This window comes from Pelophylax lessonae (genome assembly GCF_965119305.1).
Source record: "Pelophylax lessonae genome assembly, chromosome: 3".
NCBI lineage: Eukaryota > Metazoa > Chordata > Amphibia > Anura > Ranidae > Pelophylax > Pelophylax lessonae.
The window spans coordinates 263,821,897-263,893,985 of record NC_138770.1 but is presented as its reverse complement, the minus strand read 5'-3'; the positions used below and the strand labels follow the sequence as shown (position 1 = coordinate 263,893,985).

At 44.9% G+C, this 72,089-nt stretch overlaps 1 protein-coding gene across 1 annotated transcript; it reads right to left on the bottom strand.

Annotated features, from left to right (window-relative positions):
- Nucleotides 1-14,987: 14,987 nt before the first annotated feature.
- On the bottom strand, nt 14,988-54,427 carry MYNN (myoneurin). Its single transcript, XM_082248816.1, has 8 exons — nt 54,355-54,427; nt 44,371-44,661; nt 42,414-43,183; nt 34,958-35,117; nt 30,478-30,656; nt 26,313-26,396; nt 23,343-23,429; nt 14,988-15,305 (listed from the first exon to the last, which is right to left on the bottom strand). The coding sequence occupies exons 2-8, from the start codon at nt 44,634-44,636 to the stop codon at nt 15,043-15,045; spliced, it is 1,809 nt and encodes a 602-aa protein (XP_082104942.1). The 5' UTR covers nt 44,637-44,661; nt 54,355-54,427; the 3' UTR covers nt 14,988-15,042.
- Nucleotides 54,428-72,089: the final 17,662 nt, after the last annotated feature.

Genomic DNA, 72,089 nt, shown 5'->3' with positions numbered 1-72,089 from the left:
CTGATATGATGAGGAAGGCCTCTCTTACACCTCTGACTCATTCCCACCATCTGCATGGCCTTCTGGAGAGATGACAATAACAGTAGTTTACATCATGCCCCCAGACACATACAGCCATAGTGTCCTCTTCACTCTCCTACCTTGGACAGGGCTGAGAGCAGGAGGCAGAACATTCCTGGATCGAGCGTGGAAGGCACAGCACAGCATTGAAGGAGTGTGGGAGTGAGGCTTCTGGGGTTCCTATTCCTAACCTTGACTGCATTGATCCTTATGGGTCCCGAGGAATTGATTTGACTGTGAAACGCATAGACCCTCTATTTCTAGGACATACATCAATAGTGTAATGAATTAATGTATCCCAAGTTTTTCAATGTAATTTAACTGAATATTTATAAAATGTGTTAAAAAAATAAAATGTGTTAAATTGTATACTCTCTGGGTGTTGATATTTTATGGTCGCCTAAGGTATAACTACAGTTCCGCTACATTTTACTCTTTGACTAGGAGTGGTGGTTTTCCATCTCAGCAGATCACTACCTTTCTACATATTCATTGTGAATGACATGGGTCAACATTACTGGATGACACAGATCTCTGTGAATGAATGAAACAGCTGTGGGGGTGGAGCCCTGCACAGCCAGGCAAAATTTAAAGAAGTGTGGCCAAAGCTCTTTTGGCCATACTTCTCATGTGCGTCACAGGAGTGCACTTAGATCTGCACTGTCCAGTAACCCAGACTAAGCTGACAGTGTACTAAAGTCCTCTGCTAGCTGGAATCACTGAGACAATCCAGACTCTGGTGGGATCCCAACGTTATTGTTGGGATCCACCTAGATGCCTAACAGGCAGCTGGCTCAGCCTATCGGCTCCCCGCTGAGTGCCTCAGCCAGCTGTTCTCACCCCCTCCCCAGCCCGGTTCTCCAGTAAGCACTGAAGGGGCAGAGCAGAAGGTCGGTGACTGACAGTCACTGCTCTCTGCTCACTGAAGACCGAGAACTGAGCGATCAGCGGCCATGTGATTGCTTGGTTCTGGGTCTTACAGCACCCGAAACCTGGTACATACTGGCCTTTTACGTTTACAAAATTTTTATTAGAAAGTAGTAAAAGGTGGTACAGAAAGATTAACATTTTACAATAGTACCAAAGCATCTTAATATAAAGATATTGACATAAGTTATAGGTCTAGACAGTAATAGTCTAAATGATAGCCATGTATCAATCATTTCACAAAGTGAGAGTAGTGGTGCCAGAAACCTGTATATTTTCAAATCTAGAATATAAAAAAAAACATCCGCATTGACATAACAGTGAATGAAACAAGTGGGTAGGGGGATTCATTGAAAAATTGGCCAATGATCTGACCAAGGTGACCATTTCCTATCATAATAGGGAGTGGTGTGGTATAAGGTATGAAAAAGTATTTCCACTCTGTTTACGGAATCTATCCTGAGTTTAACTTGGGACAGTGGTATCGACTGGGATCTTGTAACTTTCTTTAAATTGTCTATACAGTCATTCCAATTCAAGATACCGTGCTCTTAAGAGCAATTATTTTGCCATTTTAATCTGTATGGTAGCGAGTCAGGTACTTATTCAGGAAGGTATAGATTTTGGAGAAGAGACCTTTGCCTCTAGGTTTGTGCAAGCAAATGTCTTCATACAGAGAGGGGTTTAACCCCGTATCTATCTTAAACTGGGACATTTAAAAATGTTTGATCTGTAAGTAGTGGAAAATTACTTTGTTTGGGGCTGAGTCTTTAGCTTGTAGGGATTGAAAGGAGATAAACTCAGAGTCCTCAACCAGTTTATGTTATGATAGGGTTTTAGAGTTTATCCACCAGGTAAAATCAGAATAATTGGTGATGCCCGAAGGAAACACCGGGTCTCCTAGAAAGGATGCATGAGGTGGAGCCTGAGATGCTAATGAGAGTTTCCTTTTGTAAGTCTTCCATTCTCTGTGGAATCCAAGGCGCTGTAAGATAGCTGCTAGATATTCCCATGTAACACTATCAAATGCTTTATGGATATCCAGGCTTAAAAGGAGAAGGCGGGACGAGGTTACGTTGGCGTCTGGGATTATATTAGTGGCCAGTCTTATGTTGTCTGTAATTTGGAGGTCCGGGATAAAGCCTGATTGATAAGGGGAGATTAATGTGGATATGACTTCTGCTAACCTGTTAGCTAGTAATCTACCAAATACTTCTGGGCCAGGGGCAGATCCTGTTTTGAGAGATTTAATAATATTTCTAATTTCTTCCTCTGAACAGAGTTTAGAGATTCTTGTTGAGAAGGCGATAATGTGGGGCGTTGAATGCCTGCCATCCATGAAAAGGACGTAGAGGGAATGGAGGAGGTGGGACTTGAAAATAACTTTGCATAACATTTTTGAAATATATCCAAGATTTCTGATGAATTGGACGCCATATGGCCTGAGGGGGCATGGAGTTTATAAACATGGGATGGTTTAGGTGTCTGATTAAGTTCCCAAGCAAACATTGCAGTATAGGCGTTACTATAGAGAAGGAATTTAGCTTTAGACCAACGTAGGGCTTTCTCCGTTTCGTATGATAGTAGGGAGTCTAATTCTATTTTTTTACCTTGAATTTGAGCGGGAAGAGTAGGGTCCTGATTATGATGATGGGATTTGTATAATCTTTCTAAATCTTGGGTGAGTGATAATATATTCACCCATCTTGTTTTATTGCGATTGGAGGCTAATTTAACGAGATGTACGCGAAGTACAGCCTTATGGGCTGTCCATATTGATGTGATCGCAATGTCAGGAGTGGAGTTTAATCTGAAGTATTCCTCAATATGTGAGGTAATGACTTGTTGTGTAGCAGGATCAGACAAAAGGGATTTGTTCAATCTCCATGAATAGGGGGTGTTAGCTAGACCAATCATGGAGGTTGTGAAAGTTGCTATGTGATGGTCTGACCATGTACAAATGTGAATAGAAGCGTCTTGAGAATTTGCTAAGATGATAGGGGTACAGAAAAGAGTCTAATCTGGAATATGTGTCATGTGGGTGGGAATAGTGGGTGTAGTCTTGTGCGCCCACATTTAGAGCCCTCCAGGGGACAATAAATTAAATTGTGTTCAATTGTGTGCTGAGCAATTTGGGGAAGGAATTGGAATGTGGTGTAAGTTTGCTTCTATCTAGTGAGGGTTGTGAAACCAAATTAAAATCTCATCCAGGATTGTGTGAAGAGTGAAATCTCTGTAAAATGTCAAAGAAATTACGGAAAAAGGTTGATTGGCCTTCATTTAGAGCACAAACATTTTCTATAGTGAGATCACGGTCTGCTATGTTATCTTTTATAATGATAAACCTGCTGTCCACATCCTTATAGACATGCTGAACTTGCATAGAAAATGAGTGATGAAGGAAAATGGTGACCCCCCTTAAGCTTAGTAGGTGCAAGAGTGTAATAAGATTGATTGCAGGATTTATGATAGTATGAGGGGTGGTTATCTTGAAAGAAATGTGTTTCCTGTAAAAGGAGAATTTGTGGTCCCAGGCATTTATAGTGTAAAAAAGCCTTAGGCCCCTTTCACACAGGTTTTCCGATCCGGTCTGCCTGTCAGTTTTTCAGGCGGACCGGATTTGATGCTCCATGCAGCCCTTTGGAACAGAGGATGTCAATGGAGACATGTTCGCTGACACCCGCTGCTATCCGATCCGATCCTGTCCGTGAAATCCGGAGACAGAGCTGTCATCCGCCTGTTCAGTAGGGATCGGCGGATTGATCCCCGCTGAGCAAAACTGACTCAGTCGGGCGCACCACCCATGTGAAAGGAGCCTAAATACCACCAAAAAAAAAGCTGTTTGTGTGAAAAAAAGGACGAAAATGTCATATGGGGACAGTGTTGCATGAATGAGTAATTGTCATTCAAAATGTGAGAGCACTGAAAGCTGAAAATTGGTCTGGTTAGGAAGGGGGTTTAAGTGCCCAGTGGGTAAGCGGTTAATGTCTATTTAAATAGTTTGTTTCGTCCAGCTTGGCCCAAACAAATTATTTAAATGAACAATAAATGTGGAGTTAGGCAAGCATTTCAAGCATCTGAGTGGGTGTGGAGATAAATGGCGCTGTCAGAAAATGTAGTTGGTAGAGTGGGTGAGGGATGTGTATATATATATAGATCAGTGAGTGGGTCACTATATATTGAATATAAATTAGAGGTATAAGATAATAAATACAAAGGTGTGTCAATTAGATCACAAATTGGTAGTAATCACTAAGTGAATATGATATATAGTGAATAAATATATAAATAAATTAATTCAGTGTGGTGATCTTAAAATAAATGTTGATAAAATATGCGTGTGACAATCCAATGTGACAATAAATAATCAAATCTAGAAAAATTAATAAACCAATTTTAAAACAATTAGTTGTGATAATATTTCGATCCCTAAAAAACTGCTAGCATTTAGTTTAAAAATAGTGCTCTTTTCAAGTGCATATAAAGTGCTGACAGTGAATAAATAACTCAGATAAATATCAAATAATAAGCAGTGTCCAATAGAAATATCATTAGGTATCCGTGGCAATATTATAAAATTATTGTCCCAATTCCACAACCAGGTGTGAGTAACTTCAGAAAAGGGGGGGTTTCAGGAAAAGTGGATCCCAAACAGTCTGTGACGGTGGGGGTGCTCAATATGGGAATAGGTGCTCCCCTCCTATTGACCCCGCACTCACCAGAGGGTAGTACCCCTACAGGGGTAAACAGCGTTTGGGGTAACTCTTAGGGATCCCTCCGACAGCTAGCTAGATATCCACTTCATCCAGAACTCCTTTCATATACTCTCCACCATAGTTATTACTGTGTAGTCTATCATTATATTTATATATTTATTCACTATATATCATATTCACTTAGTGATTACTACCAATTTGTGATCTAATTGACACACCTTTGTATTTATTATCTTATACCTCTAATTTATATTCAATATATAGCGACCCACTCACTGATCTATATATATATATATACACATCCCTCACCCACTCTACCAACTACATTTTCTGACAGCGCCATTTACCTCCACACCCACTCAGATTTTTCACATATATCTTTGCTATATTTTGAGGTAGGCTGCAGTCATCTTGCACACACCTATCCATAAGCGCGGAAATCTCTCACCAACTATATCTATCGACACCCCTTAAAAGGTGTTTCTTTCTGCTGCTATGGAGATTTTTAGCTACATTGGGAATAGGGAAATTAATATTGAAGAAGTGTTCAATCAAGAGAAAGCTAGCACCAATCATGATCTCAATAGCCTATTTAGACAACTAAGACACGACCTTGAGAAACAATTAAGAGTATGGTGGGACATCTCCACATTGGAGATGTACATCAAAGAAAAGATGACCCCACGTAAACTCAGATGGGAGCTACATCCCAATGATGATATTACCGATCAAGGACTTATGGAGGATTGGTTCAAACTTTTTAACAGATGTGAATCAGAAGTACTTAGACAGATCATTGGGAGAAGGAAACATAAATTGAAAGAAGTAGAAACCAGTATTACTCGTCTAAAAACACTTCTCACCCCTTTTGCAACCTCGAATGAATATAAAGAGAAAGAAAAAGAATTATCCCTGATTATAGCTAAATATGATAAAGATCTACAAATAAAGAAACAGAAGAAATTCAATAGATATATCCTCGATTACAAAAATGACAAAGTGATAGACTACACAGTAATAACTATGGTGGAGAGTATATGAAAGGAGTTCTGGATGAAGTGGATATCTAGCTAGCTGTCGGAGGGATCCCTAAGAGTTAACCCAAACGCTGTTTACCCCTGTAGGGGTACTACCCTCTGGTGAGTGCGGGATCAATAGGAGGGGGAGCACCTATTCCCATATTGAGCACCCCCACCGTCACAGACTGTTTGGGATCCACTTTTCCTGAAACCCCCCCCCTTTTCTGAAGTTACTCACACCTGGTTGTGGAATTGGGACAATAATTTTATAATATTGCCACGGATACCTAATGATATTTCTATTGGACACTGCTTATTATTTGATATTTATCATACATAAATGTTAATTTAATATTTATATTATATATATATATATACACATACACACAGAGATATATATATAATATATAACGCATGAATTATAATCTAATCAATAATATAATTTTATCATATAATATAATATATATAGATTATATTATATAATAAAATTATATTATTGATTAGATTATAATTCATGCGTTTGTGTTTCAAATTGATCACATCTGGGATGTCTACTAGAGTCTTGTTTTGGTCAGGTTTAAGTAATTACTAAGAATTGTAGGCCTATAATACATAACGCCAAATTTCCATGCAAAAAATTGTACCGCTTTTGGTACAGAATTCCTGACATAATCATACCGCCAGGGAGGTTAATATATTTTTATATGGACACTGACTTTTGATGGGCTTTGTAAGCTATGATAGCTCATGCTACTGCATAAAGAATCACATTTAAATAGGTGCACTTTCAGATAAAGTACATCTACCCAGCTTGCCTAGCACTAGTGATCTTAAGTATCCAACTCTCCCTTATCTCAGATGTTTAATTACCCGAATATGGGTTAGGATAGGTTAGATAATATTGTGGAGTACCTGTTACAGAAATCAGAAAAATAATGGATCTACTAGCAGGATCAACAAGTATCAAAACTATGTTACGGGGCGGGGACTGGAGGTTACTGACACACTGCAGCATAAATATAATTTTTCTATTTTGCCAAAGTTTCACAATAAGTTGTACAGTAGGAGGAAAAAAAAATCCAGCGTTCACTGCAATACTCACCTTCTCTCAGCACTGCAGCCTGCAGTGCTCCAGCACCACTTCTCTTCTTGGTTGAGTGCCACCCAGTGGGCCTCAAAAGCTGGAGTTTGGTTTTAAAGTAAACTAAATCAATAAAAAAACTCAGATAGAGAAAACAAAAATCCCTATAACTCAGAGTATTGCAGTATTTAATTTTGAAAACAAATTCCATTCATTTCTCTCCACAGCTGTAGCCTGTGACTGATGTGAAAAGAGAGGAATGCATGAATACAGGCTGAGGTGAATTGCAGCGGTGAGCCACTCCACCTGTCAGGGCTGCTGCAGGCTGGTTTTCTCTGGTGGCTGCTGCTGTGCTGGCTGCAGTCTAGATTGAAAATAGATCCCCCTGCTGCCAGTGTCTACTGACGGAGGTGTCAGAGGGCCAGAAAAAAAAAGCCCTAATAACACGGCTAGGAAACATGTCTGCAGGCACAATTAATACTATACTAATACAGCCAGAAATATATCTGCAAATATTATTTGCACTGTACTGACAGCCAGAATCATGTTTGCAAACTTAATATGTGATACTACCATATTACCTACTAGCTTCTGGTCAATCAGTGTGAAGGCTTTTACTTTTTTGAGCATCCATCTTTCCCACCACTCCTTCACCTTCATACATTGCTCCTGACAGGAGTTAACAGTTGGAGCATTAAGGGAAGAGCCGGACATCATAGTGGTTAGCAGGGCTGATATTTGGGCACTCTACTAAAAGGGGTTCGTTATCAGGCTCGAGACTGCCAGTGATAATTAGTGATGCTGCTGCCACAACCCATAGCATTCTTTTTTATCCTCACTGGAAGGAGCAGGATGCTCAACAAAAGGCATAGAATCTCGAAGGAAAGCAGGAACTCAAGATAGGTTTGGATCATCTGCTCTATTTTACATGGTCACTCTTCAATTATATCTTCAGAGTCCAAGTAATCTTCCTGTACATAAGGAACAAGACAGTGAGCAACAAAAATAATAAGAACTATACACTACAAGTAAAAACATAACAGTAACATTAATTCCTTACGATTGTACCCCAGTCATCTTCTGCTAAAGTAGTTATGCTGCTCTTGATACCACCCAATGACCCAGCCTCAGCATAGATATTGGCCTCTTCTTTTTGGAATTTAGTGGACCCAACCTTAGCATGGGTGTAGGTTTCTTTCTTTTTGGATTTCTGTGCTCACATTCCTGAGATGAGATATGGGTGTGTGGGGAGCGATGAACCCTTCTAGCCTCATTTAAGGTAGAGGTGGTGCTGGTCCCAACAACACTTGTGACCCTGAAGTCTTCTTGGAAATTGTCTTAGCTTCTTATCCATTAGGGTGAAAGGTACTACTACTATTCATGCAGCTTTTTTCAGAGTGGCCATCTTCATGTTCAGACAATGCTCTAGGCTGGAGTTGATGGTTGGAGCATAAAGGGAAGATCTAGGTTTCTCAGTTATAACCTCTGTCAGGGTATTCAGAAGACCATGCTGCTATAAGCACTCCATTATTGGGCTAGGCTTAGCATCAGTGTTGGTGTCTTTCCTTTGGAATTCGGAAGACCCAGGCTAAGCATGGGTGTAGGTCTCCTTTTGGTTTTCCCTATTCCCATCCGTAAATGAGGTATGGGTAAGTGAAAAGCAGTTAGCCCTGCTAACCTCATTTAGGGTAAGAGTAGTGCTGCTCAGCCGGGGCATGGGTGTTATTTTTCCTACTAGTGGCCAAAAATGGTTATAGGACATGCAGCAAATGATCCTGAAGTCTTCTGGAAATCAGATTAGCTTCTAGTCCTTTAGGGTGATCACTACCACTTGTTTGTGCATGTTTCTTTCAGAGCAGCTCACTTCATGGTCAGACCTTGCCTTAGGCAGGAGTTAATGGCTGGAACACAGGGCCCTGAAGCCTTCTGGAGATTGGTTTAGCTTCTAGTCCGTTAGAGTTATAGCTAAATCTATCTGTGCATGTTTTTTTTTTTTTTTCCTGAGTGGCCTTCTTCATGTTCAGACCTTGCTTCAGGCAGGAGTTGATGGTTGAATTAAACAGACCTTAAGCCGTCTGGATATCATATTGGCTTCTGGTCTATTAGAGCGATAGATATTACTATATGTGCAGTTTTTTTTCAGAGCAGCCCTCTTCATGTTCAGACATTGGTTCAGGCAGGAGTTAATGGCTGGAGCAAACGGCCCTGAAGCCTTCTGGAGATTGGCTTAGATTCTCGTCTATCAGAGTGTTAGCTACATCTATCTGTGAATGTTTTTTTTTTCCTGCTTGGCCTTCTTCATGTTCAAACATTGCTTCAGGCAGGAGTTGATGGTTAAAATAAATAGACCTTAAGCCTTCTGGAAATCGTCTTAGCTTCTGGTCTAATGGGGGTGATAGGTACTACTATATTTGCAGCTTTTTTCAGAGTGGCCATCTTCATGTTCAGACATTGCTCCAGGCAGAAGTTCATGGTTGGAGTATGAAGGGAAAATCCAATTTTCTCAGTTATAACCCCTGTTAGAGTGGTCAGCAGAGACTCACAGCAGTCTCTATTCATCCTCATGTGAAGAATGGTTGTATGCTTACCACCAAGCTAGGGTACCTAAAGGAAAGCAGGAGCTTCAGATAGGTTTGGATCATTCAGTCCATTTTACATGCCTGTTTGACCTTTTCAAATTTATCTTTAGAGTCCAGATCCAGAGCAGCCCTTTTAAAGTTCAGATTTTGCTTCAGGCCGGAGCTGGAGAAAATGGCCCTGAAGCTTTCCAAAAATCAGTTTACCTTCTATTCCATTAGGGTGATAGCTACTACTCTTTGTGCATGTTTTTTTTTCCCCAGAGTGGCCTTCATGTTCAGACATTGTTTCAGGCAGGAGTTGATGGTTGAAATAAACAGACCTTAAGCCTTCTGGAAATCATCTTAGCTTCTTGTCTATTAGAGCGATAAGTATTACTAGATGTGCAGCTTTTTTCCAGAGTGCTCATCTTCATGTTCAGACATTGCTCCAGGCAGAAGTTAGTGGTTGGAGCATGAAGGGAAGATCCAATTTTCTCAGGTATGACCTCTGTTTGAGTGGTCAGCAGAGCAGTCTGCTAAAGGAACTCCATTATTGGGCTGAAAGCGATAATCAGTGACACTGTGGCTATTGACTCATAGCCATCTCTATTCATCCCCATTTGAATAATGGTTGTTAGGTTTGGATCATTCAGTCAATTTTACATGCTTTTTTGACCCTTTTAAATTTATCTGTAGAGTCCAGATCCAGAGCAGCCCTCTTCAGGTTCAGATTTTGCTTCAGGCAGGCGCAGGAGTTTGGGGCTGGAGCACACAGCCCTGAAGCCTTCCAAAAATCAGTTTAGCTACTATTTCATTAGGGTGATAGTTACTACTCTTTGTGCATGTTTTTTTCCAGAATGGCCTTCTTCATGTTCAGACTTTGCTCCAGGCAGGAGATAATGCTTGGAGAATAAAAGGAAAACCCAAGTTCCTCAGCTGTGACAAAAAGGGCTGTAGAGCAGTTTTTCACACATTTTGCTGTAAGGAATTAATTATCGGGCTCAATGAGTCTTCCAGTGATAGTCAGCTTTGTTAAAGCCATTAACTCACAGTAGTCTCTCATCATGCTCCCCTGAAGTTGGGTACTATCCAGGATGCTCATCACTGAGTATAGGATTTCAAAGCACAGCAGGAACAACAGATAGGTCCAGATCATCCAGTGTATTTTTCATGCCCATTCACAATCTTAAATTTTAACTGCAGTGTCCAAGTGATCTTCCTGTAGAGGAGTAACAAGAAATGAGCAAGAAACATACAAATAAACATTAAAAACAACATAAAATGAAATCCACTAGAACAAAAAAGGAATAAAACACAATAGAACAATAAATTACTACTTACCAGTGTATCTGTATATAGTGAGTCATCTTCATCAGAAGCAGTAGTGTGATTTCAACACCACTCAGTGACCCAGCCTCAGCATGGGTGGTGCTTGTTCCAGCAACACTCATGGACTTAGCCTTAGCAAAGGCACAGGTTGTTTTGGTCTGAGGCATGGGTTTTGATGTTCACTTTCAGTGAGCTGCTAGTGCCTCAGACTTAGGGGTTGTGAATATTTAAAGCCAGAATAAGGTTTAAAAATAGACTGTCCTGTTCAAAATCAGACAGGTAACAAGCCTAATGAGCACTCATTGCATTGGTGTGGCCCATGACAAGGAAGATTTCAGCAAAAGGATGTAACAATTGTGGCAGGCTGCAGCTGTCAGATTTAGGTAACTATGTATCTGCTGCAGGAGAGAGTTAGATACTGTAGGGAGGCTGGATATCAAAATGATGCACCCTTTTACTCTAACTGAAGGAAATTATTTGTTCTAGCCAGGGTCAAATCTAATAGTTATATTAATCAGTTTCATAAATAATGGCATTTAACAAAGTGGTTGCAAAACCTTATATATACACAGTGGACTTAGTTGTATCTGTTTATCTGCAGTCTTCTCTTTTCTTCATCCGTTCAGAATTTATAAAGATTGTCTGAGTGTTCAGAAAAAAGGCGGAGAGCTGAAGTTACACTAGCTCAGTAAGGAGAGCTATGAGAGCTGATTGGAGGGAAGGTACATAGCCCTCTTCACACAGCACACAGGTACAGAGCTGATGCTGTCAATCAGTTGGAACTCCCTCCCTGTCACCATTTTTCTCTTGGTGTCAGGAAAACTTGTCAAAAGTGAGTCTTGCTGATAGCAGAGGAGCAGGAAGAGGAGAAACCAAGAGACAGGAATTACATTTAATGCTTGTAACTGAGACAAGTACACATTATAGAGAGATATGCTTTGTTCATATTTCATTTCTAAGGTTTACAACCACTTTAAGTTAATAAGCCATATCAGGATCCTTATGTACACAATGTTGTCTTTACATTTTTTTTTTAATGGTTTATTTTGGATGGAGTTTATCTTTAAATCCCTAACAATAAATCTGCACTCATGTTTTCTAAAATTCCTCTGTAAAATGAATTCATAATAGTGTTTTGTTTGAAGCACACACAATTATATTGCACACAATTTCAAAGGGAAAACATGAAAAATATAACATAAAGCATACCAAATATTGTTTTTTAGTTCACCTGTAGCTTTAACCTATATTTAGAAAACGCTTAACCAGAGTTGTAGAGTATGCTCCACGTCACTTCACTAAGATATAATGATAATAATGTGACATCTATGCTGCTGTCAGACTGATGTCACTGATTTCTAGATAACTAACAGACTAAATACTGGTTCAGCTCGCAAACAAGCTGCCTGCATTGTGAATGCTAGACAGGTACACTCTAAATATAGTCAAGGTAATCGCATGTGATTTTTGTGTACTTTTTTAAAAGAGCAGTTCTCTTACCATTTATAAAAACAGATAAAACACAGCATTCTGATCCTACCTGAAATAAATGACCTAAGGCACCTTATATTTGAGTAAATAAACTGTGAAAAGTGTTGGGTTACTATTGGTATATTAAAGAGAAATCATGTACTAATGTGTCATGGTGTATATCATTGTGAAACAAAACCGAGATCATAACAGAGAACAAGACACCTAGTGCAACAAGATTTTTCACCTAAAGTAAATGTACCTATCTGCTGTACAAATACAAAAATGTATATCACTATTATGATTTCATCACTACTTCACTTTCTTTAACCACTTAAGGACTATCCCAAGTACATTTACTGTGGCAGGGCGGCCCTTAAGCGCAAAATCACATACCTGTACATGATTTTGTAAAAGGGCTCTAGGGGGCGCACGTGCTGCCGGAGCCGCACTTCTGCTGTGGTTGGACACAGCGGGAGCCAATCGTGGCCACCCGCAATCATTCAGAAGAGTGACAGAACGGCGGTCTGCCTATGTAAACAAGGCAGACCGCCAATCTGTCAGACAGGAAGAGAGAGATCTTGTGTTCCTACTAACAAGGACCACAAGAGCTCTCATTCCCCCAACAGTTAGAAAACACTCCCTAGGAGCACAATTAACCCCTTGAGCGCCTCTGATGTTAACTCTTTCCCTGCCAGTGTCATTTATAACGTAACAGTGCATATTTTTAGCACTGATTACTGTATTGGTGTCACTGGTCCCCACAAAGTATCACTTAGTGTCAGATTTGTCCGTCGCAATGTCACAGTCCCGCTAAAAATCACTGATCGCCACCATTACTAATAAAACCAATAAAATAAAATAAAAAGTCCATAAATCTATCCCATAGTTTGTAAATGCTATAACTTCTGCGCAAACCAATCAATATACGCTTTTTGGGATTTTTTATTACCAAAAATATGTAGCAGAATACAACTTGGCCTAAACTGATAAAGAAATTATATTTTTTAAATTTTTTTATTGGATGTGTTTTACAGCAGAAAGTAAAAAATTGTGTTTTTTTTTTTCCAAAATTGTCAGTTTTTTTTTTTTGTTTATAGCGCAAAAAATAAAAACCGCAGAGGTGATCAATAACCCCCAAAAGAAAGCTATATTTGTGGGAAAAAAGGACATCAATTTTATTTGGGTACATTGTCGCATGACTGCGCAATTTTCAGTTAAAGCAACGCAGTGCCGTATCGCAAAAAATGGCCTGGTCATTAAGGGGGTAAAACCTTCCGGAGCTGAAGCCGTAAACTGCATTTATACAAACATCTGGGCAAATGGATCCTCAATAACAATTTGTATTTTTACTATTTTTACCATATTCCTAAATAAAGTCAATTGTACTCCCCCTGCTGATGCAAAGCATTTACTCCAGACCCCTGCACTTACATTACTGGTGGTGCACAGCTCGGTAAATTCAGAATGAAGATTTTAGGTGCCCAACCTTTAGGGTTCAGAACCCAAAATGGAGCCCCACAATTAATTTCTGGGGTCCCTAGATTATCAGAAATGATAATTACTTGCAGGAGCCCAATTAAAAAAAAAAAAACACACTTTTAGGGGACCTAAAGCAATGGCAGAATTGTAAATGAGGTTAGAGGAAAGAGGACAGGTAATGCACTTCATACATAGATTATGCTGTACTAAGAGATAGGTGTGTAAGAAAAAAGAGCACTTGGTTCAGTATGTGATCAAGAAACACAGATATTAACCACAAATTACACTCATTACAGACACATACTATGTGCAAAAGTCCTAATGGCCTGTCCATAGGACAGCATATTCCTTACTACTTCGTATACAGGGTATGATTTCTAGAAAGTGGAGCAGAGAAAGCAAATACAATCTTGTGCCTTCTCACAGCAGTTTCATTTTTTTATTCCATTATAAAATATAAAAGAAAATGTGACTGGCAGCTATGGGCAAAAGATCGGATTTTCATAGGTTTTATTGTAGTTCTTATCCTTCCTTGCACTATCCCGAAATTTTTTTTGGCTTTAAATACACTTTAAATATCAGCAAGCCAGTTAAATAATCCAATTTATACAAACTGAAAGAAAGGAAAGTGGAGATATTGCCCATAGCAACCAATCTGGCTCCAGAAGCCATTTTCTGTTTAGAAACAAGACAGAAAGGATCTGATTAACTGCTTTTGTGCAACACCTCTGCAATCCCTATATCAGACACACTGCACTGCACTCAGGAGCAAATTTACAGATATATGTAAATCATTTTAGTTTTATGCAAGGTGCGCTTGGTATTTTTGCAGCACCTATTGCTGAAGTGTTTGCAATGACTAGTTTTGTTTAAAAGCCACAAAAAACAGGAAGCTTCCTTAGAGCCTATTGACACCTAAAGTGTCCCTTGCAGTACACTGTTCATTTTAATGAGCTGTCATTGCACTACAATAGATCGAAAATTTGACCTGCGCTATTTTTTGTAACACAAAGTGCACCGCAACACACATTATTGTATCCAGTTGCAGTGCATTGCAACAAAAAGTGTGTTTGTGCATTGGGTAGCCATTGAAATTGAAGAGCATCAGACTGCATTGACAAGTGTGTGCTGCATTGCCACATGATACCAAAATGCATAGATGTGTGGGCCCTTTACTGCTAGACGTCAAAATTATGTTAGAGGATTTTTTTACCCAAGCTTTGGATCTAAAAACAACAAGCAACTGACTTTCTCATATAAAACTGAGTGTTCCTGGACACCAGGGGACACAGAAATAAACAATTTTACTGTTACTGATAAAAGCAGCGAAAAAATGGCCGCTAAAACGTATTCTTTTCTTATAACTCCCTGTGATGAAATTATTATTGCACTGCAATTTTTCAGTACATTTGCTGTAAAAATATAAACTGTGGCTCTGTATAATTAGTCACAGATGTCCTTAATAAAGATTCCGAAGAAAGACTCTGATTATCTGTCAGAGGCAGCAGCATCTGATGGTCTTCTGGACCAATGTGTAGTGTGAGTGGTAAAAACAGCTCAGACGGCTTCAAATCAAGAGTGTCTGGCACTGGGCTTTTCTTGGCTGAGTCCTCATTGCTGACTGTACCATCAATGGTTTCTGATTCATTTCCATCTTCATTTCCTGCAAAAGGCAAACACAATATAATGAGAGCAACATAAAGCAACTTAAAAAGGAGAAGTTAAGCCAAAGCTTGTTAGGTTGTACATCTCCTATGGATCATAGGAGTGCAGTTCATTCTGCACTCCTGTGACCCGTTTTCAGCAGAAAGTGGATTGAAATCCGCTCTCTGCTGACATCAAAGATGTCAGTCCAGGCACTGCGTCATCGCGGCCATGAAGTCAGGATCTGGCAGGTGTTTGAACCAACACTTAGGTCAGCCTCTCAGCGAGCCGCTGAGAGCCTGAGCTGGTCGCTCTCCGCCAAACCACAGCCCAGAGCTCCAATGAGCGAGGAGGGGGGAGAGTGGTGACTGTCAATCAGCAGCTCTCTGCTCACGGAGCTGTCAGAACCGAGTGATCAGCAGAGTTTGATCGTTTGGTTTGTAGTGCAGAGGAGCCGGGAGACACCTAGGTAAGTATAAATGGGAGAAAAAGAAATCCTTTACTTCTCTTTTAATACTGCCTAGAAGGCAGATGATCAGATTTACTTAAGTACTGTATGTCCCCTAGTTTTCTCTAACAGCAATAGTAAATCTGTTTCAGAATACACTCCTCTGCAGTCACGGGTAACCACTTCCCGCCCAAGGCCCTCATATGACGTCCTGGACCTTGAGTGGAGATATCTGAATGATGTCTGCAGCTGCAGGCATGATTCAGATATCATTCCTTTCTGCCAGTGATTTCCTGCACCGTAAGAACAATCAAAGCAGCTGTTCAGCTGCTTGATTGTTTTTACAGGCGGCAGAAGGGAACATCTACCCCCTCACCCTTGCGATCGGCGAGCCGGAGAAGGAATCCGTCAGTGGAGAAAACGGAAAATTTATATCAAATACTTACCGTAATTTTCCTTTCCTGATGGACTCCATGGCAGCATACGTATCGGGTTTGGCCCCGCCTCCAAACCAATCCATAGGACCTCACTCCCATAAATCTTTGCTCCTGTTCAGCACACGTGTTCTGTAACTATCCTCCACAGAAATCCGGGAGGGAACTCCTGCTGCCATGGAGTCCATCAGGAAAGGAAAATTACGGTAAGTATTTGATATAAATTTTCCGTTTTCCTGACAGACTCCATGGCAGCATACGTATCGGGAAATAACTCGCCGTACACACAGGGTGGGCAGGTGCTGAACAGAAAAGTTTAATGCATTTTGTCAAACAGACAGGACTTGCAAACCAAAATTCACAGACGAAAGAGCCGCTGGCTCAACACAGTAATGGGACAGGAACGTGTTAATAGAGGACCACGACGCTGCTCTGCAGATGACTTCAGGAGCCACATGTCTGGATACTGCCCAGGAGGTAGAGATGCTCCGCGTCGAATGAGCTGTAACTACTGCTGGAGGGGTCAAGCCCTTAGCCCTATAAGCCCACTGGATGGTCTGGATGATCCAAGAGGAAATGGATCTCGTCGAGGCTCTTGAACCTTTGTTTTTTCCATAGAAGGTAACAAAGAGATGTTCTGATTTTCTGAAAGAGGAAGTGGCATCTAAATATTTCTTAATACATTTTCCAACATCCAGAGGATGAACCAAAGAATCTTCCTCTTCTTGTCTAAAGGTTGGTAACACTGTTTCTATGTTTTCATGGAAGACAGAAGTCCTTTTTGGTCTCGCATCCAGCATGGGAATGAGCACCACTCTGTCAGGAAAAAATGTTAAGAAAGGCTCTTGTGTCCCAAAGGACCCAATTTTCGACACTCTTTTTGCTGAGGTTACAGCTACCAGAAACACTGTTATCAGTGTAAGCTCTCTTATGGTCAAAGAATCAGACCTGTCTTGAATCTGACCCGCCAGGAAATCCAGAACTAGTGGCAGATCCCACTTGGGAAACCTGGGTTTTCTCTGAGGTCTGATTCTCACTGCCCCTTGGAAGAACTGACGAATTAGGGCATGAGTGGCCCAGGAGATCCCTGTAAAAGCGGAAATAGCCGAGACCTGGACTCTGAGCCAACTCACTGATAGAGGCAAGTCCAGACCTGATTGGAGAAAGCTCAATACATCCTGGATCTTAATTGAAGATTGAGGATCAGGCCTTGTAGTCAACTGTGCAGAAAATTTTTCCCAGATTCTCTGATAAACCCTGTTCGTTGAGCTTCTTCTAGCACTAAGCAATGTCGAGATTGCCGTTTCTGGACAGCCTAAAGCCTGTAACCTCCTCCTCTCAACATCCAGACCCTGAGATGTAGACGGTCTGGGCACGGATGGAGTACAGACCCCTGGGACAACAGATCCGGTCTGAAGGGTAGCGGGATTGGGTCTCGGACACTGAGTAGCGTCAGAAGGGGAAACCATGGCCTGTTCGGCCAGAAGGGAATTACCGCCACTACCTCCACTGGCTCCGACCTGAGTCTCCGAAGAAACTGTAACACAATCGGAATTGGTGGGAAGGCGTATGCCCTGTGGAATCTCCACTGATCCGAGAGTGCATCTATCCCTGATGCTTGTGGATCTCTTGAATCTTGAATAGTACCTCGGCAGTTTGTGATTGCAGGGAGAGGCGAAGAGGTCTACCTCTGGAGAGAGCCCCAATGTTAGGATCCAGTCGAACGTTTCCTTGTGAAGGGACCACTCGTTGTTGTCCAGATCCACTCTGGACAAGAAGTCTGCTTTGACATTCTGGACTCCTGGAACATAAACCGCTGAAAGATTCGAGAGATTTTTCTGTGCCCAGGACATAATCGGCTCCACTTCCCTCAATAGGGACCAGCTGCGTGTTCCCCCTTGCTTCCTGATGTATGCCACTGCTGTGGTGTTGTCCAGACGCAGCATGACAGGTTGGTCTTTTGTCAGGTGAGAAAATGCCCGAAGAGCTTGGAATGCTGCTCGGAGTTCTAGTATGTTGGATACTATTCCTCGAGTGGAAAACTCCCACCTGCCCTGTGCCACCTCCGACAGACAGTGGGCACCCCAGCCTATGTTGCTGGCATCCGAGGTAACCACTACCCACGGAGCTGGCTTCAGAGAGTGGCAGTTCAGCAGGTGGTCTCTGCCCAACCACCAGGGGAGACTCGCTCTCATTGAAGGGGTTAAGAAGATGCGTTGATCCAGATGCCACGTATCCCATTGCTGAAGGAATCCCTTCTGAAAGGGTCTCATCCTCCACAGGGCCCACTTCACCATGGGGACTACTGTGACCATAGTCCCGATCACCTTCAGGCATTGACGTGCCTGAAGATGAGAGGATGAGAGGGCAAAGCGAATCCTGTCTCGAAGTGTCCCTATTTTTTCCTCTGGAAGAGAGATAGTCGCCTTCTCTGTGTCGAACAGAGCGCCCAAGTAGATCAGGGACTGAGTTGGAATCAGGTGACTCTTCTCCTTGTTGAGTAACCAACCAAACTTCTGAAGAGTGGACACGACCTGCTCCAGATGAACTAATAGTTGGTCTCTGTCTTGGGACAACAGGAGGAGATCGTCCAAATAGTGGTGAAGACGGATACCTTTCAATCTCAGTAGGGCTACCACGGCCAATAAGATTTTTGAAAAGGTCCGTGGAGATGTTGAGAGCCCGAATGGGAGACAGATAAACTGAAGATGTAATCCTCCCACTTCGAACCGGAGAAACCTTTGAAAATCTTCGTCCACAGGGACATGAAAGTAGGCGTCTTTCAAGTCGATGGACACCATCCAATCTGCCGGCTGGACTGACTGCTGTATGGACAACAGGGTCTCCATTTTGAACCTTTCTTTTTTTATGAATTTGTTCAAGAAGGTCAAATCTATTACTGGTCTCCATGATCCGTTCTTCTTTTGGACCAGAAAGAGCGGAGAATATATTCCTTGGCCTCGCTCGGACTCTGGAACGGAGATGACAGCCCCTTGAGCAATGAGAGCTTCGACGTAAGAAAACAAAATCTGACGCCTTTCTTCTAGGAATGGTATGGCAGTAGGCAGGAACCTTGAGCCTGGCCTCTCCTTGAAGACCCACTTGTGGCCTGAGGACACCGTCCTGACGGCCCAGGGGTCCTGAATCGAAGCCGCCCAGACATGCCGGAAGGAGCGTAGACGCGCACCCACCCGACATGTCTGAGCGGGCCCACCTTCAAAAAGACTTAGTGGGCTCACGGTCCCCCGAGGAGACATTCTTTGTCGTCTTCCTGGAAGACTGTCTGGATCTCCAGTTCCGGTTGAACTCCCGACCAGGTCTATAAGAACGAGCTTCCCTGGCCCGGTCAGGAACAAATTTTCTGGCAGGCTGTCCTTTCTTGACGTTGAACTGGCGCCGATCCTGGGGAAGAAACCCAGACTTACCGCCTGTAGCCCGGGTTATGGCCTCGTCAAGTTTATTCCCGAAAAGGGAGGACCCCTCAAAGGGAATACGGCACCAAACTTGCTTTGATGCCGGATCCGCAACCCAAGGGCGGAGCCAAAGAGCTCTCTTAGCTGTGACCGAGGACAGCATAACCCTTGCCAATAGACGGATCAGGTCTATGGAAGCCTCCCCAAGGAACGACGCGCCCAGCCTAAGCTCCTGGATTGGAGCGCTTCTGGCCACCTCCTCCGACACCGATCTGACCGATTCGTCTACCACATCAGCCCAAAACTCCATGGCTTTGGATAGAGCGGCTAAAGCCAGGACTGGCTTACAGGCCATACCTGCTGTAAGGTAGATTCTTTTCAAATCAGAGTCCATCCTTCGGTCCAACGGGTCTTTAAATGAGACCGTATCCTCTAAGGGAAGGGTCACGTGCTTGACCAGTCTCATGACTGCTGCGTCAACTAGAGGAGGAGACTCAAGATGTTTCACATCATCCTCTTTGAAGGGGTAAAGTTTAGCCATCTTGGATACTAAGGAATTCTTTCGTTCCACCTTTCTCCACTCCTCCAAGATAATTTCACCCAACTCTCCCAGGAAGGGAAAATTAACACGCTCCTTATTGAGCTGTTTAAAGTACTTCTTCTGCTTGGGAGGGGGAACAGCTGACTCTTCCCAATTTAAGGTCTCTCTGACCGCTTTAACCAGGGAAGGCACCAAGGTATATTCAAAACCCAGGCAGGGATCCTCATCTTCAGAGTCGCTACCTGACAAGAGCATCGACTGATGGCTTGTGTGGGCCGACTCGAAATCTTCCTGTACCTGGAGTGCTACAGGGGAAGGGCTTGGGGAAGCCGTTGCAGTGTCTTGAGAACGACTGACACCCATCTCTGCCAAAGAGTCCTTTACTACTCTCTTGACCAAAGCCTCAATGCGTTGATCGGAAGTATCCCTTTCTCCCGCAGCCTGGGAGAAACATCTGTCACAGAAAAGCTTCCTCTCCGGGACACTAGCGCCACAGCCCCTGCAACCTGCTTTGTCAGGTCTCCGTGCGTGGTTGGCTGAAGTAGACGCTTTGCGATGATGTGAGCCCGAACGGGACTTTCCTGTAGAGTGCCGGTGGCGAGAGCTCGAGCGCCTTTCACTTCTTTGAGAAGAGTGCCTAGTCTCTGAACGAGGAGGGCTGTAACAAGAGAAAAAACAGACAGGAAGCTAGGAACACTTAAGTTCCTACCCCCACCCCCTATAACCCACAACCCCACCAAGAAGCCCCAAATACCTGTTAGGGGCGGGCTGACCACCGGAGGGCAAAGTAGCTTCCATTCTGATGCTGACCTACAAGAATGAGCCGGACAGCATGTCAGAAAAAACCAGCAAAGCGGGGGGGGGGGGGGGGGGGGTTGCTCCCAAACTGGGGCCAGTACTCACCAGCAACCAAGGTTAGCAGGCAGAGCGGCAGTGCACAGCAAAACGACCACAAAACGAACGGTTTTCGTATGTGTAACACCCAGTATCAGCAGTGTGTACAAACACAACACTGCTGACAGCTCTGGGGTTTAAATATGGCGCCTGGTGACGTCATCAGCGATCGCCACCGATGCCAGCTCACTGCGCCTGCGCGAGAACCAAGCCTCGTTCCCGAGGCGCCGCACATGCGCAGTAGCGCGCACCGGAGGCCGGTCAGGAAGTGAATCGCTGACCGGCCCCGGACCACTAGCCACCAGGGAAAGCAGGAGAAAACCAGGTAAGACATAAAGGCACTAGCATGACCAATAATATAAACAAAATAGCTGCCATGGAGGACTTTGTACTCACGAACCGCAGAGATCACCAGGGATGGATGCACACACCGGACTTATCTCATTCTTAGGGTACCGGCCACCCGCAGCAGCTGGGCTTTTTGGCCAAGGCTGCATACATCTTCGCCCCTACTCCATACCCCGCAGCAGCTGGGGCTTATTGGAGAGCTCCATACCCGACTGGTAGAGCCATCCATCACCCGGAATCCATCTTCAGGTAGGATATCAGGTAATCCTTTGGAGGACAAAAAAAGAACACGTGTGCTGAACAGGAGCAAAGATTTATGGGAGTGAGGTCCTATGGGTAGGTTTGGAGGCGGGGCCAAACCCGATACGTATGCTGCCATGGAGTCTGTCAGGAAAGTTTACCATAGAGAATGCAGAGGACCAGATGGTCTCTGGCAGTCCCTATGACCTTGGAGGACCGGGCGTGACGTTCATGTCCAGCTCGGGAGATGTAAACACTGCCGTGTAATTGGCTAGAAAGGCCAAGAAAGTTTTTTTTTTATCTCAGTCTTTCCAGCCTAGAGGAGAGTTGTGGGGTCTTATCAACCCGTGATCTCTCTATAAAGAGGAGAGGTCATGCCCTATTCCTATTACAAGGATGTTTACATTCCATGTAAAAGGAATAGAAGTGATCAAAAAAATCTAAAGGGAAAGTGTTAAAATAAAAAAATAATTTAAAGCACCCCAGTCCCTGCATGCTCGCACGCAGAAGCGAACTCATACGTACATCAGGCCCACATATGTAAACCGTGTTCTAACCACACATGTGAGGTATTGCTGCGAACATTAGAATGAGAGCAACAATTCTAGCTCAAGACCTCCTCTGTAGCTCTAAACTGGTAACCTGTAAGAAATTGTAAAGCGTCGCCTATGGAGATTTTTAAGTACTCAAGTTTGGTGCCATTCCACGAGTGTGCACAATTTTTAAGTGCGACATGTTAGGTATCTATTTACTCTGCGTAACATCTTCGCCATTCTAACTTTAGTGTTTTGTTTTGTTTTTTAATTCATGAAACAGTTTTCTTTAAAAAAAAAAAAAAAAAAAAATGTGTTGTGACATAAAAAGTTGCAACGACCGCCATTTTATTCCCTAGGATTCCCTAGGATGCCAGAGACCAATAATTCTAGCACCATAATTTACAATGAACTCTAAAGCAATTACCTGTAAGGGCTTTTAAATCCTCGCCTATAGAAATTCTTGTTTGTTGAGGTTTTACCTGTGCATGCAGTTTTAAAGCTTGACATGTCTGATATATTTTTACTCAGCGCAACCTCATCATCTTTATTACTTAATAAAATATTTGGTAATATATTGTGTTTGTGTGCACTGAAATTGAAGGATAACTCCACTTTACTGGGAAAAATAAATAAATAAATAAATAATATAGCGTAATTAATTGCGACAAAAGTCATATTGTAATTGAATGTTATTAAAAATTACCTTTCCTTTTCAAACTTCAGCTCTGTCATTATCTGTAAAATGCAATGCAATATGGCTACCTGCAGGTGTTCTGTACACAGAATGTGTGCACACAGAATCCAGTGATACCACATACCATATGTGTGCATTTTTTGTTGTTCGTACCCATTGTAGGGCCGTAAAACACACCGACACTATATAAAAAAAAGTTTTGTTTTTTAAATCCTACCTAAAAAACAAACACACTAAACCCTGACCTAGATCAATCACAGGCTATCACAGTGATTATGTGGTCAGGAACCAGTCCTCGTGGTGACAGATCAGTCTCTAGGCTAGGGGGCACTCTACACAAGCATATGCGGCCCCACATAAGAGTGCCCACTTCAATGAAGCCGCATGTGTGCATACGCTCATTGGCAAAGGGCTAATGTCATAGTGGAAAAAACACAGATTCAACAATAATTTTTAGCAAGGCTACATCCCTAACAGCAGATAAGAGATGCAAAGTACGTTAACTTACCACTGTGCGCTTTCAGCTTATGTTTCTTCAAGTTTTTCACATCTGTGTAGGAATTTCCACAAACTTCACAGACAAATGGCCTTTCTCCTGAAGCCACAGCAATGTTACAAAAGTCAAGTTTTATTTTTTTTACAATGAACTATACAGTTGCATGTGATCCTAGGCTTAAACAATATTGACAATATTTCCAAGTATGTTATGTGGATGTTGATTAGGCAAGTTTGCCAGAGAACCCAGACTCATACCAGTCTTGTAGTCACCCAGAGGAGCATGAGATTCACGTTGCTTGTGTCCTTCAAGTAGAAAGAACACTATTTATATTCAAGTGGAAAGCACCAGCAACAAGCTATTATATAAAATATTTATATTGGTAATGCAATAGGACTATTACTTTTATTAGGCTCACCACTTTGAAGAGTAGGGCAGATATTTTTCCATCACTAAGTTTACATTCATGTCAGCGATTACGGTCGGTGCGAATTTTAGCAGCAGGAATCTTCTGACTTTTGCTGCAGCTCTAAGTGACTAGGCGTGGCCGCTGGCCCCCGTTAAATGACAGATTGTTGGTGCCGCAGATATCCGCGATTCTCTAAACACAGCCAGTGAGTACCCACAAAGTGAGAGTTCATTAGTGGTAATCGCTGGCTGTGCATACCTGTGGCCACCGGTGACCTGTCAATTATAGTGAATGGGGCTGGCGGACACACCTAGATGCTGAGAGCCGCAGCAAGATTCTCTGATTCATACCGCTACAATTCGCACCAGTCCCAATCACCGGTGTGAATGTAGCCATATTATTCACATTATCCTGGTTTGAATGACAGCCAGCATCATTTAACCCTCTTCCTCTGAGCTCCAGGCTGTCATGAACCTGCCCCCAGCCTGTGAATGAACAATGAAGGAGAAGCAGCACAGTGATGGGTCCATCTCTTCTTTCTGATTTCTTCTCCTATCAGCATGCCTTTGATCAGCATGTGAACTAAATGGCTTCCTGTGTTTCATCTCCCTCTCCCACTCAGAGCTCAGAACTATGGATTGTAAGAGGCTGATACAAAGTCAAAATCAGGTATTTACACTGCTTGCATTTAAAAAAAATAATAAAATGTGAGAGAGAATTAGAAGCCCTGTCACTTTTTATTGTGCTGTGTCAATGCTGGGGAGTCTCACTCTTTATTTTTCCTGATGACTGTTTTCACCAACACAAAAATAAATAGGAAATCCATCATTTTACAGAACAAGAGGTAAAGGTAATCTTTCAATAGTGACATCTGTGCCTGTGACAACTGTCTCAGAGGAGAATATCCCTTGGAGAAAGAGAAACCTTCCCAACGGGACACAAACAGCAATACATCTATAAATAAATGGATGAGTTTTATCCTTTCCCAACTCTATATTCAGCTGATCCCCTTATTGTTTCTACATTTATTTTTACCATATCTTCTGTTTCATTGGTCCAGGTCTGAGATGTAGCTTTTACTAAACGAATTTTGCCACTGAGGATGCAAACACAGAAACAGGCCACAGCTCTGGAACTAAGGCTAGCCATACAGGTATATTTTCCCAAATGAGATAAATATAGTGGATTCCTCCATCCAAGATAAAAAGGAAGAAAAAGTAGGCGGGACCCTGCAGTCACTGTTTGGCCAACAATTTTCAGCTCGGCTCCAGGGTTAATTTTGACGTTAAATTTCTATTTAGTTTTAGTTATAGTCTTTTGATCAAAATGCTATTTTAGTTTTAGACGTATTTTAGTTATCTGAATCAGTTATCTTATTGTCAAAATTAACACTGCTCGGCTAATTTAACAAAGCCAATTGAAAAACTCATTCTTGTTGAGCCAGGTGGTGTCGTCAGGAAGAATCAGTTAAAATCCAAGCTGTGCGTTGCCAGCTTAAGATAAACAAGCAGCAAAAATATAAAAAGAGTTAGTACCATTTAGTTTGCAGGAAATGGGTTCTTAAAATTAAGTAATTTCACAGCCGTCCTTTAGGCTGGGGTCACACTATTGCGATGATAGACATCGCATGTGATTCGCACTGCACTGCTGTGCAGATCACAAACAATGTCTGTGCGATCCAAATTTAGCCATACAAACTGTATTGCTGAATTTGCATCGCGTTCGCACAAAAATGGTGCAGAACCTTTTTTGGTCGGCACTGGAATCGGATCGCATGGGTGTTCACACCTATGCAATCTGATTCCTGCACCATTTGACAGTTAGCACTGCGAACCAAAATGGGGGTGTCATTAACTTTGTATTGACATCCACAGCGGTTCGCATAGGGCAGTGTGTACTGCTTGCTAGAGACATGTGATGCGGAAACCCGCACTGGAGCCGCGCTGGTTCCCGCATCGCAAGAGTGTGAACCCAGCCATAGAGACTATACTATGCAGCCATGTTACCCTGATTGACATGCAGAGACATTGGGGTTGTTTACTAAAACTAGTACTCAAACAATGATGCAGTTGGGCACAGTAGCCAACCAGCTTCTAACTTCAGTTTTTTCAATTAAGTTTTGAAACAAAAAAAAAACTGATTGGTTTCAATGCAGAGTAGCACCAGATTTTGCAATCTCCAGTTTTAGTTAATCAACCCCATTGCTGTGAAAGGTCCAAAATTGTGTAGCTTACATGTTTTTACCATAATGAACCTGTTCTGCATTATTGCTTCTTTATACCTGTTAAGTCAAATTTGTTTTCCCCCCTGTCTTTTCATTCAGCCAAATACCTATTCTAGTTCACACTCATGCGATCCGATTCCTGCACCATTTGGCAGTTCACACTGTATCTGCGAACCGACCTGGGGGTGTAATTTGTATTGAAACCCACAGCTGTTTACATAGGACAGTGTGAACTGCCTGCGAAAGAAATGCGATGCGGGAACCCGCACTGAAATCATTCTGGTTCTTGCATCGCAATAGTGTGAACCCAGCCTCAAGGAAAAAAAGCTTCAAAAAATGAATATCATACCTGTATGAGACCGGAAATGTTTATTAAGTTCTCCCGAAGAAATGAAGCTCTTCCCACAGACTCCACAAATGTAAGGTTTTTCCCCTATGTATTGCAAACAGAAGTCAATGCACTGGCAAGCATAACATCAAACAGTTTATTATTCACAAAGAACATTTCAATAAAATATCAATGAGCTCCATAAATGGATGTGTCCGAAGGAAGACCATTGCAACCAATCCAATTGTTATCTTTCTGTCTCTGCATCAGCATGGAAAAATGGTGAATACACTGAGTTGCTATAGGCAACAAGAGCGGTTGTAAAGCAGTTGTTAATAATTCTAATCAGTGAGTAATGTCCTCATGCATGTACAGCACTCAAGAAAATGCAGTGTTGAAGGGATAACTAGCAGACAATAAGCAGTTTGTACTTGGTGAACATTCTCTGTCCTTGAATATTACAGGAAAACGCATACTGTTCTAGTATACATTTTCTTCATTTAGGTTTTATATTCAGAATTTTAAAAATACAATTTAAAAAAAAATATAAAGTCCATGTAAATTATTGCTTCAACATATTTCATGGTTATATTTTCAGCCAGCAGAAGGCCCAGTAGGCATATTTTCACATTTACTGGGTTAATCTTAACTGCTGTCTAAAACAGACTGTCTTTAGCATTCAATAGCTCAAGCTTGATCTACACACACCTGAATTAGTGAGAGGAGTGTTTTCTTTTTTTTCCTTCCACCTCCAGGCTTGCTCTGTTCATACAGGAGCCTATTAATTCAATTTGAGGGACAGTCTTGACCTCTTACTTGCTCTTTCTTTAGAAAACCTATAGTGCTCTTTCACACAGATGGACTGGATCACTTTTCGGAAGGCAGTAGAGCAGTAGCTGTCAGGCATTCAGGAGGCAATGCTGCAACCTCTCAAATGCCTTTTTTTTTAATCCCCAAGGAAGATTTTGTATTGAAATACTGAACCAAAACCATGAGCCAAGCAGCTGGTTTGTGGTTGCAGTGCAGCCCTGACCCCAAAGGGCAATTTTGACAGCTGTTGTCACCTATGAAACATTGCAGGTAAAGGATCATGACCGCCGTACGTGTATTACAATATCCAGCTGCAATGTCAGGATTTAGGTGAGTGGTCGGTGGTGGTAAAAATGTGGATCAACTACCTGCTTTTACTGCCTTTGTGAATGGAAACACTGGTCTACAGCATGTCCCCTGCTGTCAAAAACCAGCAGTGTCACTCACAATTTGTCTCTTTTCTTGCAGCTTGGTCGGTCAGATGGAAAACTCTCCCATCATGCTGCTTACCCATGGCAGGACAAATTCCAATAGAATCAAGTGTTGCATGCACTTGGTTTTCCCTAAAGGATTAAATAGAAAATTTAGAAGTCTAGCGGGACTTCTTTTAAAAATGTACTGCATGAACATAAAATAAAGAAACTGATCCTAAATAATTATAGTTTTCCTTTAAAGATCTTTTGTCCAGGACAACTAGAACTGCTGATTGTGCACACTTTATTTTAAAGAGTACACACAGCACCTCCCATCCTTGGTGGGAGAGCATGCCTCCTATGCTGTGTAACTTTCTACCTCTGTGCTTGCTGTACAGTTTATGAGATACAATCCTGAAGAAAAAGTTTCAAATCTTAGTTCTGTGACTTTGATCCATCATGATATGAGAGACAGTGAAGAGGGTCATGTGGTTGGAAAAACCTATTTTTGCACTGCAACAGGTAAGTATAATTAGTTCACAGATCAAATTGACTTGGGTGGACTTATGCACAAGTGAATGAAAAACAGGCTGTATGCATTTCAAGGCTTAATTCTCCTTTTTGACTGGAGTGTACACTAAAGCCTCGTACACACATCAGATTATCGGACGATTCTTTCGTCCGTTTTTTGTTGCATGCTAGTCTCATGTCGAAAGTGAAGAGGTTACTTTTTATACGAAAGTTCCTGTACGACAGAATTCAAAACCAGAAGTGATATCATGTGTTGAATTGTTTTGTATGTATTCTTTCATTTCTGAGCATGCCTAGTCTTGCTCTTATGATTTTTTTCGGATGAAAACTGTACTAATTAAACGAAAATCGGACGTTGTGTTGACGTACGATAAAAATTTTATAGTCTGCACATCCAGTTTTTGTCATCCGAAAATTTGTAATCGGCTGTCGAAAGCACTATACTAATAATCCGAAAAATTGGCGGATCGTTCGTCGGACAAAATTTTACTTCTGATTTTCGTATCGTGTGTACGGGCCTTAAGACCACTCTGAGGCATTGGCCTTCCCTACCACCACATACAGCTAATAAGTAGAGAAGTGGATACACAAACCTTTGCTGATTTTTAAAGTACATATAAAGCCAAAACTTCTTTTTTTTCCCATTTAAAGCTGGCCATACACTAGCCAAAAAATCATTCAAACTCATTTTTGAAAAATGAAAAATCGGTCATGAGAGCAGACGAATGTGCCATCATGTAATGACCAAATTTTGAACAATAAATTGTTCAATGGACATAAACAAATCAGTTTTTCGTTCAGTTTGTCACATATGCCTAGTGCAAACAATTCGGACGAGAAACACATTAACCTTTCAATTTATCTTTCGTTCGGCAGAATTTTCCAAACTGTTCCTTCAATTTTTCGGCTCTGAAAAGTTAAAACTGATTTTCTATTTGTGCCCATTAACTGGACGAAAAACAAGGGAACGGACCAAATGACAGATTTTCAAACTATTTTTCGGCTAGTGTATGGCCAGCATTAGATAAAGTTTTGGAGGGCTAAACCATGTCATTTCTTTTCTTTTGCCATCTGCATCTCATTAGGGAGATTTCCCTTCATTCCCTGTCCCGTAGGCTTAACAAAAAAGTAAGAGATATCATTCCAATTTGAGGGGCAACCCTCTTAGATAGCTGTCACTGCAACAAGTGTCCCCAATGGAAAGGTCTCCCCTTCACTCTTGAATTGGCAGCAACTTAAAAGGGGCACAGACAACAATAAAAACCTGACAGTTGTTCTAATTCCTTATTACCCCATTCACAGTTATAAAAAAATTGTCCTTGGTTATGCTTCAATTCTTCCACATATGTCAGAAGCATGGGGATTACAGAAATCATAATAACTTTTTTTTAATATAGAAAAGGGTTGTGGTATTTTTGCAATTGCATTTCTGTTATCTATTACAAACAAGTGATCAGTTTAAATTCAGAAATCACTTCTCATTTTATAGCCAAAGGCCAGTATTATACCACCTGATTTTTTAAAGCCTTGTGCCAGCCTTGATGAGCTGAGATGAGATGAGCTTGGGTGTGTTCGGATGCTCTTTTCAACCAGCCGAGACGGAGTCATTCCCTACCCTGAAGCTGCACATATACACGCCCCTTGTAAAAATTGCTCAATGAATGGCCATCCTGAAAGTGGCCATACACAAAAGGTTTCCTTTGATTTCTGTTAAATACTACTATAATTATAAATCACTCTATCTATAGGACTTTTTTAATCGCATACATACAAACTACGTAATTTGACTCAAAAACCCACTCATCGTTTTTTGTAAGATACGATCAGAATATTAAAAGACTGTTTCATGTATGCTCACCTATACACCTGCACATATAAAGTTGATAATTGTGAAAAGAATCTCATTTGTCCATTAGTGACCAAGACTGATCACTAGAAAAAGATCAATGAGAATTTCTCACAAATAGACAGTCTGAAGCTACCCAGCAGAACATTATCAGCGTAAGGCAGGCTAAAGTTAGCAATACGCACATAGACTGTGGGCTGAACAAGAGACATGTGGTAGGTTTTTTTCCATCCACACTAAACAGCTTGGATGGAGGAATCTCCAGACAGCTATTGCATTTATAAAGCTGCAGCGCCTGTGGCTGTCTGAATACCCAAACAGTGACCAGATGCAGTGACTGTTCGGCTGAAAAATTCCACTCAACTGCTCCGATTATTAATCAAAGCTCTGGTGGTTCCGAGAGGGCCACCCGCAGTTCACATTTCAACTAAATCAGTAGGGATCAGCTGAAATTCAAACGGTGTATGGTCAGTTTGGTTAAGCAGCACGAATGTTATTTATAATGCCAAATCCCACCTACAACACTAAAGTATCAGTTTTATGTACTTTGAACAAAGTCCTTAGTAAGCCTTGTTATTTTTGTTACCTGTATGTTTTCTTGCATGAGTAATTAGAGAACTTGATACAGCAAATGCTTTCCCACATGTGTCACAGACATATGGTTTTTCTCCTGTATGACGGCGGACATGGTATGTCAGGGTACTGGCCTGTGCAAACCTCTGACCACATCGGTCACAGACATATGGCTTTTCTCCACTGTGTTTTCTGTCATAAAACAAGCAGAGCATCAGTTAGTGACATTTCAGAAAGTGTTTTTGAAAAACAGACTAAGAGAAGTGGAATTAAGGATGCATTTCAGCCAAATGCAAACATTCAGCACAAAATACATGCAGGGGGCATCACCCTTCTTTTTTGTCATTGTGGCACAGCTTAAAGTAGGTCTAGACCCAATTACTAAAATCTTGAATAGGGTTTAACATGTTAAAGTAGCCAGTTACCTTTGAACCCTTGAAATAGTTTTCAGGTCCTGGAAAACCCCTGCTAAAACCAATTCATTGGGGGTCAGTGGGAAAAATACCATGTATATTTACTGACATTGGGAAGAATGCAACTTCTTGCAAAGGTGGCCAGAATTTGGAACTACAGTATGCAGACATCATCAAATCAGAGGCCAGGTAGGCCACAGCTCAAGGAGCCCCTAGCAACCTCTGGAGGAACCCAAGTTGAGAGTGGCTGTGTGAAAACATATGTCAAGGCATTAAAAAAAAAAAAAAAACCCATTATAACTATAACCACCCTCATGAGGTTGGCAAGAACACTACCACAGTTAAGCTAGAGCAGAAAGAAAAGTGAGCCTCGGTTCTCTCCCTCTTCTCCCCGCGGTGTCGGCATCACTACTATGGGAACCCAGCTGTGACAGCTTGAGGCTTCACAGCTGGGTGCTCACTGCGCATGCATGAGTCACGCTGCACGTCCTGAGTGGATGAGCAATCTTCTGGGACCTGTAACGTGTCCCAGAAGATTGCAGGGAGGGAGGGGGAGAGGAGAACTTCCATTTGAGCCGCCTTGGTGGCCCGAGCTGAAGTGGGAGCGGGTACCTGCCAAAACTAGGTACCCGCTCCCATCCCCCCAAAAAAAATGACATGTCAAATGTGGCATGGCAGGGGGTCAGGAGGCCTTAAAGTGGAAGTTCCACTTTGAGTGGAACTCCGCTTTAACATGTTCCATCACCATGTCCCTAAGTTCATGGGTCTGATGTCAATGTGTAACAAAGTGCACTGCTACTGGTTTGTTCAAGTCAATCTGTTCACCTTTCTCTGTTTTTGCTAAGACAACCCTAATGTTGTTTCTAAGTCGCTGGAAGAACCTTTTCAATGGGCCAGTCGTTTGGCCAACATTTGTATCTAAGTATTTCTGTTTTCTTCCTGTTTCTTTTATGTAACGCTTCCCACCTGGATATGGACCAACACTTTGGAAATTGTTCTAAATTGGCTGTGTTTGCGGCACCATACTTGCCAACCTTTTGAGGGTTGTTATTCTTAGCATTATGTGCACTGTATAAGTGCAGCTGCAATTTTCCCAATATGGCCCCCAGGACTTGTTTGGTGTCTTCTCCATTCCATTTTCCCCTCCACCCTTTTCCTGACAATTCCCTAATTTTCCCTTTCTCAACGTCCCTGTCTTCTTTCCCTCTGCCTCTTCGTTTCCCCCCCCATTCCCTTTCTTTACCCCACTTGATCCCTCTTGATTTTTTCTAGCCCTGTCTATCTTTTTGCTACTTCTTTTGTTATGTAGTCATCAACATTTTTTTTGCGTCTCTGTCCTTACTGTATTTGTACTCCTTCTGGATCTTGATTTTTAAGTGGTTTATCCTCTAATATCTCCTCATATTTACCTTGACTTTTCCCATTGTCCTCCTCTATATTTTTCTTTTTTGTCTCTACTTTCCCCTCATCTGTTACATCACACACCTTGGCTTTATTTACTTTTTAATTTTGCTCTTACACCCCTCACCACCGTGCTAAATGTATTCCTTTCTTCTAAGTTGCTTTTGACAGCTGGAGATGGCCAGGCGTCCTGATATCATTGTGTCTATGGCATCGGTGTGCCTGGCCATCCAGTTTCCCCGGCTGCCTTAGTATGGGCAGCCATGTGCAATGCGTTACTAGTGAACGATAGTACGCTTACCTAGCAACTGTACCTCCCCAGACAGGCTCATCCTATAGAGGTGTCCAATTTGGTAGTGTGTGTTATTATAGTGGAATAGTGGATGGAGGCATGGTACCGTGCATCTACAGTAGCAGAATTTCTACCCAGTCCCCCTTTTTATTATCAGTGGTTTTCATAGATGTGAATTCAACAGACAGGGGTACTTATTGTTTATGTCCACTACTTTTGGCAGGATTTATGACATCATATGATGTCAGGGAGTGTCTCCCTTCACTACTCGTGTGACAAGTGGATGCTATTTTAAATGTTTTTGCACTACTGTATCTACTTATCACATGCCTAACCAAGGGGTCCTGTGTGGCTAATATGTTGTGATCACTTTGAATAAACGTTTGGTCGTGGCCTGAAGACCTCTGGTGTGCTGGCGATATGTATGTTAACTTGTAGAGAGGGAGAGAGGGAGTGTGTCACTAAAGAGAAATTATTTGTCATGCTCAGAGTTAGGCAATAATCTAGTAGAGCCTGATTATTTATAACCAAGAACCCCTTTCTAATATTAAATGTCCATGATCCCTAGAGGAATACTTATCATTAGCTCCCCATTTTTTTTTTTTTATGTTTTCTAGCATTGAAGTATCAGGGTTTTATGGCACAAAATGACTAGCAAGAGGTTACAGTGCCCAGAAGTACTCTTAAAGCCCCTCAATATTTCTAATAGGGCTGAAACAACTAATCGTCAATAATCGATAATTACAATCGTTGTCAACGATTGTCATTATCGATTAGTTGCTCCGTCGATTAGTTGTGCTGCTTTGTGAACTTTCCCCGCCTGTCAGCGAGCTGTCTGCTCTGTGAAGCCGACGGCTGCATTCACTGTCTCTCTCTCGCACAGCTCTGCACTTCCGTGACTTCCCCCCTCCTCCCTCCTCCTTTCCTCTCTGCCTTTCCTCTCTGCCCTCTTCCTGATGTCAGTGAGGGAGTCAGTGAGTCATATCGAGGTGAGGCAGAAAAGAGGACAGAAGCAGCAGAACGTGAGTGCCGAGATTAAAGCTACAGTGTCCTGTGACTGTCCATGCAATGCAGCTCGCCAAAAAATATAATAAAAGCTTCTCCAGATAAAAGAGTTAATATTCCTTATAAAGTGCAATATTCTAATAGAAAAATAAGTGATTAAAAACGTCCATATAGCACATAAAGGGGGTCTTTCTATGCTGCCTATTTCATATCTATGGCTGACATGGATGTTTTTATTCACTTATTTTTCTATTATAATATTGCACCTTATAAGGAATATGAACTCTTTTAGCTAGATAAGCATTTATTATATTATTTACAGTATATAGGAGCTTAATTAAGAAAAAAAAAAAAAGTTTTGGTATAAGGCTCGGTTCACATTTGTGCGATGCGGGAAGGCTGCGAATATGCAGCGTGTTCCCGCATCGCATCCGCACAAGAGGCAGTTCACACTGCCATATGCGATACGCAGGGGGTGTCAATTAAATGTTAACGACACCCCCAGTTTGATTGCATATCGCAGTGCGATCTGACAGTTTGCACAGAATCGGATCGCACAACTGTGAACCACTGTGCGATCCGATCCTGAGGCGGCTCAAAAATGCCTCATGTGCGAGTTTGCTGCGGATGCGCTGCAAATTCAGCCATACAAAGTGCACATGAGATTGCATGTAATTTAGGAGCAGTGCGCTCCGAATTACATGCGATCTCGCAAACCGCACAAGTGTGAACCGGCACTAAGTGCTGGTTCACACTACTGCGGGTGCGCTGATTCGCACTGCACCTGCGCAAACGTTGCACATGACCCTTTTTTTTCAGCCGCATCAGGATCGGATCGCACAGTGGTTCACACTTGTGCGATCCGATCCTGTGCGAACTGTCAGATCGCACTGCGATATGCGATCAAACTGGGGGTGTCGTTAACATTTAATTGACACCCCTGCGTATCGCATATGGCAGTGTGAACTGCCTCTTGTGCAGATGCGCTGCGGGAACAGGCTGCGAATATGCAGCCTTCCAGCATCGCACAAGTGTGAACCGGCACTTACACTCTGTTTGCTCATTATTATTTTAAATAAATGAAAAAAAAGGCATATTGAGTTTTTTTATTATTTTATCCGATTAATCGAAAAAATAATCGGCAACTAATCGATTATTAAAATAATCGTTAGTTGCAGCCCTAATTTCTAATCAGGTCTAGCAGGTAGCCGCTCTATGGGAATCATTAAAATAAAGAACTATTGTAGGCCTTTGCAAACTTTTATTTTTTAATTAAAACTACTGCTGCCCATAGATCATGTTAGAAAAAAAATATATACTAAAACAACTTGTAAAATTTTTTATATTCCTATTGCTGGGTTGTATTGGTGCACATTACTGACCTAGCATGAATCTTCAGATTGCTTGAAGTAGCGAACTGTAGATTGCACATATCACATTTGTATGGTTTCTCCTCTCCATGATGCATTCGTCTGTGAAAGACCAACTGGCATTTCTGGGCAAATCCTTTATCGCAGAGTTTGCACTGATATGGCTTTTCTCCTAAGACAAAAAAAAAAAAAAGGAGCGAGATTTTGTTCAACTAGAATGGATCAACTTTACAAACAAATATCACTCATTCTAATACTATACAAAACAAAATCATACGATACAGCGCTACTAACACATCATCATGTGCAAATATGCAATAAAGTGCCTCAATAATCAATAAGGTGCTTAGTAAACTACAAAAGTGCTAATCAATAAAGTGCTGAAGTCTTGGATATGTAAACCAATTACCAATATAAAAATAATAATGCAATGATATCATGTGGGTATAGATACATCAAAAAATCATGTGCAAACTACGCAATAAATAAACTGTGCAAAATCGATTATAATGTGCTCATGAATAGGCAATCGATAATAAAGTGCAATAACATTCAGTATAAGAAAAGTTTCATGAAATGTCTATGTATACATGTTAAATAAGAAGAAAATCCATGTCACACCCAGCATATTTTTACTAAAATAAATGACAATCTTTGTAGTGTACAGTACCTCTGCAGTTAGGGTTTCGTTTCTGGATACAGCGCGACTCAAAATGGTCCCTTGTTTTACAGTGGATGAGATGGAAGCCCCACTGCCGCAGCTGGGAGCGGGTGTCACTTCAGGCGCACGGGTGAAAAAGCTGAGAACTCTGATGTAGGGGGGACTCTGGTGACCAGAGACCACTTTCCACAAATTGAATGGACTAAGGAAGGGAGGGGGGTCCTGATATAAGGAGGAACCTTTATAACAGTGTCACCTTACATCAGTGACCCCCCCTCAGACTGGCCGGGCAGCACTGTAAGCGACCTCCTCTTAGGTGCACCATGCTCTGGTTTTATCCTGTAGTCTCCTCTCCCCAGTCCACACATGTCTGACTTCTCCTGTGATCCCCATCCCGACAGCACTCCCACTTTTGACTCCTCTCCAGACCCCCTCAGAGACTGCAGACATGATAAAAGACAAGAGATGGTGAGAGATTACGGACACGATAGAAGAGATGGTTAGAGGCTGTGGACATGGTACAGGTGGTGGTCAAAGCCTGTGGACATGGTACAGGTGGTGGTCAAAGGTTGTGAACATGGTACAGAAGGTGGTCAAAGTCTGTGGACATGGTACAGGAGGTGGTTAGAGGCTGTGGACATGGTACAGGAGATTTTCAAAGGCTGTGGACATGGTACAGGAGATGGTCAAAGGCTGCGGACATGGTAGAAGAGATGGTCAGAGACTGCGGACATGGTAGAAGAGATGGTCAGAGACTGCAGACATGGTAGAAGAGATGGTCAGAGACTGCAGACATGGTAGAACAGATGGTCAGAGACTGCGGACATGGTAGAAGAGATGGTCAGAGACTGCGGACATGGTACAGGGGATGGTCGGAGACTGTGGACATGATACAAGAGATAGTCAATGACTGCGGACATGATACAAGAGAAGGTCAGAGACTGAGGACATGATAGAAGATAGAAGAGCACTAGGGGGGCCAGGAGAGCACAGGGGAAGCAGAAAGCACTGGAGGAGCTGAAGGGCATGGGGGGGGGAATAGACAGAATTAAGGGGGGGTTTGGAAAGCATTGCAGGGGGGTTGGAAGGCAAAGGGGAGTGGAGAGCACTGGGGGGGGGGGCAGGCAGGGAAAACCAGGGGGATTGAGAGCACAGGGGGAGGGGGAAATGGAGAGCACTGTCTGGGGGGGGGGGGGACAGGAAATCACTGAGGGGGAGCAAGACTAAGAGCACGGAGGGGGCTAAGAGCAGGGGGGCAGGTAAAGAGCACTGGGGGGGCTAAAAGAGCACTGGGGGGGGTAAAAGAGCACTGGGGGGGTAAAAGAGCACTGGGGGGGCTAAAAGAGCACTGGGGGCTAAAAGAGCACTGGGGGGGCTAAAAGTGCAAGAGCACTGGGGGGGGGGGGGGGCTTAAAGAGCAAGAGCACTGGGGGGGGGCTAAAAGAGCACTGGGGTGGGGGCTAAAAGAGCACTGAGGGGGGCCAGCAAAGGAAGTTGTATAGGAGGGGGATGGGGCAGCTGCATATAGATGAATTGAACTTTCCATATTCCTAGTGCAGCTTCTGTTAGGAGGAGTAACAACATTCAGCGACATGAGACATGAGGAATATGAAAGTTCAATTCCTCTCTATGCAGCTGTCCTGTCCCATCCCATCCCCCTCCTATCCACCACACGAGACTCCTCAGGCACTCTCACTGACCTTCTTCCTGCTGCTGCCTTCTTCACATGGAGATGCGGGCGGCCCGACGGACACCGGCCTGACACCCCCCCCCCATAGTGCAGAGATGCGGGCGGCCCGGCGGACACCGGCCTGACACCCCCCAGTGCACGCGCCCCCCCGCCCAGCTCCGCTGGTACGTCCCTGAGAGCGGGACAGTAAGTGCACAATTTCTCCGTTTCAGCGGATCAATCCACCGCAGAGTTCCCAGCCTGTCATGGTCTATTCATATTGAAGAGACCAGTGATCAGGCTTCAGCAGTGTGCTGCGGCTGATTAATCCGCCTAAACCCGAAACAGAGAAAATAGTCCACTTACTGTCCCCCGCTCCCACTGAATACAGGGGGCCCAGAGACAAAATGAAATAGTTGCACAACACTTTCCATGACTTTTCCAAAACTTAGTAAGTTTGCCCATTTTCCAGGCCTGGAAAGTGTCATGTCAAAATCCCATGACTTTTCCAGGATTTTCATGACCGTACGAACCCTGGTCCTGTGTCTGCTGCTGGGTCACGTCCTTCTGGAGTCTCCGCCCCCTATACGCGTTGCGTCATGCACTAGGGCAATCAACTTCCTCAGTAGGGCCCCTGATTTTGTTTTTTACTTTGGTATGTACAGCTATATGCACATTTTGATATAGCGGCTGTTTGATCACTTGATACTAGTCGTGCTGACGCTTTTACTACTTTTTGCATTTTAATGCTATAACCTATTCAAATTGCTTGTTGCCTGGCTTTATTACTTTTAAGTCCTCGACTCAAAATAGGTACGCAGATATGGATGGAAAATGACAGTAAATTCATATGTACTTGCATACATACTTGTTTTATGTGATAATTCAATGCAGATAGTCTGCATTGAGTGATGACAAACAGATTATTATACTCATTACAAGGGTCCTTCTCTGCAACATTCGTGCAGGAGGCAGGTTTTCTACTCAATTTGTGGCTACTTCCTAAAGTATATTAACTGTAAGACATTGCACACCTTTTGGTTTGATACATTCGGAATCTATTTAGCTCATTTAAGTTGAAAGTTTATTTGGACTTTAATACCAAGGGGGCATTTAGGAGGCTTGTAAACTATGGTTAGCACAATTTAAAGTGCTTCTAAATGCAGGTTTTTTCACTTTAATGCATTCAATGCATTATGGTAAAAAAAACTTCCAGTATCAGCTCCCCCCAGCACCCCTACCCCCAAATACTTACCTGGTTCCTCTTTGGATCCAGAGCTGTGTCCAAGAGCAGCATAGCTGGTCTCTCGCTCTCCTCATAGGCACAGAGGCAACAGTGGGAGCACTGGCTCGTGCTGCTGTCAATCAAATCCTGTGAGAAGAGAGCTAGGGGCGGGGCTTAGATGCAGTCCGGCTTGAATCAAACCCACATGTCTACCCCCATATTAAGAGCTTTCTATGGGGGCAGACACTTAAGAGGAGCCAAGACTGCTGGCAGGGAACCCTAGAAGAGGAGGTTCAGAACTGCTCTTTGCAAACCACTGCACAGAACAGGTAAGTATATCATGTTTGATATTTTAATCACTAAAAAAAAGTTTAAGCTTTGCAATCTCTTCAAACAATAATTTACAACATACAAAGGACTACAGGAAGATGGTGTCAGGTTGAACAAAAATATATAGCAATTTACCTGGGGAGCTTCACAAATATAACATATCAATTTAACACTGCTATTGCAAAATACTCCAGTCATCATTGGTGAACTGGGTGCTAACCATTTTACTGGGGCCCATATGCTGCTTTCTACCACTTTTTAAACAAAGTGTATGTGTTCTTTTAGCCCTTGACCTAACCAATCCAAACTTCCCACTCTGCAGATATATACTGAGATCTGCTGGGCACGGTCTCTGGGGATTGTGTACATCTAGTGCCGCAAGTCTTCTCTATCCTGGCAACACCTGCTTATTACAGTCCCGTAGACTTTTATGTGGTTCCTTTTCCTTGCTGGAGGGCCAACATCTACTTTTTGGATTAGGATGCTGGTTCAGAGATGATGTCATATAAATCCTTATGCTTATGTAGTTGAATTTGTTCATAAATATCTGACACAAATCAGCCTGCTTTAGATCTCATTTACATGGCTTGTGCGCTTGCAAAAAAAAACTGTAAACTTTAATGATGAAAAACAAAGTAAAACAAATGCAATAAAAACTCAATTAGATTAAACGGACAGCAGCATCTAAATCACTAATCCGAGTAGGATGTGTAACAAACTCCAACCAAACAATAAAAAGTGCGCTATCTTTGTGCTAGGTATAAGTTAACAAATTACATTAGAGCTGCTATCCGATCCGATCCTGTCCGTGAAATTCGGAGGGATGAAAACCCTAGTTTCCATCCGTCTGGAGAATCGGATCAGATGAAAACAGACAGGCAGTCCGTTTTCATCCGATCTCCCATAGAGGAGAGCAGGGTTCTGACAGCTCCATCTTTGTACACACAGCGGGGACGGAGCTGTCATCCGCCTGCTCAGCGGGGATCAGCGGATCAATCCCTTCTGAGAAAAACAGAATCCGCTGAGCGCACCACTCATGTAAAAGGCCCTTATACAAGCTGTGCACTCACTACTTTGCACTGTAGCAAAGTGTCATTTTTTCAGTGTTGTCACATGAAAAGATATGATAAATTATTTACAAAAATGTGAGGGGTGTACTGTACTGCTATACTCTCTCTCTCTCTAGCACCTACCTAGGTGGGTGCTACACGCACACACACACACTTTATATATATATATATATATATATATATACACACACACACACACACACACACACATATATATATATATATATATGTATGTATGTGTGTGTGTGCTCCAAAAAGTAATCACCACTAGCAATTAAAGAAGACCATCAGACGCCTTGCTGCAGCCATATATACCACGATCTTGCATGAAAAGGTTCCACAAACTCCTAAGCCAAGATATACTCCATAGAGGAAGTTCAAGTACAGAGGAAAGTCTGCAGTGTATTATTTCACCAAAATGTTAATAAAATGATAAAATCACACTTACAATTTTGAAGGAATTACACAGCATGTGTTACAACCAGCAGGTCCAAGCAGTCAGACCTACTTGCGGAAAAATATGTTACGTGTGAGGCCCCTCACACGTGACATTATTCCGCAAGTCGGCCTGACTGCTTAGACCTGCTGGTTGTAACACATGCTGTGTAATTCCTTCAAAATTGTAAGTGTGATTTTATCATTTTAATAAAATGTTGGTGAAATACTAGACTATGTGGATTTTTGGCTTAGATTGTGGAACCTTTGCATGCAAGATAGTGGTAAATATGGCTGCTATGCAGCAAGGTGTCTGATGGTCTCCTTGTGGGATCAGAGCAGCTGGTAAGGAGCTCATTAAATTGATTGTGGGGATTCCTTTTGGGAGCTCTCTTTCTTAGGTGGTGTACATTATCATCATTCCTTCACAGCAAAGAAAAAGGGACTATTGAAGTTTAGAAAATCTGAGCACCTTTTTGCACCTTATATATGCACAATATATTTATTTTTTTTATAATATATATTTTTTGCACATTTTATATGGACTTTATTTGCAGATATGTAAATTTAGGATGAGTTCATCATATGTTTATTGCACTTTTATTTTGTCTCTTGTGTAAATTATTAACTTATACAGTAAAACCTTGGTTTGAGAGCGCTTTGCAAGACAAGCAAATTTTTTAAATAAATTTTGACTTGATATACAAGCGATGTCTTGATATACAAGTAGCGTTATGTCACAACGTATAAAAGAGAAGAGAGGCGCCTCTAAGTGTAGCAATATGATTACATTTAATGAAGGTTCAACATTTAGCAACTCACATGGTTGATGATTAAAACAGTCACATCTAAGTATGTAGGCATGCGGGGTAAAGCTGTCCACATAGACCATCCTCCGCAATGTAATCTTCATCATCCCTTTCACGCTGCGCTCCACAAGCGATTCAAAGCCTCACTTTCAGATCACTCTACTGCAGGCTATTCTTCCCGGTCACGACTGCAGACTGACAGTGGTGAGAGCCAGTGGTTCAGAAGATGGTCTATGTGGACAGCTTTACCCCGGATGCCTGCATACTTAGATGTGCCTCTTTTAATCATCAACCATGTGAGTTGGTAAATGTTGGACCTTCATTAAATGTAATCATATTGCTACACTTAGAGGCGCCTCTCATCTCTTTTATACTCTGTAGCTCCTGCTGGATTTTGCTTCTAATCCCCTTGGTGGAAGCTGCATTTTGTGATTGGACATTTTATGGTTACACAACCTATCACACTGCTATAATCTTTTATATGGACTATAAACTGAAGGACTTATGAATAAATGGTTGCGGAACGAATCATCTGAGTTTCCATTATTTCTTATGAGGAAATTCACATTGATATAAGAGTGCTGTGGATTACAAGCATGTTTCTGGAACGAATTATGCTCGCAAGCCAAGGTTTTACTGTACTTGGCACATGGATAGTACACTTTTTATTGCTTGGTTAGAACAGAAAGGATCAAGCAGACACCTGCAGCTGGATATAGACAGTTGTGGCTGCTCTGTCTTTACAAAGCAATCAACAGGCTGACAGCAACTACAGCTGTCCGCTGGTATTCAGATGTAATCACACATTAGCTGCAATTAGGGTTGGATGATCACCTCTGGATGCAAGCAGCTACACTGTATTCTTGCCATGCCTTGCTTATTGTGTCATTGAGGCCTTAAGCTGGCCATACATCATACAGTTTTCATGTACATTTTTCCTTTAGTTTGACCAAAAAAACTATATAATATGAGGTCAAACCTAAACAATTTCAAATTGTATGCAATCAAGCAGGCTGTTGCACAACATAGTTTACGGTAAATCTAAAGGAAATTGTAAAATATTTGGCAAGCTTAGTCTCTCACCTTGTGTTGTAATCTGAGTGATCATTGAGAAAGAGAAGACATCAGATCTTTAAAGCAAAGTCACTTGACTGTAGGCCAAGAACTGCTTTTAGTTTTTTTTTTTTTTAACATTACTGTAAAGGAGTACACCGTGACATGTCAGGAATATATTCACGCACACTTTAATGATGTGCAATTCAGTCTTACCTGTATGCGTCCGTACATGTGTTTTCAGCTGGTTACATTGAGTAAAAGCTTTTCCACATAAATGGCATACATATGGCTTCACACCTTTGTGAATCCGCATGTGGCGCCGGAGGCTGCTGCCTTCTGAGAAAACTTTACAACAAATAGTACATGTAGGCTTATTTTTGTAGTATATCTGTTCAACGCCCTTGGCTGTGCCTTCCATTTTGCAGACATCAGCTTCTCCTCTAATATTACTCATGCGGTGTTCTTTTAAAGTGGCGTGTAGCTTTGACTTGATGTGTTTTTTCTTCCCAACTGATGGCTGTGCCACACTATCTTTCTTTAGAAGGTTTTCACAATTCAATGCATTTGTATAAGATAGGAAGCAGTTATCCTTAAGCTGGGAGAGATGTTCAGCACAGGTTTCCTCCACCTGACCTGCCTCTATATGGAGAACAGAGTTGGTGACTGGATTCTGCTGCTCAGGAACCTTTTTCATGCACCGTTTATGAGAGAGTATTGTCCGTTTCCATTTATTGCTCCTAAGAGATTTCTTATGTGAAGCTTTTTTGGTTAAACATATAGCTTCTGTTTTGTCTGTATTACGTGTGCTACACTGGTGATGGACAGAACAGTCTTCACGTGTACCTTGGAAGTCCTTAGCTAGAGGCACCTCATTCACACTGGCTGTCACCACCATAGTGGAGTCCATTTTAGGTATGCATATTGAAACAACTTCATCCACCCTCAAATATTCAGCAGCTTTACATACTTCTTCTATGTTACATCTGTGTGAAAAACAAAAACATGAAAGGCAGCTAAAACAAGCAGCAGAGTACACACATGAAACACAAAAAGAACTGCCCAAAGACTTCCATGGTACTGCACATAATCTTAGTAACTCATCCACCACTACCCTGTTAAAGTGGAAGATAAGGCTAACTATAACTATTCCTAAGGCTCGGTTTCCACTATCTCGGCTACAAAGTCGTGCTACTTCTAGCGCAACTTTGTAGTGTAAGTTGTTTGCGGCTTTCAGTGCGACTTGTCCCTCATTATAGAAGGAAGTCGCACTGAAGTCGGCCCAAAAGTAGTGCACAAACTATTTTTCAAGTTGCAGCAGTTAGAACGGGCCAAATTGAAATGAATGGCTTTTGACTTGTTGTGCGACTTGACATGTGTCAAGTTGCACAACAAGTCACAATAGTGGAAAACGGAGCCTAAAAACATTCCCTCCCCCTCCTCCTATCTTTACTTCACACTTTCAATTTGTATGCAGTCAGGCAGACCCTTGTACTACATAGTTAAAAGGTAAATATTCAAAAAATTGACCAAGAAAATTGTATAATGTATGGCCAGCTTTACTCACATTTATTTAAACATCCAAAAATCCTATATCTATTCAGGTATTGTTTATTGTAGCTTTTCTGTAGTCTCACTTCCTGGTTTCTCAAGGCACTGGGGACGTAGCCCTGGCCTCACAGATGTCCACTGGGAGGGCTACATCATCAATGCTTTCCAGAGTGTTCTTGTGAGCTCTGACACCTGGCTCTGCGCACGTGTGAGATCTGGCGCAGATATCATCGGTGGGCTGGCATCGACAACCAGAAAACGAAGTCTACCACCAGTGACAATATTTGAAGAAAACGGCAATGCGAGAGTGGGAGCATAGGCAGGGAGGAGCAGTGGGAATAAGGCAGCATATTACAAAAAAATCATAATGGAATAGGTAAAACCATATTTTTTCCTATTTACCTTTAAATAGTGCTGGCTGTTTAGTAAGAGAGGGGGGAGGGAGGCCCACTTTAAATGGGTAGGTACGTTTTTCCCCCATCATGAAACATGAGCATTGGCATACAGCTGCCTCTGGATCTGATTGTCTGGTATGAAATAATGTGGTTAGTTCTTATTTAAAGCACTTTGATAAGAGATTGTTACGCTAAACACCGGCTATCAAATAAAAATGCTATCTTACCTATTGAAATGTAAGTCACCGCTATAAAAAAAATCCAGCATTGTCTGGAACCCAGCTGGTGTCACTAGCTTCTGATCCAAAAGTACAGTAGAATCCAAAGTGTTCTGGAATAAGGCCTTGAAATATTCACTAAATGAAGCCAACACATTTCTGTGTGCTTTATATTGGAAGTCGTCAATCAGAATAGTGAGGTCACACAGGAAGCCATCCTCCCTTTGTTTGTTTAATTTATCAAGCAAGTGCTGACAGTGATTGGACTGTGCCATGGTGGTAGGATGTGCAATGCCATACCTAGGAAGAACACAGAGAAGATTACATTAAACAGCTGGAGGTATGGTGTGCTGTAGAGGTCACAGATCTTGTTTTAAGGAAAGTTTTCAATGGTGATTTACAATCTAATTACTGTAGTCAAATATTGAAAGCCCAACTGAAAGTTTCCTTTAAACCAAGTAAATACATTCAAACTGCAACAAAATAAGGTATGCAAAATCTTAAGTCACATCATACCCAACTGTACAGCAACACGCACATTGAGGTGCATTGTGGCGTGCTGTGTTAGGGAGCCCGTCCAAAACGAATGGGGTGCAATGCTTGAACAAAATACTGTAGAATGGCGCAACCATACTTGCCCTCTGCGTTGTGGTGGGCTGCAGTGTGTTGCAGTACAGATGTGTTGTGGAGATGGTTTGGGGTACCATTCTACATATGCATGAGTTATTTAGCCCTTACAGTTGGTTCTTTTTAGAAAGTAGCCACGACCTCAGCAGAAAAGCCTGTCTCCTGCCAGCATGCTGTAGAGAAAGAACCTTGTTCTATGTGTGGAAGCTGTGGTCTCTCTGCAGAGAGGAAACAATGCTTTCACAAGGGAAGGTCTCTTTACCTGCAGCATCTAAAATACAATATATTGTCAAAAGTATTGGGATGCCTGCCTTTACACGCACATGAACTTTAATGGCATCCCAGTCATAGTCCGTAGGGTTCAATATGGATTTGGCCCACCCTTTGTATCTATAACAGCTTTAACTCTTCTGGGAAGGCTGTCCACAAGATTTAGGAGTGTGTCTATGGGAATGTTTGACCATTCTTCCAGAAGCGCATTAGTGAGGTCAGGCACTGATGTGGATGAGAAGGCCTGGCTCACAGTCTCTGCTCTAATTCACCCCAAAGGTGTTCTATCAGGTTGAGGTCAGGACTCTGTGCAGGCCAGTCAAGTTTATCCACCTCAAACTCGCTCATCCATGTCTCAAATCATTTGGTGAAGGGGGATTATGATGTTGGGTTGGGCCTCTTAGTTCCAGTGAAGGAAACTCTTAAGGTGTCAGCATACCAAAACATTTTGGACAATTTTTTGCTCCCAACTTTGTGGGAACAGTTTGTTGATGGCCCCTTCCTGTTCCAACATGACTGTGCACCAGAGCACAAAGCAAGGTCCGTAAAGACATGGATGAGTGAGTTTGGGGTGGAGGATCTTGACTTGCCTGCACAGAGTCCTGACCTTAAAGTGGTTGTTAAGCCACTTGCAGGACTTTGTATAATCCTGTTTGTTTCCTAAGCCTGTGTACCTCTGTCTCCGTGTTTTAATAAAAAAATAAAAATGCTGTATATACCCAATATCAATCACTGGCTGGCTCTCTCCTCTCTTTATCTGACAGCTGCAGGGGGCGGGGGCGAGATTCCCCTGCTAAGGTCACTCGGGAGGAGAGGAGGAGAGAGAGAGAGAGAGAGAGAGAGAGAAAAAGACAGCGGGTCACGTGATCGCCAAGCAGCACACTGAAATCAGGTACATACAGCATTTTTTTTTATAAAACACAGAGACAGAGGCACACAGGCTTAGGAAACAAGCAGGATTATACAAAATCCTGCAAGTGGCCTAACAACCACTTTAAGGTCAGGACTCTGTGCAGGCCAGTCAAGATCCTCCACCCCAAACTCGCTCATACATGTCTTTATGGACCTTGCTTTGTGCACTGATGCGCAGTCATGTTGGCACAGGAAGGGGCCATCCCCAAACTGTTCCCACAAAGTTGGGAGCATAAAATTATCCAAAATGTCTTGGTATGCTGACGCCTTAAGAGTTTCCTTCATTGGAACTAAGAGGCCAAGCCCAACCCCAGAAAAATAACCCCACATCATAATCAACAGTTATTTGAGCAGCAAGAGGGGCGGGTAGGCCGTGACACAGAGCTGACAGGCAGGGAGGGGAGGGGGACAGAGGAGACACAGGAGGTCAGGGCTCAGCAGCCATGATACACCGTGGTCAGTGTACAGGGGGAGGGCAGAAACTGGCAGGATCAGCTTCATTTTTTTAGGCGATAGAAGGGGCCAAATTACACAGCAGAAGCACTGTGCTGTATAACATGCTTTAAAGCAGTGATGGCAAACCTTGGCACCCCAGATGTTTTGGAACTATATTTCCCATGATGCTCATGCACTCTGCAGTGTAGCTGAGCATCATGTGAAATGTAGTTCCTAAACATCTGGGGTGCCAAGGTTTGCCATCACTGCTTTAAAGGAACATGATCAATATATTTTTTTTAGGGTAACAAATACTTTAACCCTATAGAACACAATTGGGATGAATTAAGAGTGGAGATTGCGAGCCAGGCCTTCTTGTCCAACATCAATGCCTGACCTCACAAATGTGCTTCTGGAAGAATGGTCAAACATTCCCATAAATACACTGCTAAACCTTGTGGACAGCCTTCCCAGAAGAGTTGAAGCTGTTATAGATGCAAAGGGGTGGCCAACGTAATACTGAACCCTACCGACTAAGACTGGAAACAATAAAATTCATGTGCGTGTAAAGGTAGTCGTTCCACTGCTCTTGACAATAAAGTGTATATTGATTTAAATTGAAAGTTAGGTTAAGCTTTATTTTAAGCCTTTTGAAAATCATTTTCACATGCTTGATGCAGAACTAAAGTTAACAAAACCTACTTCTGCTTTAATGGTCCGACGCCTGTGAGGTTCATTGCCAAGGATCTTCTCCTCAGTGTATTCCGGGTGTTGTTCTTCGGCCTATTTGTTTGGCTGGTGTGGGATGACATCACTCCTGTGCATGCGTGGGAGTCATCCTGGCACACAGTCACTGTATCTAGCCAGTGTGGGATAATGTCACTCCTGTGCATGTGCGGGAGTTCAATCATCTAGGCACTGTATTGGAATGTACACTGAGCTGCTTATGCACAGCTCAGAGTACAATTTAAATACTGCAAGCAGGCAGCTAGGTAGGTTTTTTCATTACAGAAGAGACATTGCATGTTTCTTCTGCAAAAAGGAGACTGCTTACCACTTTAAAATGGAACAACTATTTTACTATCTGGGAATTCTACTTTAAGCCCTTGTTCCCACTGAACGCGGGTTTGAAACTCAGCTAGGCTCACACGAGTTCAAACCCACATTTCAATACGTGATCGGGGGTGATTTGAATGACATCTGTGCAGATTCATGCACAGATGTTTCTTGAAATCGCCCCCGAAGTCACCAAAAGTAGTGCAGGAGCTACTTTTGGAAATCAGGGCAGCGCGGCAAAGTCAGCGTTGCACCGATTGGGACGGTGCAGTTGCTCGCAATGGGCTGCGATTTGGCAAATTGCATGTCAAATCACGCTCATGTGAATGGGGGATAAATCACTGGTACTCAGCTATATAGTTCTGTTTCAAATGCCGCTTAATGCATTGACATACCTCCCTTTGACCCAGTCTGTCCAGAAAGTATGGTCACCTGCTAATTTGGCACCATCCACAGGCAGCTTATCTCTTCAACAAGATACAGAAGTTGACTCCAACTCAATTTAACTTCGGCTAAAGGCAGTACAGAGGATGTTTTTCCAGATTTTTGAAGTGTAAGATGACAATAATTTCCTAAGCCCTGTCTCTTAGTAAAATAACACAGACTAGGGGGAACATGGAAGAAGTGGGGAGGGACTAGCTAGGACTAAACTAACTGGGACTAAAGAAGAGGGGAGGACAGATGGAAATACCAATTTACATAGTAAACAAGTTGTAGTGGCCCTAAGCCGCCACTAGATTTCAGCATGCTACAGAACAATAGTAACCCAATGCAATTCAATGCAACTCATAAATTACATAAAAGTGGGGCAGAACATACAGTATATTGTTCTGGATATGCCAACATGATGTTAGTCCAAGCATCCCAAGTGTCAGGTTAAAGCGGTAGTAAAGTCCACTTTGTGATTTGTACTAGGGATAGACTATTATGTTTTTTTTCAGGGCCGATACCGATATTTTGGTCACAAAACTTATCGGTATCGGCCGATATGGGCCGATATTTTGTACATTTAAAGTTTTGAATAATAAATACAATTTTTGACATAAATCTGGTACTGAACATGTTAATTTTTGTTTAATGCGTAATGGCTGGCTTGCTGGCACCCTGTGGTGAGTGGCTGGCTGGCAGAGGGGCTACTGGTGGCTGGTTGGTACAGGGCCTGTGGGTGGCTGGCTTGCTGGTAGAGTGCCTGTGGCTGGCTGGCTGGTACAGAGCCTGTGGATGTGGGTGGCTGGCTGACTCCAGATGAGGCTGTCCAAGGCGAGGGAGGTGGCCTAAGAAGGAAGAATGACATCACAAAAATATCGGCAATATCGGCCAGTTCCGGGGCCGATACCCATATATCGGGGAAAGTGCATATCGGCCTTGCCAATAATCGGTCTATCCCTAATTTGTACCTACAGGTAAGCCTATAATAAGGCTTACCTGTAGGTAAAATGAATATTTCCCATCATGTTCTGTCTCTGGCACTGGCAAGCAGGATAAATACTGGGAGAGAATCCTGCCAGCAGGGTCACAGATACATTATTTCACAAAAGTGAGTACACCCCTCACATTTTTGTAAATATTTTATTATATCTTTTCATGTGACAACACTGGAGAAATGACACTACAATATAAAGTAGTGAGTGTACAGCTTGTATAACAGTGTAAAATTGCTGTCCCCTCAAAATAACTCAACACAGCCATTAATGTCTAAACTGCTGGCAACAAAAGTGAGTACACCCCTAAGTGAAATGTCTAAACTGGGCCCAAAGTGTCAATATTTTGTGTGGTCAACATTATTTTCCAGCACTGTCTTAACCCTCTTGGGCATGAAGTTCACCAGAGCTTCACAGGTTGCCACTGGAGTCCTCTTCCACTCCTCCATGACAACATCACGGAGCTGGTGGATGTTAGAGACCTTGCGCTCCTCCACCTTCCGTTTGAGGATGCCCCACAGATGCTCAATAGGGTTTAGGTCTGGAGACATGCTTGGCCAGTCCATCACCTTTACCCTCAGCTTCTTTAGCAAGGCAGTGGTCGTCTTGGAGGAGTGTTTGGGGTTGTTACCATGCTGGAATACCGATCCCCCAGGGCGCAAGGCTCCTGACAGGGACAAAGGGTTTACATGGTCTGCCTAGCCAGAAGACCTGGCAGACCCCGTTCTTCAGGCCAGCGGAAGGCGACCCCGAATATTAGGTTGGGGGGCTCTTCTGAAGAGAGACCCCCCCAGAGGCAGGGGAGGAAGGAACCGAAGGGCCACACATACTCCACCTAGACTTCAGGGTAAGCCCAAGGACTCACACCCTACAATCCGAGAAAACACACACAAAAGTAAAAGTGACAAACAGTGGGAGAAAAATAAATAGAAAATAAAAAAGTTGCTGTGCCAAATGTGCAGTGGCATAGGCCCTGAGGCCTGGTAAGCTAAAATTGCCCCCGGACATAGCCAGAAGGCCAGGCCCAAAAAGGCGCAGTGCATAAGGGAAGCGTTTGTGACTGTGACCATGTGTCTTTTCACACAGTGGGGTCCCACACCCAAGTGTTACTCAGAGCACCCCTAGGATGACCACTCCCAGGGGGCACAGACACTGCAGAACTTGTGCCCTCCTGGCCCCTGGCCAGACAAGGTAGCCTATTCCAATCAGGAGGCAATGGACCCTTCCAGCTTTCTCTGACAGGACCTACTCCTGGCCCCCAATTACTCTCAGGCGCTCCAATTTCAGTCCCTGCTAATACTAACCTTCCAGGTCCCCATCACTCCAGAAAGTTTGCATAGCCGCCACCCAACCCTGGTCAGGTCAGATGACAGCATAACGCCCCCACTGGATCACTGATAAGAACAGATACTAGACTTGAACTTAGCCAAAAGGCTGAGAAGCGATAACATTAATAGTTATCAAGATTAAGCAGTGTTCAGGCAATTGTCAAAAAGAGATCTCACTGCATCTGGCTACAGAGGGAGTGGTTGATAGGGTGCCTCTTTCACAATCCTGTAACTGGTGATGTCTCTAGCAGCAGGATGGCCCATCTCACATGAGCCAAGATCTTAGGTCCCATTCACACCTTCTAAATTGACCATGGTGTGGAAAGTATTTTGTAGCCTGATCAGGGTCGAAGTCCTACCCTTCGGGGGGTGGACTAAAGCACACCCTTAAGTTCACTTTTTAGTGTGTGTTCACATGTACGTTTTTGTTGTAGGTTTTTGCACCACCGTGGACTAAAAGAAAACAAAAAAAAAAAGAAGAAGAGGGAGAGTTGGCAGTCAGGGAGGACACTGAGTGTGATGATGATGATGATGTAACCCTCTGATGTCAGAGGAGGGCAGAGATGAGAGACACAAAGATTGTGGTAGAAGAGGGAGAGTTGGAGTCAGGGAGGACACTGAGTGTGATGATGATGATGATGATGATGAAGTAACCCTCTGATGTCAGAGGAGGGGCAGAGATGAGGGACACAAAGATTGTGGTAGAAGAGGGAGAGTTGAGAGTCAGGGAGGACACTGAGTGTGATGATGATGATGAAGTAACCCTCTGATGTCAGAGGAGGGCAGAGATGAGGGACACAAAGATTGTGGTAGAAGAGGGAGAGTTGAGAGTCAGGGAGGACACTGAGTGTGATGATGAAGTAACCCTCTGATGTCAGAAGAGGGCAGAGATGAGGGACACAAAGATTGTGGTAGAAGAGGGAGAGTTGAGAGTCAGGGAGGACACTGAGTGTGATGATGAAGTAACCCTCTGATGTCAGAGGAGGGCAGAGATGAAGGACACAAAGATTGTGGTAGAAAAGGGAGAGTTGAGAGTCAGGGAGGACACTGAGTGTGATGATGATGATGATGATGATGATGATGATGAAGAAGTAACCCTCTGATGTCAGAAGAGGGCAGAGATGAGGGACACAAAGATTGTGGTAGAAGAGGGAGAATTGGGAATCAGGGAGGACACTGAGTGTGATGATGATGATGATGTAACCCTCTGATATCAGAAGAGGGCAGAGATGAGGGACACAAAGATTGTGGTAGAAGAGGGAGAGTTGAGAGTCAGGGAGGACACTGAGTGTGATGATGATGATGATGATGATGATGAAGTAACCCTCTGATGTCATAGGAGGGCAGAGATGAAGGACACAAAGATTGTGGTAGAAGAGGGAGAGTTGGAGTCAGGGATGACACTGAGTGTGATGATGATGATGATGAAGTAACCCTCTGATGTCAGAGGAGGGTAGAGATGAGGGACACAAAGATTGTGGTAGAAAAGGGAGAGTTGAGAGTCAGGGAGGACACTGAGTGTGATGATGATGATGATGAAGTAACCCTCTGATGTCAGAGGAGGGCAGAGATGAGGGACACAAAGATTGTGGTAGAAGAGGGAGAATTGGGAATCAGGGAGGACACTGAGTGTGATGATGATGATGATGTAACCCTCTGATATCAGAGGAGGGCAGAGATGAAGGACACAAAGATTGTGGTAAAAGAGGGAGAGTTGGAAGTCAGGGAGGACACTGAGTGTGATGAAGATGAAGTAACCCTCTGATATTAGAAGAGGGCAGAGCTGAGGGACACAAAGATTGTGGTAGAAGAGGGAGAGTTGAAAGTCAGGGAGGACACTGAGTGTGATGATGATGATGATGATGAAGTAACCCTCTGATGTCAGAGGAGGGCAGAGATGAAGGACACAAAGATTGTTGTAGAAGAGGGAGAGTTGAGAGTCAGGGAGGACACTGAGTGTGATGATGATGATGATGATGATGAAGTAACCCTCTGATGTCAGAGGAGGGCAGAGATGAAGGACACAAAGATTGTGGTAGAAGAGGGAGAGTTGGGAGTCAGGGAGGACACTGAGTGTGATGATGATGATGATGATGAAGTAACCCTCTGATGTCAGAGGAGGGTAGAGATGAGGGACACAAAGATTGTGGTAGAAAAGGGAGAGTTGAGAGTCAGGGAGGACACTGAGTGTGATGATGATGATGATGAAGTAACCCTCTGATGTCAGAGGAGGGCAGAGATGAGGGACACAAAGATTGTGGTAGAAGAGGGAGAGTTGGGAGTCAGGGAGGACACTGAGTGTGATGATGAAGTAACCCTCTGATGTCAGAAGAGGGCAGAGATGAGGGACACAAAGATTGTGGTAGAAGAGGGAGAGTTGAGAGTCAGGGAGGACACTGAGTGTGATGATGATGATGATGATGATGAAGTAACCCTCTGATATCAGAGGAGGGCAGAGATGAGGGACACAAAGATTGTGGTAGAAGAGGGAGAGTTGGGAGTCAGGGAGGACACTGAGTGTGATGATGAAGTAACCCTCTGATGTCAGAAGAGGGCAGAGATGAGGGACACAAAGATTGTGGTAGAAGAGGGAGAGTTGAGAGTCAGGGAGGACACTGAGTGTGATGATGATGATGATGATGATGAAGTAACCCTCTGATGTCAGAGGAGGGCAGAGATGAGGGACACAAAGATTGTGGTAGAAGAGGGAGAGTTGGGAGTCAGGGAGGACACTGAGTGTGATGATGAAGTAACCCTCTGATGTCAGAAGAGGGCAGAGATGAGGGACACAAAGATTGTGGTAGAAGAGGGAGAGTTGAGAGTCAGGGAGGACACTGAGTGTGATGATGATGATGATGAAGTAACCCTCTGATGTCAGAGGAGGGCAGAGATGAGGGACACAAAGATTGTGGTAGAAGAGGGAGAGTTGGGAGTCAGGGAGGACACTGAGTGTGATGATGATGATGAAGTAACCCTCTGATGTCAGAAGAGGGCAGAGATGAGGGACACAAAGATTGTGGTAGAAGAGGGAGAGTTGAGAGTCAGGGAGGACACTGAGTGTGATGATGATGATGATGATGAAGTAACCCTCTGATGTCAGAGGAGGGCAGAGATGAAGGACACAAAGATTGTGGTAGAAGAGGGAGAGTTGGAGTCAGGGAGGACACTGAGTGTGATGATGATGATGATGAAGTAACCCTCTGATGTCAGAGGAGGGCAGAGATGAAGGACACAAAGATTGTGGTAGAAGAGGGAGAGTTGGAGTCAGGGAGGACACTGAGTGTGATGATGATGATGATGATGAAGTAACCCTCTGATGTCAGAGGAGGGCAGAGATGAAGGACACAAAGATTGTGGTAGAAGAGGGAGAGTTGGAGTCAGGGAGGACACTGAGTGTGATGATGAAGTAACCCTCTGATGTCAGAGGAGGGCAGAGATGAAGGACACAAAGATTGTGGTAGAAGAGGGAGAGTTGGAGTCAGGGAGGACACTGAGTGTGATGATGATGATGATGAAGTAACCCTCTGATGTCAGAGGAGGGCAGAGATGAAGGACACAAAGATTGTGGTAGAAGAGGGAGATTTGGAGTCAGGGAGGACACTGAGTGTGATGATGATGATGAAGCAGGCACCCCCTGTACTAAGGTTGTCACATCAGCCCTTTAAACCAGGACACACACTAATTACACAGGTTCTGTGGCTGATTAATATGGTAATTTAACTCACTTGATGCCTTATCTGCATTCTATTCGCCTCAGAACCCGTGTAATTCATATGTGTCCTGGATTAGGAGATGAGGTGGCAGCCCTACCCTGTACACAGCTCTCAGCATGGGATCACACAGTCCTTACCCTGATGAATACAATGATAGGAACCCATGTCAGAGTGTGCCTTTCCACCTGGCAGGGAAGTGTACCCAGTATACACCTCCTCACCCGCACTCACCTCTCTTTATGCAGCCATTGTTGTAGCCAGGCGTCATCAGTACGTACCACGTGACGTCAGCATGCCCTTTAACTCCTTGGACTCCTCCAGAACACCTAAATCTCATGACTTTTCTTCTATTTTACAAAGTGATGTAATGACCTGTACTTTATGCGCGCTATAGAGGAACACACGGCGTCCGGCTGCCTACAATAGCACAGAAAATAGATTTTGATATAATATCATCGTAGAACTGTATAGAAATAAACCGAATTACCTATAAAGCTAAACGCCGCTAGTACATATAAAATAGTAGGTCACAGCTCGAAATACTCGGTGAAAAGAAAAACTGTTTCCGCCCGGTTTCGAACCGGGGACCTTTCGCGTGTTAGGCGAACGTGATAACCACTACACTACGGAAACTGCTGACTGCTTGAGCAAGCCCGAGGAAACTGGTGACATCACACAATCCTCATATGTTTTCATAGACCAGGAATTTATTATGTGCTTCAGGGGGAGTTAGTCTAAAGAGCGCTTATACAGGAACACAGACCGAGTACATACAGTGGGGTAGTGTTTCCACTGACAGTGGTCATATATATTACATGTATGGGTGATAAGGGACAGGTCCTACGTCTATTACCAGGGTCTTCTTCCAGAGCCTCGGTGTGGTATAAGGTGTATTATACATACACATAGAATAGGTGGACCGTTGAGGATTCTTTATTCAGTAAAACAAAGTGCAGAGACGATATAGAGTGCTGTGAGCGGTAACATGACTTTCTATCACTTCCAGGGGGGAGTATACAAGCCGGGGGGGGGGGCCTCACACACCCGCTACTTCATCACTTTCCCGCCACAGCCAGCTCGCCCAATCTCACGTCCGGGGCGGTGACGTCAATGAGACTATATAGGCAGCGCCGTGAGCGCTCTTACATAGCGGTGACTGGAGAGCTATGTATCTAACCCTAAGGCGAGGAACAGATGCGGCTCCACTTGCTCGTTGTTTTAGTGGCTGACTTTCAGCGGGCATAGGAGCCATGGAAAGCCAGGACTAAAAAACGTCAGCCGTAGTCTCTCTGGTTCCCGTCAGCCTGCCTAGTCATGTGCGCTGCCTCTGCTTGCAATGCCCGCAGCTCCTAACTATGAGGCCGCGGTCTGCCAACACCCCGGGCAGCCGCGAAGAGTTCGTCTCTGTCAGCCTTTGGAGCTGCGGCGGAGGAGGAGAGGCGGCTGACGATGGCAGGTGAGAGGAAAGCGAGCCGAGCTGCCCCGTCTGCTTTACTGCCCCTGAGCTGTGGGGTGTGTGAACTGCAGTGTGGCTCCGACACCTTTACCTGGGTTGGGCGGACTGGGACCCTCCACCGCTAGGGGGAGCCCCAAGTTGCTTTGCATTTTTATGCAGGCCTCATGCATTGGAGGCTAGCGAGATTCTTCAGGGATTCCCAGTGATTCTGGGTGGAAAGCTGGTGTTGTCTTAGCATTTCTCCTCATGTTGTCGGGGAGGGGACGGGGGTGTGAATAGCCTCAGATGTGTGCCAGCTGCTTTCACTCTTGGGGAGGGGGCTGCAGTCAGACGATATGGTGGTGTTCTGTCAGATTAGCAAACCTGTCAGATCAGCTGACTTACCAAAAATACTTACTGTGCATATGTTCCACTGCTTGCAGGTTTGCAAACCTGACAGAACACCTGGGACCAGAAGGCGGCAGCGGACATTTTGTTACACCCAGCCAGGTCTTGAATTTCAGACTAATTATAGCAATAAAGTGAGTTTGTGAATCTGAAAGAATGCAGGCTTGCCACTGTTCTACCAGAATACTGTTACCTGTCAGATTTTTCAACTGTAAGTGAAGTACGGATGACAACAACGTACTGCGCATGTGCCAATGCGTTCCAACATGGTCGCTATACGTTCTAATAGGTTTCCTAATGTGACCGAACATGAAGAAGCTGCGGACCTATTACACCTACGCAAGTCCTGAATTTTACATTTATTTTAGCATTAAACTCGCCTTCTATACTAAAATAGACTATTTCACTGCGGCCAAGTGAAAAAGTCTATTTCACGATCTAATCAGTTTGTCGCTGAGCAGTGCGGGGTGTACCAAGATGGCTGTCGCCACCTTCTACCTGCAGGTTTCTCGCTATATTTACTATTACACTAATAGCAATGTAATACTGTTATTCAGTCTATAAGGTGCGTTTACTGCTACAAAGTAAAATTCAAGACTTGCATGGATGTAAGAAGATGGCTGCAGCTTCTTCGTGTTCTGTCACATTAGGAAACCTGCTTGAACGCATAGCAGCCATGTTGGAAGGCATGGCACATGCACAGTAAGTTCTCATCCGAACGTCAATTCCAGTGGCAGAATCTGATAGCGGTATTCTGATAGAACACCACAACTGAGTAAGGGTGTCCAAAAATGTCTGGTTTCCATGACTAGAAGTTTGGTGCTGAGCAGTTCAGGGTGTACCAAGATGGCTGTCGCCACCTTCTGACTGCAGGCTTTCAAAATCAAAGACTCACGGGTTTAAAAATACTGTTTCTCTTACGTCCTCCGACAGTCGCGCCACCTCTAAGTCATCACTATTGGGTATTGACTTCCGCTCTGCAGGAGTAGCTAGGCATAAGACTTAGTCAAAATAACAAAGCATTTAGCATAGACACACCCATGGGGGCTGTCCCACTGGTCAATACCCCCCTGCAGTGATCCCTCCCAACTCAGTTTGTCTCTGCCTAGCATCAGGAGTAGTCAGGCTTCCCTGTGCTGGGGCTTTCAGTCTCAGCCTTCTAATCTTTTCTTTTGATTTTTATTTAAAAAAAAAAAAAGTAATTTTTTTCTTTGCGTTACTAGCTGTTTATTTTGTCAGCTTAGTTTTTAGGCTTTTGATAACGCTCTGTGTGCGGAGCGAAACGCGTCAAGCCGTTCGTCCGAGTACGTACTACGCCCGACTACATCCACCTTCCGACATACGGGGACACGGGGAGTGAGTACAGCCGTTTGGATTGGCAACCCGTGGGATGATTTTTTTAGGCGTTTGAAACCTTTGCCATATTGTAAGTGTATCTTGTATTGTGTGCATCGAATAAAGTGGTTACATACTTCACGATGCCAGCATCTCTTTCCATTTTTTTGAGCAATACCTGGATGATATGATCTACAGTAAAGCTGATTGAGTTGATGGTCCAATAAGGCTCGTACTATCTAAGGATATTCTGAAAGCGGTATATTATTTGGCTTCTGGTGAGTAGGGGTCCAGGAGGGGAGCACCTACTCATGTAGAGAGAGCACCGGCACTTGTTTTATGAGCACGCAGCACTTTGGACTTATGTTTTGCACAAAGACTGTCACTATTTAAGCACGTCTTTTATTGAAAGACTTTATTCACATTCATTATTTTCACGTGTATAAAATTTGTATTTATTTAATTTTTATATTGATTGATATATTTTTATATATTGATTGGGATTTATGACATAGGAATGTGTATTTCAAGTTGAGCACTAGCACTTTACACAGATTATTTATACACTATATTTATTGAGATTTATTTATGAGTTTGCTTTAGCAGCGCAGGTATACTTTTGCACTATACACTTTATAAAGGTACACCACCTTTTATACCAGCAGCAGCCCACTATACAGTGGTATCAGAATAATTGTAATCCTCAGCGCTAGCCTATAATCCTTATTATTTTACTCGGATCTTTGAATGAAGATGGATTCTGCGGAGCTGGGAATCGGACTGGCCGCCCTGGCTCTCCAGGGCAGAGGGATCCCCAGCCTGCCATCGAGCGTTCGGCCATGTGTTCGTCCTGGCATTATGAACGACCCAGCCCTGCTCGCAGCAGGGATGCAGCCTGTGAGGTGGCTACCTCACAGGACACGTCTGCGATGCTGCAGTGTCCTTTTCTTTGACTAACGGCATTCCCTGTCAGATGAGGACAGCGGCTTTCCGTTCATAGAGGCACCCCACGCCATCTGGTACAGGTAAGTACTTCTGTGTGGGGCCTCTGTCTGGGGTGGCAGTCCTGCGTTGCTGTGTTCCCCATGTCTATGCCTGTGTGGAGCTCCCTGATGCGATCCCTGTGGGGGTCGCTTGTACATGCGGTGCTGTGTGTTTTTGGGGGCCCCTTCCCCTGTGTCACTTCAGTGTTTTTAGGTGTGCAGACTGCGTGTGCGGCGGCCGCAGCGGGTCAAAACCGCACGGTCGGCCATCTTTAGTATGGGCAAGCATGTCTGGCTTCATTATGGGCTGATCTGCTTGCCGTTTTGGCGCCATCCGGCACCATCTTATGTGTGGCAGAACGATCGTTCCGAGCACATGTTCGGTGGCCATCTTGCCGAAGCCTCCCATTCAGTTCTGTGGGCAGCCATTTTCCCTGGGTCTTGCAGCATATAGTTCAGCCTCTGATGACCTCACTTCCTTTTCCTCTGAAGCAGCGATCGATGTGGTAACACTCTGTGGGGGCTCTGCAGACTGTCTCTTCCATAACTCTGTTTTTGTCCTTCCTGGCTCAGTTTCTTCTCCTTTTGGGGGTCTTTAGTCACTGTACATATAGCGGTGGGCTGCACACTCCGCAGCAATTTTAAAGGGCCAGTATCTTTTATTGCACTGTTGTTTTCTAACTTGGGCAATGGAATCTCAGGACAGCAAATTCCCTCCAGCCCTGGTGGGGGACCCCAGTCCTGCTGTGGCCCCTGTTATACCTGATTTGGCCGCCGTAGTGGCGTCTTTAGTGTCCAAGATGGAGGTGCTGATGGCTGAACGTGCTGCTAGGAAAAGACCCAGATTATCTATCTATCTCTGATTCAGATGGTGATGTGGCTGCTGCGGCGGGCGTGCCCTTTTCAGGGTCTCGCTCATCCCTGGACCCTCTGGGGTCTGAGGCGGAGGTGGAGGGGGTTGATGATTCTCCCCCGGGGTTGCCTGCAGAATGCGCAACTATGGATGAGCTGATTTCCTCTGTAAAGGAAACTCTTCATTTGGAGGATGAGCCCAGTCCTCCGGGCATTGTGTCCTTATTTGGGACACACAGGACCCGCAAGTCGGCGCAGGTTTTTCCCTGCCCCGCTGAGTTTCATTACACTGTGAATGAACTGTGGCGCACTTTCAAACGTCCATTCACAGTACCTTGTTGGATTAAATTGCTTTATCCATTTGCGCCGGCTACGGAATCGCGATGGTGTGTGCCTCCACAGGTGGATCACACTGTGGCCGTGTTAAACAAGGCTACCTTGATTCCTACTGAGGAGACCCCGGTTTTTCGGGATCCCACGGACAGAAGGTTGGAGTCTCTAGCCCGCCATTCCTACACGGTGGCGGGTTCCTTGCTCAAACCTGTTTTCGTGTCCGTTCTGGTGGCTCAGGCGGTGGCTGATTGGACTAAGGTGCTTAGACGCAACCTCGCGTCTGATTCTGCCCCGCCTGCCACGCTGGCTATGGTGGACCAAATTCACCAAGGAGTCATGTATTTGTGCGATGCGGCCTTGAATGAGGCCCCTTTGGTAGCACGTCTATCTAGTGTTGCAGTGCTTAACCGTCGACTGATGTGGCTGAAGAGCTGGTCTGCTGACCAGACATCACGGAAAACAGTTGGTGATTTTCCCTATGCTGCTTCTCTCCTTTTTGGCGAGGCGTTGGATACCTTGGTTAAAGGCGTCACGGGGGGCAAGAGCACCGTGCTGCCCCAGAACCCGAAGAACAAGTCCTTTCGTGGCAAGCGGGGTTCCGCCTCTTGACCCAATCAAGGGTCCTTTCGTGCCTTTAGGAATCAAACCAAGGGCCAAGGTAGCCAGAAGAAGCCCTGGGCGGGCAAGCAGAAGTCCGGCAATGCCGGTGCGGCGGGTCAATCCGCCTCTGCCTGAAGGGGCACCCTCACCCATTTCAGGGGTGGGGGGACGTTTGCGCGGTTTCCTCCAACCTTGGCTGCTCCGGATATCGGACAGGTGGGTTCAGGAAATCCTTCGATCAGGATACAAGATCAATCTCCTTTCCCAGCCGGCGGACAGATTCTTTCCCTCAAATCTTTATTTGACCCCAGGGCGCCTGCAGGACCTGCATCAAGCAGTGCAGGACCTCCTTGCCCAGGTGGTGATTGTCCCGGTGCCTCATCGGGACAGGTTTCGGGGGTTTTATTCCAATCTGTTCACTGTGCCCAGAAGGAGGGCAAGGTGCGTCCTATTCTGGACCTGAAAGCACTCAATCGCTTTGTGCGCGTTCGAAAGTTCCATATGTAATCCCTCTGCTCGGTGGTGGCCTCCCTGAGTCCAGGGGAATTCTGGCCTCTATAGACCTGAAGGATGCGTACCTGCACATCCCCATTTTCGAGGGTCACCAGAGGTACCTTTTGGTTCGCTATAGCGGAGGACCACTATCGGTATGTGGCGTTACCTTTCGGTCTCGCTTCGGCTCCAAGGGCCTTTACCAAAGTGTTGGCGCCTGTTCTCGGCCTGCTAAGGGCTCAGGGCATTGGGTCTTGGGATATCTGGACGATCTCCTCTTAAGATCGAGTGTCAGCCAGGACCTACTGTGCGATCTGTCCACTGCGGTACAGACGCTCCAGGAGTTCGGATGGACCATCAACGTACAGAAGTCGACCTTGTCTCCTTCGGTTGGACTTCCCTATCTGGGAATGGTTCTGGACTCTGCTCAAGCAAAGGTGTTCTTGCCATAGTAAAAGCTCCGGACCTTACAGGACGAGATCAGGTCTCTCAGGGACAAGCCATCCTCATCACTCAGGACCTGCATGCGGTCCCTAGGGTTGATGGTATCGGCCTTCGAGGCGATACCCTTTGCTCAGTTTCACACACGGTCTCTTCAAGCGGAGATCCTGGCCAGGTGGGACAGACTACCTCAGTCCTTGGATCTGAGTGTCTCGTTGAGTCGCCAAACCAGAGTGGATCTTCTGTGGTGGCTTCAGTCCCCGGCTGTGTCAGAAGGAAAATCCTTCCGTCCGTTGCTGTGGACGGTGATTACCACGGATGCCAGACTGTCGGGCTGGGGTGGAGTCCTGGGCAACCTGTCTGCCCAGGGCACTTGGTCGGGGGAGGAATCCTCCCTTCCGATCAACATATTGGAATTGAGCGCGATCAAACTCTTGTCTCTTTCAGTGCTCGGATCAACTTCGGGGCCGTCCTGTTCGGGTACAGACGGACAATGCTACCGTGGTGGCTTACATCAACCACCAAGGGGGCACCAGGAGTGCCCGGGAGGTGACCGTCATTCTGTCTTGGGCCGAGACTCATGTCCCGTCAATCTCAGCAGTTCACATTCCGGGTGTGGAGAATTGGCAGGCCGACTATCTGAGCCGCCAGACCCTGGACCAAGGGGAATGGTACCTGCACCCGGAGGTCTTCCAAATGCTCTGTGCGAAGTGGGGATCCCCGGATGTGAATCTGTTCGCGTCTCGGCTAAACCACAAGGTGGAAAGATTCGTGGCAAGAACGCGCGATCCGTGGGCGGACACCTCGGATGCGTTGGTGGCCCCTTGGCATCAGTATCGTCTGAGATATGCCTTTCCTCCGATTCAGTTGTTGTCCAGGTTCCTTCGCAGGTTGGCCTTGGAACCGCACTTGGTGATTCTGGTGGCGCCGGACTGGCCACGCGGTCCTGGTACGCCGACGTTGTTCACCTGGCAGTGGCGCCTCCTTGGCGGCTACCACTGCGGGAAGATCTACTGTCTCAGGGACCGATCTTCCATCCTGCTTTACAGTCTGGCTGTTGAGTTCCAGGTCCTGAGACAGGGGTCTCTCCCCAGAGGTCATTCCTACTCTAATCAAGGCTAGGAAGACCTCATCTGGTAAAATCTATTACCGTACCTGGAAAGCCTATTTTGCCTGGTGTGAGTCCAGGGGGTTTTCCCCTCGCTACTCGGTGACGAGTGTTGGCTTTCCTTCAGACTGGTGTGGACCAGCGCTTGGCGCTGGCCACGATTAAGGGCCAGGTTTCTGCACTGGCTGTTTTTCAACGCCCTGTGGCGTCTCATTCCTTAATTCGCACCTTTTATTCAAGGTGTGCGACATTTGGCTCCTCCCCGGAGGGAGCCTTTGCCTCCATGGGACTTGAACTTGGTTCTGTCCGTGTTACAGCGTTCTCCCTTTGAAAACATCCGGGAGCTATCGTTACCTCTGCTGTCTAAAAAGGTTGCCTTTCTAGTGGCGATCACTTCGGCTCGCAGGGTGTCAGAATTAGCGGCGTTGTCTTGCCGCTCTCCTTATTTGGTGGTTCACAAGGATGAGGTGGTCTTGCGACCTCATTCGTCTTTTCTCCCTAAGATGGCCTCTGATTTTCACCTTAATGAGGACATTGTTTTGCCTTCGCTCTGTGCGAAGCCTAAGCATCCTAAGGAGGTTGCATTGCATTCCTTGGATGTTGTCAGGGCGATTAGGGTATACCTGTCGTCCACTGAATCCTTTCGGAAATCGGATTCCCTCTTTGTCCTTCCTGAGGGACCTCGGAAGGGCATGGCCGCGTCTGCGGCGACCATTGCCAAATGGATCAGACAGACCATTGAACAGGCCTATGCTTTGAAGGAACGGGTTCCACCCTTCCCTGTTAAGGCGCACTCTACCAGATCATTGAGTACGTCCTGGGCCTACCGGCATCAGGCCTCAGTGGCCCAGGTGTGCAAGGCTGCGACTTGGTCGTCGGTGCACACCTTTTCCAAATTCTATAAGGTGGATGTTCTGGCATCAGCTGATGCCTCCTTTGGCCGCAAAGTTCTCAGTGCGGCGGTGCAATAGGGGACCCTTGTTGTTTTGTGGGTCCCTGGCTGTTGGGTTGTTTATCCCCTGGATATTTGTTTTCCTGGGTTGTTGCTCCTGTTGAGCCTTTTCTATTGCCCAGAAGGTTCTCTTACTGTGCGTGTAAGGTTCCTTTCTCTGACGTGGGTACTGCGTTGCCTTTTCTGCGGTTGCGTCTCCCACCCCTCATGTCTACACTGCTTTGGGACATCCCAATAGTGATGACTTAGAGGTGGCGGCGACTGTCGGAGGATGTAAGAGAAAATGGAATTTTTGTAAAATCTTACCGTAAAATTCCTTTCTCTGAGTCCTCCGACAGTCGCCGCCCCTGCCCCTCTTTTGGGGTTTTTTATTGTACACCTACTGCTATTCTACCAAACTGAGTTGGGAGGGATCACTGCAGGGGGGTATTGACCAGTGGGACAGCCCCCATGGGTGTGTCTATGCTAAATGCTTTGTTCTTTTGACTAAGTCTTATGCCTAGCTACTCCTGCGGAGCGGAAGTCAATACCCAATAGTAATGACTTTAGTGAAGACCCTGCAGAATAAAATGGCGATTGTTGTCAATTTTTATGTCACACTGTATTTGCGCAGCAGTCTTTCAAACGCAATTAATACACTTTAATGAATAAAAAAAATAAAACAAAACCGTAAAGTTATCCCAATTTTTTTTATAATGTAAAAGATGTTACACAGAGAATCGTGATCTTTATTCCAAGCAAAAAAATTGTGATTCTCATTTTGGCCAGAATCGTGCAGCTCTAGTGTGTGTGTGTATATGTATATGTGTATATGTGTATATATATATATATATATATATATATATATATATATATATATATATATATATATATATATATATATATATATATAATCACACTGTCAGACCATAAAGTCGCCACCCAAGTTGGACCGCCTTTAGCTTTGGTATTGTTTCGATAAGCTTCTGCAATGTCACAAGATATATTTCCATCCAGTGTAATAATTTTTCACCAAGATCTTGTATTGATGATTGGAGAGACGGACCACTGCGCAAAGCCTTCTCCAGCACATCCCAAAGATTCTGTGTGGTTAAGTTCTGGACTGTGGTGGCCATTTAATGTGTGAAAATTATGTCCTTTGGGCACATGCAGTAACTATCCAATAGGATAGTTACTGCATGCTCAGTTTAGTTGCTTAGTTAATTCCAGGTGGCGGCATTCACAGCGCTTCACTTTTTGCACATTTTGTCATGTTACAGCCTTATTTCAAAATTGATTAAATATACTTTCTCTTTCGTTCATTGAAGGACACAGCTTCATATCTTCTTTAGATGGGTTATGGTGCTCTTCCTAGGAGTAGGGCACTAAGCGGAAAAGGGTTAACAAGGTTTAAATACATCTATGGGGCAGTCCCAGGTGGTATACTCCCACTTCCTGCTCTAGGATCTGTTTTCTTTTCTGCCTGGTCAGGAGTAAGGACCCTAGCTCCTGGCTGGGATCTCTGGTCCTGGCACTTTTTTTTTTTTTTTCCTTCTAAACTGATTCTCGCTGGACTGCGGCTCCTAAGGTGGACTGCACTGGGTCCAGGTTTTTTTTTTTTTTTAATTTATACTTTTATGATTTTTTTTTTTTTTTTAAACAATATTATAACAAAAACAAATATCACAATTTCCCCTGACACCACTCAAGACCTATAAAAAAAAAAAAAAACGGCGGATAGGCGAGTGATAACTCTTTTTTCCCCCCCACATCTATCTGGTAGCATTTTCCTTGCTGAAGCCCGAGTTTGCTTCGGTAATAGTCTCTCAGGCTGTTGTGGAGTGGGCCTAGGCGCTTGAGCGTGCCCTAATTACTGGCTCCACCTCTCCTGCTGCTCTGGAGATGGTGGATCAAATGAGGCCCCTTTAGTTGCACGACTTTCAACAGTCGCAGTTGCGATTCGTTGCATTGTTTGTTTCAAAAGCTGGTCGGTGACCAGTCTTCCAAGTAGGCAGTGTCTGTCATCCAGGGAGTCGTCTTTTTGGGGACTCTGGATAATCTGGTAAAGGGACTCACTGGGGGAAGGAGCATTCTTTTGCCCCAGGTGCACAGGGGACATTCATCCCGTGGCAAGCGGGGTCCCTTCTTTAAGCCTAACCAGGGGTCCTTTCGTGCTAGTGGCCAGAAGAAGCCTTGGGCGGACAAGTCAAAAGCCACCCACACTGGCATGGCGGCTCAGTCCGCCTTGTCCTGAAGGAGCGCCTTCACCTGTTCTGGGGTGGGGGGACGTCTGAGTTGTTTTTACGAGCCTTGGCTGTCCAATATTCAGGACAGGTGGGCTCGTGAACTCATTAATTCAAGGCGCAAGATCGAGTTTTTCGATTTCACCCCGCAGACAGACTCTTCCCCTTAATTCTTCATTCCACCCCCGATCGTTTCCGAGATCTCCTTCGGGCGGTTCAGGTTTCCCTCACCCAAGGGGTGGTCGCGCCGGTTCCACGGCAGGACAAGTTTCTGGGTTTTTACTCTAATCTGTTCACAGCAGAAGGGAGGGCAAGTTGCGACCGATTCTGGACTTATAGTTCTAACCCGCCTTGAGCAGGTTCAGAAGTTCCGAATGGAGTCCCTCTGGTTAGTGGTGGCATCCCTGAGTCCAGGGGATTTTCTGGCTTCCTTCGACCTCAAGGATATCTCCACATCCCTATTTACGGGGGTCATCAGAGGTACCTTCGATTCGCAATAGCGGAGGAGCGTTATCGGTTCGTGGCGTTGCCTTTCGGCCTCGCTTCGGCTCCCAGGGTTTTTTATCAGTGTTGGCTCCTGTTCTAGCCCTGTTACAGGTACAGGGAATTGCCTTCCTCGATTTCCTGGACAATCTCCTATTTCAGCTTAAGCCCTAGTGCCACTCTGTTGCGCGATCTGTCGATCGCGGTTCAGACGCTCCGGGAGTTTGGGTGGACCATCAATTTTCAGAAGTCGACTTAGTCCCCTTCTGTTCGTCTCCCTTACCTGGGGATGATTCTGGACTCCGTCCAGGCGAAGGTCTTTCTTCCAGAGAACAAGCTCCGGATCCTGCAGGGCGAGGTCAGGTCCCTTGGGGACAACGAGCTCTCCTCGCTTCGGACCTGCATGAGGTCCTTGGGGTTGGCTTTCAAGGCGATCCCATTTGCACAGTTTTCACACGAGATCTCTTCAAGCAGAGATGCTGGTCAGGTGGGACAGACTTCCTCAGTCTTTAGAACTGAGGATTTCTTTGAGCCCCCAAGTAAGATCGGATCTCCTGCTGGGGCTCCGGTCTCCAGCTCTGAAGGGAGACAAGTCCTTTCGTCCGTTGCTGTGGCCTGTGGTCACCACGGACGCCAGCTGGTTAGGCTGGGGTGGAGTTCTGGGCAAGTTGTCTGTCCAGGGCACTTGGTCGGAGGGGGAATCCTCCCTGCCGATAACTGTTTTGGTACTGCAGGCAATCGGGCTCTGTTTGCTCCATTGATCAGATCGATCTCAGGGCTGCCCAGTGCGTGTCCAGACGGACAACGCGACTGCGGTGACTTACATTGATTACCAAGAGGGCACCAGGGGTGCCCCGGCGGCCACGGTAGTGGCCGAGATTCTGTCCTGGGCTGAGACGCAGGTCCCGGCGATTTCGGCAGTTCACATTCAAGGTGTAGAGAACTGGTAGGCAGACTATCTGAGTCGCCAGACCCTGGACCAAGGGGTATGGTCCCTCCACCCGGAAGTGTTTCGGATGCTGCATGTGCGTTGGGAATCCACGGACTTGGATCTGTTCGCGTCTCGTCTCAACAAGGTGGGAAGGTTCGTAGCACGAACGCGCGACCCTCTGGCGGGACGCCTTGGACTCGTTAGTAGTGCTTTGGCATCAGTATCAGCTGATTTATGCCTTTCCCCAGATTCAGTTGTCCAGATTCCTTCGCAGGTTGGTGATTCTGGTGGCCCCAGACTGGCTGCGTCGGACTTGGTACGCGGACATCATGCAACTGGTCATCGAGCCTCCCTGACGGCTCCTGCTAGGAGACTATCTTCTGTCTCAAGGGCCGATCTTCCATCCTGCTTTACAGTCGCTGGCTTGATGGCGTGGCTGTTGAAAGCCAGGTCTTGAGACAGAGGTCTCTCGTCGGCGGTCTTTCCTACCTTGCTCGAGGTCAGGAAGGCCTCCTCAGGAAAGATTTACTATGATACCTGGAAGGTTTATGGTGCGAGTCGCAGGGTTTCCATCCTCGCTCCTTTTCGGGGGCGAGAGTGTTGGCTTTCCTGCACACTGGTGTGGAGCAGTGTCTCGCGCTGACCACTAATAAGGGCCAGTTCTCTGCGCTGGCCATTCTGTTTTCAACGCCCCTTGGCGTCAAATTCCTTGATCCGCACCTGTATGCAAGGGGTGTGTCATCTGGCTCCCCTTAGGAGGGCACCCTTGCCCCCTTGGGACTTGAATTTGGTTCTGTCCGTTTTGCAACGTCCTCCCTGTGAAAACATCTGGAAGATTCCTCTGCCGGTGCTGTCACAGAAAGTTGCCTTTCTGGAGGCGATCACATCTGCTCACAGAGTGTTGGAGTTGGCGGCCCTGTCTTGCCGCTCCCCCTTTTTCTGGTTGTTCATAGGGATGAAGTGGTCTTGCGACCTCATCGGCCCTTCTTTCGAAGGCGTTTTCAGACTTCCATCTCAACGAGGACATTGTCTTACCTTCACTGTGTGTGAAGCCTTAGCATCCTACGGTGTTTGCCTTGCATTCCTTGGATGTGGTCCGGGTGATCAGGGTTTCCCTGTTGTCTACTGCATCCTTCAGGCCGTCGGATTGTTTTTTGTCCTTCCTGAGGGACCACGGAAGCGCATGGCTGCGTCTGTGGCTACCATTTCTATATGGCTCAGACAGACGATTGTTTAGGCCTTTTCGATTAGGGATCAGGTTTCACCCTTCCCTGTCCCTTCCCGGTTAGTGCGACTGGGGTTTTGCGCCATCAGGCGTCGGTGACTTCGGGTGCAAAACGGCGACTTGGTCGTCTGTGCATACCTTTTCAAGATTTTACATACTTGATGTCCTGGCATCAGCAGATGCCTCTTTTGGCCGCAAAGTTTTTGAGTGCGGCAGTGCCTTTAGGGGAGACAGGGTAGTTTTTGGCCTGTCTGCTCCTGTCGGGTTTCCCCCTTCTTTTTTTTTTTTTTGTTTTGTTTTCCTGGGTTTTCGCTCCTGTTGAGCTTTCTTGTTGCCCAGTGCTTACCTTTCTGGTTCGAAAAAGGTTATTTTCTCTGACCTGGGTGCTGCGTTGCCTTTTTGACGGTTATGTTTCCCACCCCTCACATCTACACTGCTTTAGGACGTCCCAGACGTGCAGATTGTATGAGTGGGTGGCAACTGTCAGAGGACGCAAGAGAAAATAGAATTTTTGTAAGAACTTACCGTAAAATTATTTTCTCTGAGTCCTCTGACAGTCGGAGCCCCCCGCCCCTCTTTTGGGATTCATGTACTGCTTGCTACCAAACTGAATTGGGAATGCAGCTAGCTGGGGGTATTGGACCAGAGGGACAGCCCCCTGTAGGTGTGTCTATGCAAAGTTTTATGTATATTCTAACAAAATCTGCCTAGCTTACTCCGGTGGATAAGGCCAATACCCAGATGTGCAGATTGTATGAGTGGGCGGCGACCGTCAGAGGACTCAGAGAAAATAATTTTACGGTAAGTTTCTTACAAAAATTCAATTTCTCTTACGTCCTCCGACAGTCGCCGCCATCTTCATATTCGTCACAATGGGTATTAGACTTTGCTCCGAAGGAGTAGCTAGGCAACAGAATATGTTAACATTAAAGCTTTTAACATATCCCACCCCCAGGGGGTGGTCCCCTCAGTCAATACCCTCCTACTTCCTGCATCCATATCTCAGTTTCAATGTCTAGCTTGTCAGGAGTAGCTGGATCTCTCTATGCTGGGGCTTTTTGCCTCAGCCTTTTCTCTTCTTTTTTGATTTTTTGTTTGTTTTTTTCTCTCTTTACTTAGCTGTTCTTTTTGTCAGCATTAGTTAGTTCTTCTGATGAAGAGGATTTGTGCGGGCTGGGTCTCGGGCTGATCCCCCTGGTCGTGGGTCAGTGGCTTCCCAGCCTGCCTTCGAGCGTTCAGCCAGGTAACGCTCCTGGCACAGTGAACGACCCATCCCTGTTCGGTGCAGGGATGATTGGTGAGGTGGCTACCTCACTGGAGGCTGTGCGGTTTCCTAACCCCGATTTTGTGCGTCCTGGATGCGACTCTCCTTGCCTCATGTGCAGCGGCTTGTTTGCCTGTGCGGGTTCCCCACGCCATTAAGAGGTAAGTGTATCTATGTGGGGACCTGTCTGTCGGGGGGGTGTCAGTCTGGGACTGTGTAACCTGCCTCTGTTCACACCGTTTGGCTCCCTATCGCTCTGGCTGCACGCTGTGGGCTGCAGGGGGGGGGGGCTGTGTGGCACTGTCTGTGTCAGCCTGTGTAAGGTGTGAAGGGCTGTGTGCTGTGGGGCATGTTTTGTCATGTTTTGGGCACAATACAGCGATCGCTGCGGCGATCCGCCATGTTTTTTTACATGTGTGGTGTTATATGCATCACAGTAGTGGGGGAGCGGCGGTTTCGGCGCCAAACGGCGCCATTTTGACTGCGCTCGCTCCAGCCGCATGTTTTCACTGCGGGCGGCCATTTTCTTGTAGCCTTCCATAGGCTTTAATAGAGCGCCCTGATTTAATCACTTCCTCTTTCCTGGGTGCACCGATCGAGGCAGCAGCAGCAGGGGTCTCTTCAGGTTTTATCCTTCTGTTCTTCCTATATCCATTGCCTGTGTTCAGTTTTGTCCCTGTGGGGGTCTCATTGTGCTTGTGCTTGTGTGTGTGTGTGTGTGCGGTGGGCTGCGCTTGTTAAAGGGGCAATTAACACTTTATTCTCCGGCATATTTTTTTGGGGCAATGGATTCTCAGGAGGGCAAATTTCCTGCCACCTTGGTGGGAAGCCAGGGGACTGCTGTTTCCCCCCCAGGGGGGGATTTAGCCGAAGTGGTGGCTAACCTTGCTGCTCAGGTGCAGATGCTGGTGGCTGCTCAATCCACTAAAAGACCCAGAGTTTCTGATTCTGAGGGTGATGGTGATGGGGCTGCTATGGCTGGGGTCTCCTTATCGGGGTCCCATTCCTCCCTGGATCTCGTGGGGTCCGAGGTGGAGGCTGAGGTTGATAATTCTCCCCCTGGCTCGCCTGAAGAGCTTGCAATCATGGATGAATTGATTGCTTCCATTAAACAAACGCTGCGTTTGCAGGATGAGCTGTGTCCTCCTGCTGCTCTGGCGGCTTATGGGACGCAGAAAAGACGCACGACATCGCAGGTCTTTCCCTGCACTGATGATTTTCAGCGCGCTGTTAAGGAACAATGGCGCAATTTACGCAAGCCTTTTGCTGTGCCAAGTAGGTTCAGGCTGCGTTATCCTTTCACGCCTGCCACTGATGAAGGGTGGTGTGTGCCACCCCCGGTGGATCACGCGATTGCGGTTTTGAATAAATCCACTGCGATTCCTGGATACTCCGGTGTTCCGAGATGCCACGGATAGGAGAATGGAGTCTCTTGCCCATCATACTTATTCTGTTATGGGTTCGATGCTGAAAGCTCTGTTTGCCTCTCTTATGGCAGCCCAGGCTGTCGCAAGTTGGACGCAGGTGCTTAGGCGCGTCTTAGTGGCTGATTCGGCCTCACCGGCGACATTGGATATGGTGGATCAAATCCATCAGGGTGTCATGTATCTGTGTGATGCGGACTTGGATTTGGTGCCATTGGCTGCACGTGTGCAAAGCGTGGCGGTGTTGTCTTGCCGCCTGGTTTGGTTAAAGTGTTGGTCTGTGGACCAATCTTCGCGCAAGACCTTAGCCAATCTGCCTTATGATGGATCTCGCCTTTTTGGGGAATCCTTGGATACGTTGATAAAGGGGATCACGGGCGGTAAGAGCACTCTCTTGCCCCACTTCCCCAAGGCTAAGGGGGCTCCTTTCGTGCCTTTCGGTCGCACTACAAGGGCAAACCATTCAAGGGTCAAGGCTCCCAAAAGAAGCTGTGGTCTGGTAAACAGAAGTCCGGACCCGCTGCCCATAACCATGCGGCCTGAAGGGGCGCCCTCACCCAGTTCTGGGGTGGGGGGACGCTTGCTCAGTTTTCTTCAACCCTGGCTGGCCCGCGTGCGGGACCGATGGGTTCAGGAAATCGTTCGATCTGGCTACAAGATCGAGTTTCTCTCTCGGCCGGAGAGCAGATTCTTTCCCTCAAATCTTCAACTGTCTCCGGAGCGTTTGCGGGATCTGCACCTAGCGGTGCGGGACCTGAGGGCTCAGGGAGTGGTGGTTCCGGTGCCTCATCGGGACAGATTTCGGGGGTTTTATTCAAATCTGTTCACCGTGCCCAGGAAGGAGGGCAAGGTTCGTCCAATTCTGGACTTGAAGGCTCTGAACCGCTTTGTGCGGGTTCGCAAGTTCCGCATGGAATCCCTGCGGTCGGTGGTGGCTGCCCTGGTTCCGGGGGAGTTCATGGCCTCCATCGATTTGAAGGATGCGTACCTTCACATCCTGATTTTCGAGGGTCACCAGAGGTACCTTCGATTCGCCATTGCGGAGGATCTTTACCAATTTGTGGCGTTACCTTTTTGGTCTCGCCTCGGCTCCACGGGTTTTCACCAAGGTGCTTTCACCCGTTCTGGCTTTGTTGAGGGCCCAGGGCATCTCTGTCCTGGGGTATCTGGACGACATTCTGGTTCGGTCTGCGACCAGCCAGGGTCTGGAAAAGGACCTGTCCGTCACGATGCAAACTCTGCAGGAGTTTGGTTGGACGATAAATTTTCCAAAATCGACGCTGAGTCCGTCGGTTCGTCTTCCCTACCTGGGAATGATCCTGGACTCGGTCCAGGCGAAGGTCTTCCTGCCGGAAGACAAACTCAGGACTCTTCAGGAGGAAGTCAGGTCCCTCAGGGACGTTCCGCACTCGTCTCTGCGGACGAGCATGAGATGTCTGGGATTGATGGTCTCGGCCTTCGAGGCGATTCCCTTCGCC

What these genes read in the sequence shown, in the direction of transcription:
- MYNN (XM_082248816.1), bottom strand. Translation starts at nt 44,636, where the DNA reads ATGGCACAGTCCAATCACTGTCAGCACTTGCTTGATAAATTAAACAAA. An exon ending in GGTGACTTACATTTCAATAG is followed by an intron (nt 43,184 to 44,370) that starts GTAAGATAGCAT and finishes TTTTTCACACAG; the next exon opens with ATGTAACATAGAAGAAGTAT. An exon ending in AATCTGAAGATTCATGCTAG is followed by an intron (nt 30,657 to 34,957) that starts GTCAGTAATGTG and finishes GTTTTATGACAG; the next exon opens with AAAACACAGTGGAGAAAAGC.